Source organism: Capra hircus, unplaced genomic scaffold, assembly GCF_001704415.2.
Source record: "Capra hircus breed San Clemente unplaced genomic scaffold, ASM170441v1, whole genome shotgun sequence".
NCBI lineage: Eukaryota > Metazoa > Chordata > Mammalia > Artiodactyla > Bovidae > Capra > Capra hircus.
The window spans coordinates 1-67,940 of record NW_017189560.1 but is presented as its reverse complement, the minus strand read 5'-3'; the positions used below and the strand labels follow the sequence as shown (position 1 = coordinate 67,940).

Genomic DNA, 67,940 nt, shown 5'->3' with positions numbered 1-67,940 from the left:
GGTGCTGCCAGGCTAGTGGTGGGGACAGGCGTGGCCCCACGTGGACGTCCCCACACGGCCCTTGCCTCCTGAGTCTGAATCCCGTCTGCGTGGCTGCGACGTCTTTACTTTCTAGGACAGACGAGGGGAAGGAGTAAAATGTCCCCAGAAATTCTCATCATTTCAGAGTCTGGCGCACCGCTGTGGTTAATCAGAATCCATCAGAGGTTTTTTGGTGGGGGGGTTCTGAAATCTCCTGTCCTGTGTAGTTTGCTCATCGAGGAGCAGGTGGGTCTGGGTACCTGGTGGTTTTGGCCTCTGGGCAGTGATGGAAGTAGAGACGGTCCCGGAAGCGCCTCCTTCCAGAACCGACCTCACGTGATGCGTTGCGTTTGCTCCCCTCTCCACCCCTCTGTCCTCCTTTACAGACGAGGAAACAGAGGCTCCGGAGCCGAGAGCAGTGGCCCTCCTGGTGGGTTAAGTCCTCTGACTAGTGAGGGAGTTAATTCAGGCAGACTCACCCTGAAGCCCACGCTCGTGGCAGGCTGTTTTCACGGCTGACACCAGTGTGGGACTGATGCTTTTAGGGGGAGAACCACAGAGGGAGAGGGAGTTAGCTTCGCCCCTTGTGCCCAGAGCCTGCACGTCCGAGTCACGAGCAGAGAAGCTTGGGCCCTGGGCGGAGGGAGGGTGCAGGGCGGGGCGCCTCCCTGCCGGGTCCTACCCACCAGGGTCCCTCTGATGGGTGGGCCAGGCACGCGGTGCCCTCGCCCTCTGTCTCCACACGCCCTCTCCTGTGTTTGTGCTCAGCATGGTCTGGGCTCCAGCCGTGGGCACCCCAACTCCGCAGCCCGAGTCACCCTGTAGCGTGCAGGACCCCTGGCCGGCACACGCCCCGGGGGAAGGCTGGGGGCTGGGCCCGCCTTCTCCCCCCGGGAGGCAGGCTGCGTGGCCCTCACTGCCTCTCTGTGCACTGTCCTGCCACCCAGGTGCCACCCCATCTTCCCCCAGGCCCCCCTTCCTGGTCAGTGCCTCCCTGGGCACGCACGTGCGTACAGGGCCTGGACTCCATCTGTGTGCCTGCCTGCACCCCACCAGCCAGCGCTCGCCCGCCCGCAGGGTCTGAGCCCCAGGTCTGAGCGCTCGGTCTCCCTGGGAGTCTGAGGTTGTGGGGCCAGGTGGGGTCCGCAGGTGCTGCGGATTGAGAGGGGCCCGCCTCGTGCGGTCTTGTCCCTGTGACCTCGGTCCGTGCTGAGCTCCCCCAGCACGGCCGCACGAACGGAGGGGCAGCCAGGCCATCTCTCCAGAGCGGAGTGGGCCTGCCACGTGGTGGCCGTGCTGGGCGGCTCCGGTGAGCGTCTGTGGGCAGTGCTTTTTGTAGTTGCCTTTCGTGGGTCCAGCGAAGGAACCAGCAGAGCCAGGTGCTCCCCAAGGCAGGGAGGGTCTGTGAGCATCCACCTGGGAGGTGGGCCGCCTGCTGGGGTAGGGGCAGCGGGAGGCCTCCAGGAGAAGGGGTTATCAGGCAGGGTGCGGGGGGAGCGAGAGTCCATCAGAGAAGGGGGGCGGTGCACGACGGCTGTGGCCCCCAGGGAGGCCCGTATGGGCTGAAGAGCAGAGCAGAGAAGAGGCCGCCTGGCCCCCGATCGGCTTGCTCGGGCCGGCCCTGTGCTCGGTCCCGAGTGTTTTATCAACAGGGCTAAACGCCAGGTAGCTCGTGTCATGGAAGTGAGAGCTCCACTTTGACGGCCTGGGGTAATGACGATGGGCGTTTTTAAAAATAATCGTTTCCTTGGCTGCACTGGGCCTCCGTTGCCGTGTGTGGGCTTTCCCGAGTGGTAGCGAGCCGGGCCTCTCTGGTCTCAGTGCGTGGGGGGTCTTGCTGCAGTGGCATCTCTTGCTTGGAGCACAGGCTCTGGAGCACAGGGGCTCAGCAGCTGCAGGGCCTGGCGTGCCAGAGCTCAGTTCCCATCCAGGGATCAAACCCGTGCCCCTTGCAGTGGATGTGCGGAGTTCTAACTGGACTGCCAGGGCAAACCCTGATTATGTTTTACAAACGAGTTAGGGCTTCCCTGGTGGCGCAGACAGTAAAGAATCTGCCTGCAGTGCGGGAGACCTGGGTGTGACCCCTGGGTCGGGAAGATCCCCTGGAGAAGGGCGTGGCAGCCCACCCTGGCGTTCTTGGCTGTCGAATCCCCATGGACAGAGGAACCTGGTGGGTTCCCCACAGTCCATGGGGTTGCAGAGGGTCAGACATGATGGCGACTAAGCACAGCCTCGCATCGCAACTGAAAAATCAAGTTTTCCTTGAATAGCATCAGATACCCAACTGACGCTCAAACTTCCCCAGTTGTCTGGTCATTTTTAGAGCAATTCTCTGAAATCACACAGGGTCTGTAAGCTGTGGTTGGTAGGTGTATCTTGCCCACCCTGGACCTTGCTCAGGGCATCCCCACGGTCCTAGCATGTGAGCCAACGTGTCCTCTGTCCCTTGGTGGGGGTGGGGGTGATCTTGGGGAAGGCCCCCTCCTTGGTGGGGTGGGTGGGGGTGATCTTGGGGAAGGCCCCCTCCTCGGTGGGGGTGGGGTGATCTTGGGGAAGGCCCCCTCCTCGGTGGGGGTGGGCGGGGGTGGTGGATGGATGTGCTTCCCTGAGGCGTTTCTCTTCTGTATCATGACCTGGTTGTCATGATGGCTTCCGTCCATCATCTCATTAGAGGTTGTAGATGGTAATTTTCAACTTCCGACATTTCTTTCTCCATTTGTTAACCTATGTATTACTGAAAACGTAACTCCTTGGTTGCCTGGAAACGTAGTTTGTATGGAAAGGCAGGAGGCGTGCTGAATTTTCCCCTTCACATTCCAGCTTTCAAAGGAACGAGTTGATTCTCTGCTTAGAGCGTCTTGGGCTTTTGCCAGGGGGGTTTGGTGTCCTCATGAGATCAGACCTTATAAATATGGCTACGAGTCTTAATCGCCATGGTCCCGTCTCCCTGGTGCTCAGATGGCCCCACCATGGGCTGGGTTTGGTGTTTCCTCAGGATGAGGCTGAGGTCAGACTGTCCTCAGCACATCTGACCAGGAGGTCTGGGATGTCATTTTGTCCCCCCACGCACACTGCTGAGTTCATTCTAGAATTAGACCCAGCGTTGCGGTCATCTGAACTCTTTCCACGTTTCCAGAGTCAGGGTATAGTCAGAAACATCAGCTGTCTCTCCTGGGGGCCCTTGGTCCCTCTCTTGCCGTGAAGATAACCAGTCGTCTTCTAACCATACAGTTCATCCTTCCGTAGGATTTTTATAGAAGCAAATATGTCCGTATCTGTGCCCCTTAGATCGGCTTCCCAGGTGGCTCAGTGGTAAACAGTTTGCCTGCCAAGCAGCAGACACAGGTTCGATCCCTGGGTCAGGAAGATCCCCTGCGGAAGGAAATGGCAACCCCCTCCAGTGTTCTTGCCTGCAGAATCCCATGGACAGAGGAACGTTACAGGCTGCAGTCCATGGGGTCACAAAGAGCTGGACACGACTTAGCAACTAAAGAACAGCAAGCGTTAGCGTGCTTTCTCCACACAGGTTGCATCCTGGAGGTCGCTCCGAATGGTTCTCAGAGCTCTTCCGTGTTCCGCGCGGCTTGGCCCTGTGGCTGTGGTGCGGGTAACCCACCTGCTCCCTGCTCCTTGTTACGTGGTTACAGGTGGTAATTGCACCCTTCCAGCCTGTTACGTGGTTACAGGTGGTTCTTAGCAGGAAGTCTGGAGTGTGTGGGCTGTGCGTCTTCCTCTACCCCGAGCATCTAACATGAGGCCCTGATCAGAGCTCCATGCTTGGAGGGAGGCATTGCAGGGAAACCTGGTCAGAGTTGGAGTCTGCACAGAGCCTGTCCCTGCCTCCTGTCTCTCCGTCCTGGTACCCAGAGGAGCACAGTATGGAAGGAAGGATGTCGGCGCCCTGTGGACCCACAGAGGTGTTTTGGTGGCCTCTGAGCCTGCATCTGTGTGCTGGGCGGGCCACCCCGCCCGGGTCTGCAGGGGGTGGTGGTGGCGGGGAGCTTTGCTCGGAGGTGGCCCCAGGCTTCTGGCTCCTGACTCAGCCCCGAGTGGGCGGGTGGCTGTGGACGTTCCACCATCCAGAGCCTGGCCCCCTGCCATCTGTAAAGCGCCTGAGTGGTCTGTGTTAAAGTTCCATTCAATTATCTGTAGTTCTTTCTCTCCAAAAGCAGATTTCTCGGAGAGGAGGAAATAGCCCAGGTTTACAGCGGCTTTCTTCAGTTATTAAATATTGAAGAGGACAAGTGTTCCTGGGAGGAGATGGCGGAGGGATGAAGAATGGGAGAGCGCGGCGCACCCTGGCTCAGGCCCGGCGGCAGGAGGCTAAATTTGTTAAAGAAGCACATGAATAAATGAAAAGCCACCATCCATTTTCATTTCGGCCGAAATGCATTTCAGTTGTTGCTGTTGCTTGGGCACGGACACACGCAGACGCTGCGTGGTTTCTGAGCAGGGGCGTGCGTTTATCGACCGCCTGCTGGGTATGGGCTCTGGGAAGGGAGGTGTTCCTCCATCGTCAGCTGCACAGACAGGCGCCTCCCGGAGTGACCTGCACGGAGTTTGGAGCTTGGAGGGAACTGCTTCTGGGACCTCAGGGTTGCCAGGCTAAGCCCCGGGGTCCCTGAGCCGGCTGTGGATTCCATATTGCCGAGCTGTTCCTTCTTCCTGGGTGGACGTGAGGGCTGTGGGCTCCTACCTAGATGGGCTGCAGGGTGGTCCCAGGGGTGTGTGGCTCAGCCCTTGGGGCACCACTGTGGTCGTTCCTAGGGAGGGAGGCTCTGACAGTGGGGGGCCCTTTGCCCCTGAGCCGTGATGCTCCCGGGAGCTCCCCTTCCTGCCCCGACAAGCAGTGGGTCCGTGTGGCTGGCTCTGACCCTGTGGGAAGGCTTCCAGGAGAAGGTGGCTGGGGAGGCGGGCAGGAGGGCGGTTATCAGCCTCCCACGGCCTGCAGAGGCCCCCCTCTGGATGCCAAGGCTGGAAGGAAGGAAGTTTCTGGGCGCCAGTCTGGGTGATTCAGGCCGACGAAGCCCTTTCTCACCATTGAAAGCATCAGGGCTCGGGCCTGCCCGGTGTCTGCCGGTGGAGGCATCCGGGCGGGCAGCCGCCCACAGCCGCCCGGTGTCGGGGTCAGGTATGGCGTTGGTTGGATACGTCTGGACCCGCCCTGCAGATGTCTCTCTAGGGTTCTGTCTCTAAGCGAACAACAAACCAAAAAGACCCAACCCTGCTCCTCCTGTTTATTCTGCGACGTTGAACTGAGAGGATACACTGTCCGTAGCAGAGGCCGGGTCCGACAGTTCTGCTTGGTGGTGACGCATTTATCGAGTGGCTTCTGCCCTTTCAGGAAGACAGCAGATGGGTGACCCAGACAGCCGGGAAGGGAGCACACAGATCAGATAACCAGCAGATGAAGACGAGATGAAACTGCCTGAGCGTGTCGCAGGGGCCTGGGAACAAACCAAACGGGCCCTGCAGTGCCGGTGTCTGACCCACGGGGCCGGCTCTGAACTGAGAGCCCGTTTCTTGCTTACTCCCTGCGAATGTCTGGTCCTACCTCCCCGCTGGACAGAGGCAAGCTGGCCCTGTGCCTGGCTGGGCACCTCCCCCGTCCATGCCCTGAGGGCTTGCTCAGCTGGCAGGAGGAGCAGGGTGGGGGCTGGGCGCACACGTCCCCTGGGTCGGTGCTGGCCGCACTCAGAGCCCGGAGCCTGGACTGGGACCGCCAGGTCAGCCTGCCACCTCTTGCAGAAAGGCGGTCCCTGGTTCCTGAGAATCGGCTGCTGAGGGGGGAAGCACTGCCTGGGATCCTGTTCCAGCTCATTTTACACGAGAAACGTGTTCACGCTCTGCTCCTTCACCCCAAGCCCCCGGTCGGTTTCCTAAAATGTGTCTGAGAGGCAGTGGTGTGCAGCCTGACTCGTGGGCGTGTCAGAGCGTAGAGCCACGCCACCTGCTGGCTGTCGGCGTGATGCCGACGCTTCGTGAACGGTGCCTCTGTGTCCAGCAGCCAGGGAACACTGGGGAAGATGCAGACAGAAGTTCCCCGGGAGAGCAGGGCCTTGCCTGTGATGAGCTGGCTTCCCCGAGGGGAGAGGGTGCAGGAAGCCACGGGGGGTTGCCGCAAGCGCGCTCCGGCTTAAGACCCCATACCTGGCGCTTTGGGAAGGCGTGGCTCTGCCACCGTTGGGCTGGGGGAGTGGGTGGGCCGGCCTGGGGGAGCAGGGGACCGTGCTGGGAGGCTGGAGGCTGGGAGAACTCGAGGAGTGCTGAGGAGGGATGTGAAGGGCAGAGCCTAGGACCCCTGAGTGGGCTTCCAGGCGGGCAGCCTGCCACCTGACCACAGCCCAGAAACTGCGCAGCGGGTGGTCCCTGCGTTTGCACACCTGGCCGGTGGGAAGCAGATTTATTTAAGGATTATCACTGGATTTTTTATTTTTGGTGGTGGCTGGGCCTGTTGAATTGTGTGCCAAGAGGACTCTCACTAGAGAGTTCTACTTTTACAGGTTTAAAAATAGCCTTGGAGCTGTGTTCCTTTCTTGCCGTGTCTTCGCCGGGGGCAGGGAGTGGGCTGGGCGTGGGCGGGTGTGAACGCAGGTGCCCCCCGCCCGCTGTCTCCCCCGGGACGGGCTGTGGGGGGCGCTGTCCCTGCACACCCTGGGGAGAGGGGAGGCTGGACCGCGTGGGCGGGCTGCCTGGGTCCTGGTGGGCGGGCTGCCTGGGTCCTGGTGGGTGGGTGCAGCAGGAAGCGCCCAGCATGGGAGCTGTGGTCCTGTGTTCCGGGAGCCACGTCTGGGGCTCGTTCTGCCTCAGCCCTTTGAAAGCGCTGGTTTGTCAGGTGCCCTGGTGGGCGCCCCGAAGGCTCCTGTTGGAGCGGAGTCTGGCTTGTGTGTCCCCCGGGCTGCACCAAGGAGGCATTTTGGCTGCAGAAACCACACTTTCGGAAGTCAAGACGGCAACCTGTGCGTCTGAAGGTCCCTCTGGGCTCACGCTGCTCCCCCCCACCTCCTCCCTGTTACATTCTCTCTGTTCTTGTGGGAGGTGGGCGGGGCCTGTGCCCCTGGGAGCCGGGCCTGGTTCCCCTTCAGAGCCTTGCACCTGGAAGCCGGCTTTGCTCACCTGTCCTGCTGGGTGGGGGCGCAGTGAGGAAATGACAGGGCCAACCTCTCCCCCGGGCGTGCCCTGCGATCTTAGAAGGTTCGGGGCTTCTGAGTCATGTCCCGGGCGGGATCCTGGCTCCCCTGGCCTCCAGCAGACGTCCTTCCCGTCCCCCGGCCGGCCCTGGCCACCTGCCAGGTCAGCAGACAGCACCAGGCCTTGGAGAGGAGAGCAGCGGCAGGCTGGGAGCCGTGTCCCGTGACCCAGGCAAGCCCCGTGACGGCTGGTGCAGCGGCCTTCCCACCTGCCTGCCCATGGCTCCTACTCCCAGGGACCCCCCTACACCTGTGACTGAGTCGCCAGCAGGTGTGAAGGTCCCTGTCCTGGCCCACCTGCGTGGCTGCAGAGGTGCCGAGAGGCTCACGAGAGCCACCCACGGGTGGGCCTCCAACGGGACACACTTGTGCAAGCCCCAGGCTCGTGGCAGGCCGACTCCAGGACGCCTTCTGCGTGCGTGCTTCTCACTGTGACAGTTTGGCCAAGTCCGTGGAAGCACCATCAGTGGGGTGTTTGGCAAATCCTGTTTCTGGGTAACGGGGACACACACCCAGAGGTGGGAGGAGGGGGCTGGCAGGGGCCCCTGCACCCCCAGAGGCCATGGCCTGCCGGAGGAGGGCTCTTCTTTGCTTTTTGGCCTCTGCTCGCCTCTCCAAGGCCTGGTGCCATCTGCTGACCTGGCAGGCGGCCAGGGCCGGCCGAGGGACGGGAAGGACGTCTGCTGGAGGCCAGGGGAGCCAGGATCCCGCCTGGAACTTGACTCAGAAGCCCTGAACCTTCTAAAATCACCAGATTCCTGGGAGGGAAAGACCCTCTCTGGGCCAGATGGAAAGAGAGGGGTCATCCTGTCCTCCCAGGCCCTGCTCGGCCTCCTTGGCCCGCGAGAGCTGTGTCTGTGTGGCATCTGGTGGGCAGAGTCCCGGTGCCCAGGTGCTCATCGCCTGTGACAGTGTCACCTTCTGTGACAGAAGGGATGTTGCAGGCATGATTGAGTGAAGGGTCTGTGATGGGGATACGGGCCTGGAGTATCCAGGTGGACTCAGGCGTCACGAACGTCCTCAGGAGAGGGGGGGTGGGGCGTCAGAGAAAGAGGAGATGTGATGATGGAGTCAGAGGTCGGGTGGTGTCCCCGATGGCGGGGGTCACCAGCCAAGGAATGCCTCTGGTAGCCGGAAGAGGCCGGGACATGGGTTCTCCCCCGGAGCCTCCAGAGAGGCCAGCCCTGCCCCCGCCTCACCTCGGGCCCCTTGCGCGCCGTTTCAGACTCTGACCACTGAGCTGTAAGGACACAGCCTGCCATGACGTCGGCGGCGACTCCTTCCAGCAGCAGTAGGAAGTCAGCATGGGGCTCTTTGAGGGGCTCCTCCCGCTGGCCCTGTGCGTGGTGTCAAACCTCCATCCCCCACCTACAGGAGACCCTCTCGGCCCCCTGATCGATGGAGCTGGAACATGTGGGGAGCCCATTGCTGCAGCCAGGGGTGTCCGGGGCCTGTGGGCAGAAGGCCAGGCCACCTCGGAGCAAGCCACGAGCTGGGCCTGGGGTTGGAGGGTGTCCTGGGGGCCCACGGAGAGACCCGGGGCAGAGGCCTCCCTGTTGGGAGGCCAGGAGAGGGGAGACCACCTCCTGAGTGATCAGCCCAGCACTTCCCGCCTGGTGAGGAGTGGCCGCCTGTTTCTTCTCCATCTGAGAGCAGGAGGAGGAAGTTTCTGGGGATTTGTGTCGCCTTTGTCCTGTGCAAGGAGCCAGCTGGGTTCTGCGTTGCAGTTGATCTAAATATGTTGCTGGAGGCAGCAGGCCCGCAATGCCCACCGTCGTGGGGTCTAATCATCGTCCCAGGCTTAGAAGTCAGGCAGCCTTGCGGGAGGCCTGTGCTCAGAGGAAGGACTTGAGGGAGAGGAATGATCAGGATGTCAGTGGGGTTTATTCACTCATCTTTGTGCCCCCAGGAGAGGAGGCTCCCAGAACAGGCGGGAAGGCTTCTCTGGCTTTGCTGTCAACGGGGATGCCAGGTTAGCCAGGCTGTGTCCAAAGGTCCCTGTCTGCGGGGCCACTGTCTCCGCACTGGCTTGGAGGGGCGGTGGCTCTGAGGAGAAAGGTGCGCAGGGCTCCTGGGAAGAGGGAGGAGCCATCGGTTCCGGCTCTGCAGGGCACCCCCCCGGGAATGGGGGGCAGCTTGAGGGGCGGTGCTGCGGGAAGGCAGAGAGGGCCGAGGGGGCTCTGTCAGGAGCCCAGGATGAGAGGTCACGGCCCGAGGCCCCCGGCCTCCAGGACTGGGGACCTGAGCGGGTCTGCACACTTGCAGCCACACGCAGAGCACCCCTGGGACTCGGAACGGGAGCTGAGTGACCACACGTGCTCACGTTGGCCCGGGTGCCCTGGCTGACGGTCCCGCGTGCTGGGCCCTAGCTGCTCTTGGCCTCTTGCAGCCGAGGGGCAGGGGATGGGAGTCAGGCGTGCTGGGGAAAGCATGGCTTCCTGCTGAAGGCACTGTGGGCAGAGGACATATCTGGAGCTTGACTGCCGGGGTCCCTGGAGGCGACTGGGGTGCATGTGGGGACTGGGGGCCAGAAGCAGCTGGGAAAGCACCAGCAGCCTGTCCATGGCCCCCAGGAGCAAGACTGCAATGGTGTGGAGCTCCCTGGCCTGCTCCTGAAAGGTGGCTGGCAGCTGTGGGAGCCCCCACCCCGAGCCAAGCCTGAGGCTGCTCCCCCTGGGGACGCACTCTCGTCCCTGCAAGTGGCTGGCGGTCAGGAGCTGGGGAGGTGGGCAGGTCTCTGAGGGGTTCCCAGGAAGCTTCACCCGCCCCTCTTCCGGTGAGCCTGCACCGAGTACCTGTGGGAGCCAGGCCCTCGCACCGTGGCCGGGGCAGGGGGTGCCTCAGAGGTGGGTCCCGTGGGAGGCTGAGCAGAGCTCTAGGTGCTCAGGAGGGCAGGCTGTCTCCACGTGGCGCCAGGGCCGTGGCTATCCCACCACCAGTGGGGTCAGTCCTCCCAGAAGAGTCCTGTGTGCGTCGGGCAGGAGGCCTACCGGGAGTTGTTTCTGGGGGCCCGAGGGTTCAAGCTGGATTTAGAAAAGGCAGAGGAACCAGAGATCAAATTGCCAACATCCGCTGCATCACAGGAAAAGCAAGAGAGTTCCAGGAAAACATCTACTTCTGCTTCACTGACTACACTGAAGCCTTTGACTGTGTGGATCACAGCAAACCGTGGAAAATTCTTAGAGATGGGAATACCAGACCACCTGACCCACCTCTTGAGATCAAAAAGCAACAGTTAGAACTGGACATGGAACAACGGACTGGTTCCAAATCGGGAAAGGAGTACATCAAGGCTGTATACTGTCACCCTGCTTATTTAACTTATATGCAGAGTACATCATGAGAAACGCTGGGCTGGAGGAAGCACAAGCTGGAATCAAGCCTGCTGGGAGAAATATCACTAACCTCAGATATGCAGATGACACCACCCTTACGGCAGAAAGCAAAGAGGAAGTAAAGAGCATCTTGATGAAGGTGAAAGAGGAAAGTGGGAAAGGTGGCTTAAAATTTAACTTTCAGAAAACTAAGGTTGTGGCATCTGGTCCCATCGCTTCATGAGAAATAGATGGGGAAACAATGGAAAGAGTGGCAGACTTTATTTTTATTCCAAAATCACTGCAGATGGTGACTGCAGCCATGAAATTAAAAGACGCTTACTCCTTGGGAGAAGAACTGACCAACCTAGATACTATATTCGAAAGCAGAGACATTACTCTGCTGACAAAGATACATCTAGTCAAGGCTATTTCTAGTGGTCATGTGTGGACATGAGGCTTGGACCATAAAGAAAGGTGAGCACTGAAGAATTGATGCTTTTGAAGTGTGGTGTTGGAGAAGACTCTTGAGAGTCCCTTGGACTGCAAGGAGATCCAACCAGTCCATCCTAAAGGAAATCAGTCCTGGGTGCTCATTGGAAGGACTGATGCTAAAGCTGAAACTCCAATATTTTGGCTACCAGATGAGTCGAGGTGACTCATTGGAAAAGACCCTGATGCTGGGAAAGATTGAGGGCAGGAGGAGAAGGGGACGACAGAGGATGAGATGGCTGGATGGCATCACTGACTCGATGGACATGAATTTGGGTAAACTCCGGGAGTTGGTGAAGGACAGCAAGGCCTGGCGTGCATGGGGTTGCAATGAGTCGGACACGACTGAGCGACTGGACTGGACTGGAGCCAGTTCACACGTGCCCGGGGCACCGGTGGATTCCCGCTGCGGGCAGGGTGTGGGTGCTGATTGACGGCAGCGTCCCCACTGTGACAGAGCCTCCGGGTGTGCGACACGTGCCCAGCGTGTTTGCTGATGGAGTTGCGCCTGAGGCAGTGGCCTCTTGGCACAACCAGGCTTGGTGTGGGGCAGAGTGGGGGTACCCGTGGAGGCTGGGGCTCCTGGGTGGATCATGTGTCAGGGCTTTGGACCCCCAGTCACCTGAGTCCCCCCGCCACCTCCCAGCGGGCGCCCTGTGGGCACGTCCATCACAGGTGGGAATCTGAGCACCCTCAAGTCCTCATGGCCGGGGTCCCCAGCGTCCCCAGTAGGAGGTGGGGGTGGCTGAGGCCTGGGGGTGGGGGTGGGGCCCCCATGCCTGGTGTGCAGGATGCAGGCGGCCCGCCGGGTGGCGGCCGGCCGCTCTCTCTTGGCGCTGTTCATGAGTTCCCACCACGGCTGCCTGCACTGCTGGTGTCCTCTCTGCCCGGTTCTCGCCAGCCTGGTGTGCACATCCACGAGGCCACGGTCCTTGGGAAGCTTGGTGTGTGGTACGAGGGCCACCCTGCTTCCCAGCGGGCCTGAAGGGACCTCTGGGGAAACCAGGGGCAGCACGAGTGGGCGGGCCAGCTCCCTGGGCGGTGGGTGTGGAGTCCTCCCGGCTCCTCGTCTGGAGGGTCTTCTCCCAGGGGTCTTCTCCGCAGGGCACTGAAGACGGCTGAGCCCCGTATGCCCAGAGCAGGGTGGTCCCAGTGGGAGAGGCAGGGAGGCCCCCTGGAGTATAAATATTTACCCAGCAAATGGGTCCCAGCCCTGGCTGGTGGCAAAATCTAGCGAGTCATGAGCTCCCGCCGTGGGAGGTGGGCTGGCACCTCGCCTTCCTGCCCACTGTGGGCACCCCCGAAGGGGCAGGTTCTCCCCGTGGCATGGGCTAGACCGGGAGCGAGGGCAGCAGAGGCCTCCCTGCCGCCCCGGCGCTGCCGAGATCTCGGGGCTGTCCTGGCCATCCCTGGGCTCCAGTCCTCGCCCCTGACTCTGGGGAACTAGTCGGTCACACTCCGAGGTCTCAGGAATGCCTTTTGGAACGTGTCCACACGTGGCTTTTCCTGTGGAGTTTCCCTTGCAGCTGGTCAGCCCCATGGTTGGGGTGGCCAGTGACCCACTATCCAGACCGCAGCCGCTGCTCGCCGCACGCAGGGCTGACTTCCAGGCAGAAGATGACCCTCAGCTGGGCCCTGGAGCCCAGTGCTGCCCGATTAGCAGCCTCGGTGCCCCCAGCATTCCCGTGGCCCTGGCCCCGGGCTGACATGTTGGCTCGGCCGTCGGCCCGCCTCCCGGCCCAGGGCATGCTGTCCTTGCGGCACAGCTGTCGGAGTTCACGTTACTCTGTCTGGGGGGCTGCTCCCCCTGTTTTCTTGGCAGCTGTTGAAAGGGGCCCCATGGACACGGCTGGTGGGGTTTGGGGGCCGGGTGCCCGGGGTCCCCTGCTGCCTGGCCGGCAGCCGGAGCTCACAGGGCCTGGAGGAGGCAGCACCTGCAGGGTCAGGAGGCTGACAAGGTACACCCTCCAGGGCGCTTGGGAGTCAGGGCCTCACTTGTGTGGGCCCACACCCTGGGAAGGCTGCACCCAGCGGCGGGCCTTCAGGACACTGTCCTGGCCGAGAGCCCCAGTTCATTCCTTGTCCTGGACCGAGTGTTTGCGCCTCTAGCATTTGTATGTGGAAGCCCTCAGCCCCAGGTGGAGGAGGGAGGTGGGCCCTTGGGAGGCGGCTCGGGTTAGCTGAGATCATGAGGGTGGCCCCAGGACGGAGTTGGTGCCCTGTTAGCAGAGAAAGAGGCACCAGAGCTCGCTGAGTGCCCTGTCAAGAGGGCAGCTGTCCGTAGGCCAGAGGGGAAGTCCTCCCCAAGAGTCAAGTCTGCCAGCTCCAGGCCCTGACGTCCAGCCTCCAGGACTGCGAGAAGCCAAGTGTCCGCTGTCTGGGCCACCCACCCTGTGGTTTTTCGTTATAGCTTCCTGAGCCCACCGGGATACACCCGTCTGTACCCTGCAGTCTCCAGAGAGGGAGGCCGCATCTGCTAGAACTCTAGCCTGTGCGCCCCCCCCTCCGGGGACATGGCGGGGTGGAGGGCCAGGGAGCGGCAGGGACCGCTGCGGGGCCCGCCGACTCTGGATCTGGGTGTCGTCGCGGGTGTCCAGTTTGGTAGGTGCCGAGCGACGTCCATGGAGGAGCGTGTGCACCCACGTGTGTGTGCTGTCTGCTCCCTGTTGCCACCATAACGGGTTTTGACAAACAGGGTCTTCAGACAGCGTATTGATTCTCTGACAGTTCAGAGGCCATAAGTCCGGAGTGAGTGTCATGGCCAGAGTCAGGGTGTGGGCAGGACAGCGCTCCTGCTGAGGCCTGGGGGTCCCTGCGTCCTGGCGGCGCCCCTGTGGGGGCCCGGGGGTCCCTGTGTCCCGACAGGGCTCCTGCGGGGGCCTGGGGGTCCCTGTGTCCCGGCAGCGCTCCTGCAGGGGTCTGGGGGACCCTGTGTCCTGGACAGCACTCCTGCAGAGGCCAGGGGGTCCCTGTATCCTGGACAGCGCTCCTGCGGGGGCCCGGGGGTCCCTGTGTCCCGACAGGGCTCCTGCGGGACCCCGGGGGGTCCCTGTGTCTTCGTGTCCTCAGCTGCTCGCGCTGCCCCTGCTCCCGGGCTGTGGGCCCCCCTCCTTCCTCTGACCCCTGACTCCCTGCCTCCTCCCTAGCTCACTCTGTCACGACGACGTTGGTCCCACCCCGTAATGGGGATGTGCTCACTCACCCTGAGGCCCTGCTGCCTCGGCCTCCCCCAGGCTGCCCCCCGGAACCCCTGACCCTCTGTGCGTCCGTCCACGCCCTGACTCAGGCGCACCTGGGTGAGGGTTTTCTCGAGCACCGGCTCGTTCTCTTGCCGTCTCTCTGATCTGCCTGCTCTCCGTCCTCAGGTGGTCAGCAGCCAGCGGCGGGCTCTCTGCCCCTCGCAGGGGCTTTGCTCAGTGGCCAAGGCCCCCCAGAACGGCTCATGCTGCGTGTGTGTCTGTGGGTGACCAGGCGCCATCAGCATCCCTTCCTCAGGGGGTCCTGCCCCTGGAGAGGGTTCGATGAAGGGCCTTTCTGTGCGTCTGTCTCGAGTTGGTTTATTTCTTTAAGTAAAGAGGCCCTCAGCTTGCGTTGTACGAGGACCCCGATTGATACACTCGTGCAGCTGTGGGGCGCCCCCGGGATGGAGCGGGGCAGCCGCCGCCGTCCGTGTCTGAGCGCTCCCTTGGCACCTCTGTGTGGGGGTGGGACAGGCCCCACGACGCTCACCTGGCTGCTCTCCCTCACAGAAGAGGAGCTCCGGAAGCTGCGAGAGGAAACGAACGCGGAGATGCTGCGGCAGGAGCTGGACCGTGAGCGGCAGCGGAGGATGGAGCTAGAGCAGAAAGTCCAGGAAGTGCTGAAGGCCAGGTAAGGAGGCGGTGGGGGCCCTGAGGACCACCCCCAGGGAGGAGGCGGGAGGGCAGGCGAGGACCACCCCAGGGAGGAGGCGGGGAGGGCCCTGAGAACCACCCCCAGGGAGGAGGCGGTGGAGGCCCTGAGAACCACCCCCAGGGAGGAGGCGGTGGGGGCCGTGAGGACCACCCTAGGGAGGGGCGGGGAGGGCAGGCGAGGACCACCTGGGGTAGGAGGCGGTGGGGGCCGTGAGGACCACCCCCAGGGAGGAGGCGGGGAGGGCAGGCGAGGACCACCCTGGGGTAGGAGGCGGTGGGGGCCGTGAGGACCACCCCGGGGTAGGAGGCGGGGAGGGGGTGACAGGGAGGGCGTCTGTGTTCAGGGCGGGAGGCCGGAGGGCCCGGCGGAGCCAGGTAGCGCTGCCCTTGGCGGTCAGAGTCCCCGAGCCGAGGCCCCACTCGTGCTGGCGGCCAGACCCCCAGTGCACTGTGGCCTCTGCTGTCCCCGTCTCCCTGCTCCAGGTGGGGTCTCAGCCCTCCCGGGAGGCCTGCGGCCCCCCCGCCCCAGCCTCTGTTCTCACGGAGCACTCATGGCGTGTCACCCTCCCTACTCTGGGGCTGTGTGTACCGCTGCCCTGGGCAGAGGTCCTCAGTGAGGCCTCTGATGAGTGGGGGTGTCCCTCCAAGGCCTCCTCAGCGATGTCACGAGGGCCCGGGGTGGGTGGAGCCGGCAGGCCCGGCCCCGAAGTTCCGGGTTGTGCCCTGCCTGTGCCCATGGTGAGCCGTGGTCTTGGGAAGGTGGCTGCCCTCCTGTGCCCTGGGGCCTTCGTTTGGGAAGGGGTGCGGGTGTTCCTTTTCTGCACTGAGGGGATGGGGAGGCGTCACAGCTGAGCCCTGAGGGCCGTGGAGGAGCGGGGCTGCGGAGCGGCTCCCAGAGCCCCCACGGCTGCCCTGCGTCCCCCAGTCTCGGCTGCCCGTTGCTCCCAGGCCCTGGGACCCTGCCACCCTGCCTTGGTGCTTTCCCATGCTCCCTCCGCCCCTCATTGTCCGCTGGACACCTCCCTACACACTGCGCGCCCGCCGCGACCTCAGGGCCAGCCTGCCGTGAACCGTCTCCTCCTCCTGCAGGCTCCCTCCATTGCGGGGCGGCAGGTGTCCTGCCCCAGCTTCTGGAGGGGTGTGTGGGCTCCCGCACATCTGCCCCCGCGAGCTTGGCCCCTGCCTGTTGGTTTCAGTGGGTGATTGTGTGGGGTCAGCATCGTTGGACGGAGACCCCTGGCCCGCCTGTGGCCACACAGAACCAAGGCCTGCCTGCGGCTTTGCGCCGAGTGTCTCTGCGCCCGTGCATCCCCAGCTGAACGCCTGGGCCTGGCCTTCCCCGGGAGCCTGCGCGCTTCCTTGGTGCGCCTCCATGTCTGGGACCCCTGGCCGGTTCTGGGACCCCTGGCCGGTTCAGGGACCGTCCTGGCAAAGGCCCGGACCCCTGCCTGGGAACAGAGGGAGCCGAGCTCAGGATGGAGTCCCTGCGTCCCCTGGCCCTGCTCCGTTCCCAGTAAAGCCCCGTCTTTCAGGAGCCCTGGGCACGGAAGTTCCTCTGGGCAGCCTGGCCACTGGGAGGGGTGGGTGTGGAGGCCTCACCCCCTCTTCCTTGACAGTGGTTCTCTTCTCTGGGCCCGCCTGTCTGCTGGCTCCCTGTCCGTTGCTTCACGAGGCTGCATGCGCAGCCCCTGTGCTCCCCGCCCTCTGGTCCAGCTGGTCCACTGTGCGTCCTGCTCCGGCACCGTGTGGCCGTGACGGCTTGTGGTTACGGACCTGCAGACCGGGTCGGTTCCCGGAAATGTTGGACTGGGGTTGTTCCCGAGTCCACGCTCGTCCTGCTCACCGCACGACGGGCCAGTAATCGAGAGACGGGTTGTTAGGGCAGAAGTAATGGTTTTGTCCTGAAAGCCAACAGACAGACCGAGTGGGCATGTGCTCCCGAGGACCCACCTTGCCCGAGTTAGAATTCAGGCCCCTTTCATACTAAAAGGGGAGGGACCTAAGTCAGACACTCCCGGGTTCCCCGCAGCTTCCGGAGCGGGTGTGTGAATTTCTGCCTCCTGCAGTCATTCACAAGTGGGCCTGGTCTGGAGGGTTCCTATGACCTAAGCAAAAGTATTTTAGCTTAATGTTCATTCTCTGGGAGGCACAGTTCCGAGAGATGGGCTGTTATGTGTAATTAAAGCTTATAGGTAACATCCTTTTAGTGATTAACTTGTGATCAAACACACAAGGTTCTTCCCCATTGTAAGATCACGTTGTGTGGCAGGAGACTCCCTGGTGGTCCAATGCAGGGGCCCAGGTTCAATCCCTGGTCAGGGAACGAGATCCCACATGTGGCAACTAAGAGTTTGCACGTCACAGCTAAGACCTGATGCAGCCAAATATATAAAATAAATATTAAAAACAGCTTAGTCGTGTGAACAGAACAGGATGCAGAGGGTGTGCACCTGCTGAGGGTCTCTGGGCCCCACTGTCTGTCCTGGGGGAGCCCCTGCCCCCCAATCCCACTGAGGTCTGCCTGGGTGCCAGTTTCCCCACGTCCTGGGGTCTCTGCTGGACTGGGAAGCATAGCAGCAGAGTGGCGGGTCAGAAGCCCACTGCAGGGCAAGAGGGGCAGGTGGGCTGCCTGAGGGACAGGGCACTGCCTGAGAAGTAGGGGCCTGGCCATCAGGGCCTGCGGCTGAAAGTCAGGTCTGTGGTCGGGAGCCGGCAGGTGGACGGGAGCCGCGGGGAGGCACCAAGGCCGGGGGCTGCTATGGTGAGGTACGGCAAGATAGACTGCAAGGATGGGGAGCTCGGCAGGGACCAAGCTGGGGCCTGGGCTCAGCCTGCTGGCCAGGGGTCACCCAGCCTGTGGCCTTGTGTGGTGCTTGTAGTGTGTGTGTGTTGATAAGTACCTTTTCACTGGGCCCAGGAATTAGTATGAAAGTGAAAGTCACTCAGTCGTGTCCAACTCTTGGCGCCCCCAGGGACTGTACAGTCCATGGAATTCTCCAGGCCAGAATTCTGGAGTGGGTAGCTGTTCCCTTCTCCAGGGGATCTTTCTGACCCAGGGACAGAACCCAGGTCTCCTGCATTGCAGGCTGAGTCATAGGGAAGCCCGAGAATCCTGGAGTGGGTAGCTGCTCTCTTCTCCAGGGGATCTTTCTGACCCAGGGACAGAACCCAGGTCTCCTGCATTGCAGGCTGAGTTATAGGGAAGCCCGAGAATACTGGAGTGGGTAGCCTTTGCCGTCTCCAGTGGATCTTCCCGACCCAGGAATCAAACCAGGGTCTCCTGCATTGTGGGCGGATTCTTTACCAGCTGAGCTATCAGGGAAGACTCAGTACTTGGTATGAGTTGTTTATTCCTAGCCTAACAGTAAATAAACAAATGGGTCAAAGTTAATAGGAAAGAAAGAGTTCTTTGTTTGCACACTGCGTGCCCATGAGGGATGCAGCTCTGTGCTTGCCCCGCTGCCCTCAGCCCGCGTCTCAGGGCAGTCAGGACCCCAGAAGGAGCCGGGCAGGCAGGGCTGGGCACCGGCGTGTTGGGCATGGCTTTGCTGAGCCTGGATTTGGGCCGTGTCTTGAACTAACAGAGATCTTGCTTTTCCTCCCCCTCCCCCGCCACCCCCTTTAAGAGCCGAGGAGGCGCCAGCTCAGCAGCTCCCGAAAGGACAAGCCCAGGTCAATAATGGAGCAGGTAGGCCTGGGGGTGGCCAGGGATGGTGGCTCTGTGCCCGGAGGCACCTGCTTACCTGCAGGACGCCCTCCCGGCGGGGTCCCTGATTGCCCACTGGGGGATCTCTGTAGCAGGTGCGAGTCACCCCACTGGAACTGGACGTAGTTTTGCACAACACAAGGCGGCCGCTCTGCCTGCCCCGCCCCCCTCCCCAGGGAGGGTGCGTGTGGTCACTCTGGCCGTGTGGCCCTAGCTGGGCCCCCTTCCCGGAGGCTGGGCACTGGGGGTGGCTGTGGGCGGCGTGCTGCAGCCCCCCACCCCAGGTCAGGACACAGAACCTTCTCGCCCGTTTCTTCCTGCCAGGGGCTCATGTTCCTCGTCTGCATCCACACTGGGCCCTTTCTGGAGCTGTCACTAAGAGGATGGTGTGGGAGGGAACCGGGCTTCTGTCTGGCTCTGGAGGGGCCTGGTCCGCGGCGGCCCCTGGCCTATGTGGCCTCAGACCCAGGACCCTCGCAGGCTGACCGTTGATGGGAAGCCGTGCCCGGGCTCAGAGAGCCACCCCTCAGTTGAGCCCTCTGCGGGGTAAAAATGCGGAGACTGCTGTCCGAGAGGGGAGGCCTCTCAGGTGGCCTCCGGGTGGGGGCTGAGTTCGGGGACCAGAGTGGGCCCAGCCCCCCTCTGTGCAGGGCCCCTGTGCCGGGCCCCTGTGCCTGCCTTCCAGAGAGGGAGCTGCCCCTTCCCCAGGGTGTTGGTGCTGGGCGTGCTGCCAGGCTGGCCGGGTGTCCAGTGGGTCATAGTCCCCTGGGTCCTCACGGTTCATGGCTGGAAGCCCAGGTTCTAGGCCAGGAGCACGGGAGACCCCTTCCCTACGGGACCCCCCGCTGTGCTGCCCGCACATTTGCGCATGGGGAGTCTTTCCATGCCCCCCCGGGGGTCCCCAGGCCCCCTACCCCCAGAGCCCACCCTTAAGCCGAGGTCCACGCTGATGGCCGTGGTCTGGTTGCCCCTGCACTGTCCTCGGGTCAGCCCCAGGCCTCAGTCCCTTCGAGCTGACACGAGGCCGCCTGCGCTCCCTGCGTCCCCCTCTGACTGTGGGGGGATGGCGCCCCCTGCAGGCCACTCCGCACCCCGCCCCCTGAAGGGACAGACTCATCCCCGGATTTCAGCTGGTTTTCTCTGATGGGGTGGCTTTCCGAAGGCGGAGACCACTTTGCTCCCTGGGCTGCCCCCTCCCATACCAGAGCACCGCCCTCATTGGCTGGTCCTCAGGCTCGGGGTGTCCAGGGGCGAGTGCCCACCTGGCCCCTTCCCAGACAAACCAGTGTGGCCAGTACAGGCTGGGGGGAGGTCAGCACAGCCCCCTCAGTGGGCTGAGCGCCTGTCTGGATGGCGCCTGCCCTGGGGACAGCCTCCGACAAGCTGGGGGTCGGCGTGTGGAACGCGGGGGACCCCCAGTGTCTGCAGAGCCCCTCCTGGTTCTGCCATGGACCTGCCCCCAGTAGCCCCACCGGGAGCACCCCCCTCACCGAACCCCGCTCCCCAGTTCTCTGTGAGCCCCTCACTGAGACTTGCCACCGTCCTGCAGAACGGCGGAGCCAGGGGCTGTGCCCCCGGGTCCAGAAGTGGTTCTATGAGAAGTTCGGGGAGTACGTGGAGGACTTCCGGTTCCAGCCCGAGGAGAGTGCTGTGGAGACAGAGGAGCCCCTCAGTGCCCGGAGGTGGGGTCCTGGCGGAGGTCTCAGGGCGGTGGGGTACAGCCGGACCACCCAGGGCCCCCCGGTGCCCGGCTCACAGCCGTGCCGGAGGGAAGGTCCTCCCTGGGGCGGCCACGCAGCTGTGTTCCCCAATCCCTGTGGCCATGCTCAGGCTTGTGACAGGCCCCATGTGGGGATGGTGGGCACGTGCCCGCAGGCCAGGCCCGGCTGAGGCTTGGGTGGGGGGTGCAGGGGTGGGAAATGGGGCCCGCCCCATCCCCTGTGCGCCCCCCCGGGGGTCTGGCCTGTGGCTCCTGTATCCCAGGGTCTCCCCCAGCACCCGTGGAGCACCGTGGGGCTGGGGCCTGGGTGCTGGCACTCACCCCTCCCCTCCGTCCCTCTCAGGCTGACCGAGAACATGAGGAGGCTCAGTAAGTACCCAGCGTGGACTTAGTAAGTACCCGCTTGGCTCTGCTGCGTGCGCTGTCGGGGCTGGGCTGCGTGTGGGGCGGGGCCACCCCAGCACTGGGCTGGGCTTCTTCCACAAGAATAGTTTTCAAGACTTCCCCGCCCCCTTCCTCAGGCCGTGGGAGGTATGTCCCAGGCCCACCCCGTCTGTCTGTCTGTCTGCCCCTGGCCCAGGGCCGGAAGCAGGGTGTCCCTCCAGGCCTGGGACCCCCAGCGAAACGTGGTGCTTCCCCCAGATGCTTGTCAGGGCCTGCGGTGTGGGAGCAAAACCCCGTCCACACACGGCCAAGGCAGAGGAGAGGAACGCTGCAGAGCAGCCAGGGTCAGGCCACCGGGGCCGTGACGGCTGCGGTTCATCCGGCTCCTTTTGGTGCCCCCTTTCCTCCGTGCCCCCCCATCCCCTGCCTCCAGCTGGTGCAGCAGCCAGACCACCAGGTGTGTCCGAGGGCTGGGTGAGTGCTGGCCTGACCGTGTGGTCTGATTTGTCCCCAGAGCGCGGCGCCAAGCCCGTCACCAGCTTTGTGAAGAACCTCTCTGCCTTATCTGACTGGTACTCCATCTACACATCTGCCATCGCCTTCACCGTGAGTGCTCCCTGCGGAGTGGGGGGGGTGTGCTCCCCACAGGGTGGAGACTGTGCTCCCTCCGGAGTGGGGGCGTGTGCTCCCCATGGAGTGGGTGATGTGCTCCCCATGGAGTGGGTTATGTGCTCCCCGTAGGGTGGGGACTGTGCTCCCTGTGGAGTGCAGGGGTGTGCTCCCTGAGGGGTTGGGGGTGTGCTCCCTGATGGATGGGGGCTGTGCTCCCCTCGGGGTGGGGTATGCTCCCCTTGGAGTGGGGAGTATGCTCCCCAAGGGGTGGGGGCTGTGTTTCCCATGGGGTGGAGGGGGTGTGCTCCCTGATGGGTGGGGACTGTGCTCCCCACAGGGTGGGATGTGTACTCTCCGAGGGGTGGGGTGTGCTCCCCTTGGAGTAGGGGGTGTGTGCCCCGTGGGGAGGGGGATGTGCTCCCCGAGGGTATGGTAGCTGTCCTCCCCTTGGGGTTGGGGGGCATGCACCCTGCCCCAGGGTTTCCCAGGGGACCCAGCCTGCTGTGCCGGGCAGCTCTGTGGGGTCGTCAGGACTAGCGAGGTGCTGTTGGGTGCAGCCAGGGACTGGCCCGTGGGCTCCCTGTGCCCAGAAACACCCCCACGGCAGCTTCCTTGGGGAGGCGTCTCGGGCTGAACCCGTGGCCGGCCTTCCAGGCGGGCTGGGGGAGGAGCCTGGCCGGTCACCTGGCTGCCGCGTCTGCCCCCCACACCCGCAGGTGTACATGAACGCCGTGTGGCACGGCTGGGCCATCCCCATGTTCTTGCTCCTTGCGATTCTGAGGCTGTCCCTCAATTACCTCATAGCCAGGTAGGTGTGTGTGGGGGCTCGTGTGCAAGGTTGCCCCGTCTCCCGCCTCACATGTGCAGCTGGCCCTGTGTCGCACGCTGGCATTTTGGGAGCTTGTTCTGGCTTTCCTGGTGACTTAGATAGTAAAGAATCTATCTCCAATGCGGGGGACCAGGGTTGGATCTCTGGGTCAGGAAGATCCCCTGGAGGAGGGCATGACAACCCACTCCAGCGTTCTTGCCTGGAGAATCCCATGGATGGAGGAGCCTGGTGGGCCGCAGTCCATGGGGTCACAAAGTGTGGGACACGACTGAGTGACTCACACTCACACGCACTCTCTGCAGTCCCTGGACTCCTGGAGGAGGGTTTGCTGGCAGAGTAATAACCAAACCCCAGCAGCTCTTTGCTGTGGGCGGCCAGTGGGCTACAGCTTTGGGGTGACTCTGGCCCCTCCTCTGATTGCACCGCGTTTAGGCAGGAAAGTACCCCCCACCCCAAGCAGTGACATCCCAGTGCGGGGGTCGATGGAGCTGCAGAGGCTGTGTCCTCAGGGTCCCAGCTCACGCCGCAGAGGCCCCAGGACTGAGCGACCCTTGAGCCCAGGGCCTACCCGCCCTCTGAGCACCCCCTTTCCTCTCGAGGCTGAGGTGGGGGGCCACGTTGGAAGCCGTCCTGCGTGGGTCTGTGTGGCCCTGAGGTCGCCCCAAAGAGTGAATGAAACCCAGTTCCATGTCAGGCCTGAGTAGGCGCCGCCTCCCGTGTTTTTCTCAGCCGTTCAGAAGCTCACCCATGTGTTTCTAGGTGCTTCTCTGTGCTTGCCTAAGTTGCTTCACTGGAAAATGCTTCTTGGTGAAAAAGCAAACCTTTAATTGCTTACGAAAGGGTTCTCTGTCCCAGACTGGCGTGGCTCCTGAAGCCCTTGCCACTGTCGCCCGACTTATTCTGGGAGGCCCCTCCCCTCTGGGTGCTCCTGCACGTGTCCCCCGCCCAGGAGGGCTCCCAGGGCGGGGTTGGTAGGGGCGGCCCAGGTTGTCTGCTCTTGAGCCCAGGAGGAGCCTGGTGGGTCTGGGCAGATGGCCGGGTGTTTCGGAGGCTCCTGTCCCCACGGCCAGCATTTCAGGGGATGCTTCCCGGCTGGGCGCACAGGGCTGGTGACGCGACGTCGTCCCTGGGCACCCACTGCCTGCAGACGATGCTCTGGTAAGGGTGCGTTGTCTTCCATTTGCCAGGGGCTGGAGGATACAGTGGAGCATTGTGCCCGAAGTGTCCGAAGTGGTGGTAAGTCCCGGGAGGGGCTCCTTCACGGGGTCAGGCTGTGTGGGAGGGTGCAGGTGCCCTGAGGCCCCCGGGGCTGGCTGTGTGGGTGCCGGCAGGGAGCCCTGCCCGGCGGGGAGCGGTCAGAGAGGGGACGGCCGGCCACCCCCACCTGAGGCCCTCCCCGGCTGACACCCTGAGCGCCCCTCCCTGGCCTGGGGTTGGCCGCGTGGGAAGCAGGTCACCCTGGCTTGGCCTGGCCTGCCCTGCCTCAGCTGGGACATGACTTGGAGGGGAGGCAGCAAGGGGGGCCCCAGGAGCCGCTCCCCACAGTCCCGAGGAGGGAGGTGGGCGATGAGTGGGCTGGAGCAGTGGACGTGCAGAGCAGGGTCAGCAGAGCTCCCCATGGCCCATCGCTCGCTCTTGTAAATAGTTTTGTTGGTTTCTGTCACGCCCACTCGTTTACGCTGTGACTCTCCTTGGGCTGCAGCAGCCATGACAGACGTCAGGCCTGCAGACGCACACGTGCTTGCCCTCTGGCGTTTTGCAGACAGTTTGCCCACCTGCTCCTCAGGGGACCCTGGCCTGAGGGGCAGAACCTCCGGGCACGGGCTGGGGGGAAGCCGCGGTGCCTCGACGGGCGTCGCGGGGTGTTTGAGCAGCCCCTGGGGGTTGAGCACGGACCAGGGCAGGGTGCAGGACACGGTGGGTCTGCAGGGCCCCTTAGATGGGGCAGGTGGGGGGCACGTCAGGGGAGGTGGGCCCGCGCCCTTTGACCCTGGCACCCGGAAGTCCTTGGGAGGTTCTTGCTGAGTGAGCTCAGGCCAGCTGGACGAGGTCAGGCGTTCCTGGTGGGGCCTTGGTCCCTGCGCCTGTGAAGTCGGGGCTGGGCCGGGGCCTCTGTGGTGACAGGTGCCCCTCTGAAGGCAGCCTGTTTGGGCAGCAGTTGGGTGGGGGGCTGCTCGCTGTCTCTCGGGCTCCACGGGGGCGTCAGCAGGAACGGCTGCCCGTGCCGCCCCCTCGGGCTGGGCCCCCCAGGGACGCCCGTCCCTCTGTCTGGGCAGCAGAGACCCCAGTCCCCGGGCTGGGAGGCCTCGTCCTGTTTAACATCGGTAACTTCTCTGAACTGTTAAATTTCAGTGGAAATTCTCTTTCTCCTTTGACTGAAGGAGCCTCCAAAGGAAGACCTGACCGTGTCTGAGAAGTTCCAGCTCGTGCTGGACGTTGCCCAGAAAGCCCAGGTACATGCTGCTGGACTTGGGGATGGGGGCCCCCGGAACTCCAGCGCCCCAGTGGGAGGAGCCCCTCCTGACCGGCGCCCCGGGCGAGCTCCTGGGAGGGCATGGAGCCTGGTCCCTATCTTGAGCGGGGTGTTCCCCATCGCCGGGCTTGGGCCTGGGCACAGCTGGGCAGGAGCGTGGGGCCCCGTGGTGCCTCAGGCCGTCTGCAGCGTCGCCGTGCGGCCCCGGCGTCTCTGCTTGACTGCAGCTCCGTTTTCACACAGAACCTCTTCGGCAAGATGGCAGACATCCTGGAAAAGATCAAGAAGTAAGTCGTGCCCCAGGGCCCGCCCCACCAGGGTCCGCCCGCCCGCTCTGAGCCTGCCTTTTCCCTCCAGCCTGTTCATGTGGGTCCAGCCCGAGACCACCCAGAAGCTGTACGTGGCGCTGTGGGCCGCCTTCCTCGCCTCCTGCTTCTTCCCCTTCCGCCTGGTGGGGCTGGCCCTGGGTAAGGAGCTGCTGGCATCCGGCCCTCTGACCCGTGCGGGAGCCGGGGCCCTGCGCCCCAGGACGTGCCCCCCACCCCCCGACCCCCACCTGCGCCCCCAGGACGCGCCCCCCACCCCCGACCCCCCCGCGGCCCTCGGGCAGGCAGCTCATGCCCTCGCCTCCCTCCACCCCTCCCCCCAGTGGCTTTCCATCAGAACCTTTGCATTCAGGAGACATGGAGTCCATCCAGCCTAGAGAGATGAGATTTCGGTTTCTTGAATCCAGCCCGTCCTCTGCTGCCTGGGCAGGCAAGGCTGGTGGACCCCAGGCCCATGGGACTTGGGTGTCTGCCGTGGTTCTCTGTGAGCGTTCCTGGGCTCCCAGGGTCAGGGCGACAGGTCAAAGGGTACAGGAGTGTGATGGGGGCAGACGAGACTCGGGTGGGAGCTGGCGTAGGGGTGGGGCTGTGGACAGGCAGCCTCAGGTCCTGGGTCAGGTGTAGGGACTTGAGCTGGGGCTGGAGGGGGCGCAGTAATGAGGTGTGTTTTGGGTGCGTCAAGGACGTCCCTGGGCTAGGGTGAAGTGAGTCTGGGGTGTGCTCAGGTCCAGGCGGGTTTGCAAAGCATAGCTGTCAGGGTTTGGGAGGGTGGGCTGGGGTGGAGCAGGGGTCAGTTTTTCCCTGAGGGGCCAGGTGGGCTGTTCAGTACCTCCAGGGAGGTGGGAGGGGCAGTGGTGGGGGGCATTAGCGTTTAATCTTGGGTGGGGAGGTGTGCAGAGTGCAGGACCCGCCCCTGCCCGCATTTCAAACCGCATGGTCGTAGGTTGAGTTCCCAAGAGAACAAGGCTGCGCTTGGAGTCCAGGGTGGCAGGGAGATGGGAGATGGGGGGGGGACCGGGCAGTGGCCTGGCAAGGCCACAGCGGTACCCAGAGAGGCCCCTCGGAGGCTGGGAGGGGGCTTGGTGGGGAACCCGGAGGCCTGTGGATCCTGGCGTGATGGGCTGAGTTGGGTGTGGAGCTGTGGGCTGGGGGCTCTGATGGTTGGGGTTGTCCCTGAAGTTCCTGGTGGGTGCAGATGCTGAGCGCCTGGTGTGGGGGTTGTAGCTGGAGAGGGAGGGGGGCACGGGTGTGGAGAGACTGCCTCAGAGCCGAGGTCAGGGTCCTGAAGTGACCCACCCGCTTAGCTCAGGCCCGCACCCCCACCCCAGGAAGTCACACCCCCTCCTCAGGTGCGACCCCCAGGCCCGGCCGCAGGCTGGGCTCTCCTGGCCCAGGCGTGCCCTGCCTGGAGCTGGCGCTGGGCCCGTCCTTGGCGCGTGAGCGGGGGCAGGCAGGCTGGGGAGGGGTCCCCCAAAGTCCTGCTCGCGTCCCCTCGGAGGACGGTGACTCATGGTTCTGCTTGGTTGGCTCCTTTTAGGGACAGTTTATCGTTTGGCCTGAGCCATCTCTAGGCTTGAGATAACGGTACCCAGCAGAGGCCTCCCTCTCAGCTGGGGTCCCTTCCCTGCCCTGTGTATCCCCCTCCCAGGGCCACCATCCCGCATTTGGGCCCCAGGAGGCCCTCCAGGGAGCACTGGGCCCCCCAGGTAGGGCGGGGACTGCATGCTGGCTGCTCGGGCGGGGCTCAGGGTCTTGCTGAGATGGGACCTCATTTGCCCCCCAGGCCTCTACGCCGGAATCAAGTTTTTCCTTATCGATTTTATCTTCAAACGCTGCCCGAGGCTGCGAGCCAAGTACGACACTCCGTACATCATTTGGAAGAGCCTCCCCACGGACCCCCAGCTCAAGGAGCGCTCCAGCACCGCCGCGTCGCGCAGGGTAGGCCGCGTGCCGGCTGGGGAGGCCTGCCTGCCTGCCCCGCTGTGCCTCGCACCCGCTCCCGGGGAGGCGCTGATCTCGGGGAACCCGGAAATGGAACAGCCATGGGGCAGATTCCCCGTGACCGGCTCCGCTGTCCCAAAGGTCCAGGGTGACTATCCCAGGGCCAGACAACCTTGGGCAGGGGACGGCCGTTGGCGGAGGTCCCCACCCACCTGAAGGACCCCTGCCCATCCAGACTGGCTGGGGAGCAGGCCCTGCCCAGCCAGGTGGGCCCCAGGCAGGAGGGTTCAGGGTGCTGGAAGCTGGAGTCCCGGGAGGGCCTGGTCCCTGCTCCCTGGCTCGGAGGCTCGGGCAGTGAGGCTGAGACGGCACATTCGGTGCACACGGGCTGGTGGAAGGTTGTGTGGGCATCGGGTGCTGCGTCCAGAGTCAGGACGTGGAGGGCACGCTGGCCTTGCTGGCCTTCTTGGTGTCTCAGACTAGTGGGGAGGTGCTGGGCTCAGCAGGGCTCCCGTGGAGGTGTACGAGGGCTTCCTGGAGGAGGTGACCTCGGGCTTCAGCCTTGTGTTTTGGTGTCCAGTGATGCCTCGATGCCTCTGTCTGTGGGAGGAAAGCTCTGGGTCAAGCATGGGCCAGGCTTCCTGGATTCTGGGACCGCGAGGCCTGTTGGGGGCCTGAACTCACAGGCCAGGTGCGCAGCACACACCTCGCTGAAGCCGTGGGTGGGCTCTGGTCACACAGACGCAAGTGGACCCAAGGGGTGAGGCCCACCTTAAGCAGGCTCCCTAAGCGTCTTAACCAGAGAGCTGGGAGGCGGGCTTCCCTGGATGGAGGGTGACCCTGCTGGGCATCCCATGGCCCGTGTGTCTCAGCACGCGGCTCACTCAGTGGTCGTGACGTTGTGTCAAGCGGCCCCCGCCCCTCCTTCTGTCGTGGTCCCGTGTGTATTGCCCCTTCCGGAAGGCCGGCTGTCGGGACGCGACAAGGTGCGGCGCCCATGTGGACGCCCCTCCCGCCCTGGGGCTGTGTGTGGCTGTGGTTGACTGACTGACTGATGTTGCTCTTGGTGGCCGGGGCTTCGGCCGGCCTGGTGTGAGGGGCTGTGCGTGGCTGTGGTTGACTGTCTGAGTAGTCGGTGGCCGGGGCCTCGGCCGGCCTGGTGTGGGGGGCTGTGCGTGGCTGTGGTTGACTGTCTGAGTAGTCAGTGGCCGGGGCCTCGGCTGGCCTGGTGTCCGCAGCGTGGCTGTGAGCTGCCCCAGGGCTGAGCACCGGCCAGCCCCGCACTAACCGCGCTAGCTGGCTCGGGCTTGGCTCAGTGGCTGGGATGGGGCGTTGTGAGAAGGGGCCCCTCAAGGCCAGGCTGCTCTGCACAGGGTGGGGGGCTCGTGGGGCAAGGAGGACTGGGTCCCCCAGGGGCCCTTCTGGGGGGTGCACCCACGCCTGGGTGTGCCTGCCTCTCCCCTTGTCCGCGTGTGCAGCTGGGCCCGGGGTGGGGGACGACCGTGTGCACCCCCACCTCGGCGGGTGGCGCTCACTGGCGCCTGGGCCTCCGCAGCTGCAGACGGCTTCCTCCCGGAGCTGTGTGTCCAGCGCACCTGCTGGCCTGAGCAGGGACGAGGACGCTGGCCGCCTGCACAGCGCCAAGAAGGGCAACTTCCACGAGATCTTCAACCTGACGGAGAATGAGCGTCCGCTGGCGGGTACGTACGCGCTGAGCCCGTGGCCAGGCCCGGCAGCTCGCCCACCCCGGTGCTGGGACCCAAAGGCAGGGACGGGCCACGGGGGCTGGGGGAGGGCCCCCTGGGCCAGAGGTTGGAGCGGCCAGGCGCATCTGTGGTGGGCGGTCTGGCAGCAGAAAGGCAAGCAGGCATGGGCAGGGCGGCTTAGACGTTGTGGCCTCTGTCGTGTGTGACCTCGGCTGGCGGAAGACCTTTACAAAGCTTCAGCCTTGAGCTTCTCCCGAGCCTTCTTCCTCCTGACCTGGACCTTGACCTGTGTGCTCTGAGAGCCGTGGCCCAGTTTGACCCGTTTAAACCAGGCTTTGCCTTCACGCCCCTGCCCACTCACTGGGAAGGGGCGCCCATTTCCCACAGCTTCAGCCCCCGCCGCCCCCAACCCCACGGGTTTCTCTAATGGTGGAGCGCGAGCCTCGGACGTTCCCGAGAAGCCAGCATTGACCCTCCCAGCGTGAGTCCGGGGCGCGCATCTCCGGGGGAACGTCTCGACCAAGTCCTGTCCGGCTTTGTCCCCGTTAGCGTGTGAGAGCGGCTGGCGGTGCTGCCTGATAAACCGGGACCGGAAGATGCCGACCGACTACATCAGAAACGGGGTCCTGTACGTGACGGAGAAGTGAGTGGGCCGTGGGCGGGGCGCAGGTGGGCGCGGCCCCGGGAGCGCCCGGGGTCTGAGCAGGCATCCTCCCTGTCCAGCGCCTGCCCAGAGCCGCCCAGAGCCGCCAGGCTCCGGCCCTGGAGTCCGGCATGCCATAACCCGGGGTGCCCTGGTCTGCCGTGCTCGTCATTTGGCGGGAACCCCCTCCCTGGCCTGGGCCGGCAGGCTCCTTGTTCATCTCCCTTTGGGACAAGGTGGCCCAGCTGCCCTGCGGGGATGGGGGGTGGGGAGGAGGCCCTGGTCTCAGCCTGGGGGGCCCCCTGACCACCTCATCCCCGACACTCCTCCGAGGATCACGCCTCCCTCCCTTCCCGCTTGCTGGAGCTTCTGGCCCGGCAGACCCCACTGGGCCTCGGGTGCACACGTCTCCCGCAGGGCGCCCCGCGGGGCTCATTGCGGAACCGTGAATGGGGTTCGGTGGGAGCGCTGGGCTTCAGACTCAAGAAGCCATAGGACTCTGTAAAAGCGAAACCGTTTGTAGGAAGCCGGCGTGTCTCGGCCAGTGAGGGGGGCCCCGTGTCTGGGCTGCAGGTCAGCTGCTGGCGTGGGCCTCCTGGTTCATGTGCCGGGCTCTGTCCACTCCCCGACCCCCCCATAGTTACCTGTGCTTTGAAAGCTCCAAGTCCGGCTCTTCCAAGAGGAACAAAGTCATCAAACTGGTGGACATCACGGACATCCAGAAGGTGGGTGCCACGCCCATCTCAGGAGCGGGGGGCCACCCTGGGAGCGGGGTCGGTCAGAGCGAAGCGCGGGGCCATGTGGACCGTCGGGCTGTGCTCCTGGGCGGCGTCTGCGCAGGCACGCGATCTGCCCGCGTTCTCTGGCTGGCGAGGCCCGGACCCGTGAGGGTCTTGCCGTCCGGGGCTCTGTGGAAGAAAAGGTCCTGGGGTGCGGGGAGGGTGGCGCTGACCCCAGGAGAGCCCCAGGGTGACGCGCCTGCTGCCTGCTTTCAGTACAAGGTCCTCTCTGTCCTGCCGGGGTCGGGCATGGGGATTGCTGTGTCCACGCCGTCGACCCAGAAGGTAAAGGTGCTGGCCGGGGCCCCGGGGTGGGGTGGGCTGGGGGTGGGGTCTGCCCGCGTGGCCTGGCCCCGCTGGCCCTGGCCTGTGTGGACTCCCGCCTGCACCTGTTTGCTCCCTCCCGCCAGCCGCTGGTGTTCGGCGCCATGGTACACAGAGACGAGGCGTTCGAGACCATCTTCAGCCAGTACATGAAGATCACGTCCGCGGCCGCCGCCGGCAGCGAGAGCTAGTGCTGACTCCCCTGGACGCCGCTGGGAGGTTTTCTTTTTCTTTTCTCTTAACAGTTTGGTAGTGGGAAAAAAAAATCGGACATCCTCATGATCTGTTGCAATAATCCCCCCGGATGTGTGATTTCCATTGTGTTGACCCTGCGTTTTGTAGACCCCTTCATGCAGGGGTCGGGGCTCTCGAGGGCTCGTCCCGTGGATGCGGGGGCCTCCGGGAAGGACGATGACATACGGGCCCCGCTGCCAGGCACGGCCGGGCCCCCTTGGTCCCCGCGGGGCAGAGACCGCCCAGCCCGGTCCCAGGTGCCAGCGGCTCTTCTGCACCAAAGCCATAGGAGGAGCACGCAGGGCCTCCCCGTGGAGAGGGACACCCGCGACGTGTGAGGGGGGCCCCTGCCAGCCTCCGTGAACGGGCCGGCCCTTCAAAGAGGTCCCCGCGCGTGTGTTGGGAGCACGATGCCGGCCAGCCGCTCGGGGGCCCGCGATCGGCCTCGGGGGGGATGCGGAGAGGCCGAGGACGACAGCCGCTTGGGGGGCTCCGGGCTTCGGGGCTCATGCCGGCTCCCAGGCTGCAGGGCCAGCTGGCTGAGGGGCTCCTGGGCTGAAGCAGGAAGGACGGGGGCGCCCCAGGCCCCCCAGGGCGGGTTGTAAGAGGTGCTGAGCCCGCCCAGCGTTGGCAGCAGCACAGAGCAGAGCCCAGAGGCCGGCCTGCACCCGGGCGCCGCCAGGCAGAGGGGAGTGGGGTCCTCGCAGGCCTGGCATCAGAAGCCGGCAAGGCGTCGGGACTGGCCCGAGGCCTCAGGGATGGACATGCCAAGCCACTGAGCACACTTCCAACCACGGGCCCCGCCGGCCCTCAGCTTGTCCCGCATCCCCGGGTGTCACTGGGATTGTTGTTTTTTGAAGAAACAGAAGATTATATTTTTTACAGAGAGCAAGCTGTTTTTCTTATTTTTGTATCATTTTTCAGATGTGATTTTTACCTTTGCTCCTAATTTGCTGGTCGGGTGAGTGACATGGTGGCCTTGCTCAGGTCACACCCCCAGAGGGGTCCCCTGCCCCCACGGGGAGCCTCCCCCACCAGCTCCCAAAGCACATGCCCTGGTCTGGACCGTACGTGCGGGGCCAGCCTGGCTCCCCGTCCCCCTGGCACTGGGATCTTGTGATTCTGCAGGTCGACCTTGAACAGACTTAGGCGGAGCCCACCCTCAGCCTGGGCTTTGGACCCTGGTCAGCGCAGGTGGAACGAGTCTCAGGGGCTGGGTGAGGGTCCACAGCCAGTGGGGACCCCCTCCGGGCCCGAGGCAGGCAAGGTGGGCCCTGGACTGGGCCCAGGACGACAGCAGGGGCGACACCTGGGGGCATTTGCCGGGGCCACCGTGTGCTCAGCGTGCGCCCCAAGCCCGGGGCGGGGGCCCTGCGGGGAGCGGACTTGCTATCTTCAGCCGCGTGGCTCGGTTTGAGTCCCTTCCAAGGAGAAAGGGAGATGAAAACTGACCATGAGCTGCGGGCGGCCGCCAGGAGCCGAGGCGGGCCCTGCCTGGAAGCCCGGGGCCTCCACCGGGAAGGGCGCGGGCCCGGGAGACGCCCTGTCGGTGAGAGCCTGTGTTGTTTTTACTGAATCGTGTAAATCTGGGCAGACGTTTAATTTCTGCGACTAATCGCGGAACTAGAATGAATGTTAACATTTTTTATGTCTGAAGCTTGAGTCTGTTTTCACTCTGTAAATGCTTGTTACCAGTGTAACTTTTGTTCAACAAAAGGATTGTACTGTATGAAGAACTAATTGAAAAAAAATTCTCCTGTAACATTTTTTTTTTTAAAGGAAACCTTGTTTAAAGAAAAAAGTCTTGTATAAATTATAAATTTTTATTTAAATAAACCTGGAACGTGTTGTGCTCACAGTAGGGGAGGGTGCGGGGTGGCTTTCCTGGCAGGGTCCCGTGGCCAGCAGCGCTGGAGGGCAGTGGGGTTTTGGCGTCAAGGCCGAGGGGTGAGGTGGGTCCTCCGGGAGTGAGCCGTGGGGGCAGGGCAGGGGGGCTGTGCACACGGACAGGCTGGGAACAGGGAGGCAGAGGCTGGCTTCCAGAAGAAGGAAGCCAGTGATGAGTGGTGGCCGGCAGGGAGGGGTGTCCAGGGGCTGGCACACACCCTGGAGGTGGGGGGAGCTCAGGCCTGGCCTCCCAGGGGGCCGTGGGCATGTCTGGGGCTGGGTGCTGCTTGCAGCCCCCGCCCCGAGGCTGAGAGGCGGGAGGCGGAGGGGCCCTGGCCAGAGGGGTCCTCGGTAGCACGTGTGGTTCTGCGGGTCCACTCGCTGACACTGGACACGGTGCAGGAGCCTGCCTGGCTTCTGCAACCACTGGGGCCATGTGGTGCAGGGCAGGGGGTCTGGGGGACAGAAGGGGGAGACGGGAGCACAGAGCGAATGAGATGAACGGTTTTGTTCTTGAATTGGGGCCCTCTCCACGGGTGGTGCTGTTTACAGCATGGCATTTGGGGAGTGGATTTTACGACTGATGGACACGAAAGTAAGGAGGCCACACACTGACCAAAGGGGGCGCTCATGGTGAACCAAGAACTAGGTCTGGTCCGGTTCTCCCCACGGTAACCAATTGGCAGAGCTGATTCCAAAGTTATTTGCTGAAACAGAGACTCGAGTGAGATGTGAGGGACCCTGAAGACTGCAGGGGTGTCGGGGACCGGCAGCTGTGGTCCGTGATCTGAGGGAGACCCTAGTGTCTGGCTGGCTGAGATCTGCCCCAAAACCACTGGGACAGGAAGCCCAGCCCCTTCCTCTTGTGGACCCAGCGTCCTCCACTGTCAAGGGCTGGCATCCCACCAAGGTCGTAAAGGAAGACAGACATTCCAGTATCTGTGTCTACAGACAGTCCCCAGGCCTGCAGATAAATGAGGCAAGCTTTCTGGATGTAGTCCCATTCATAAAAAACAACGGTGCTTGTGCTTAAATGAGAGTAGCCTCACAATAACGCTGTTTTTAAGAACAAATCCGAATAAAATTGAGAGGTGTGGAAAAATTATAAAGCTCTGTTAAAAGGCATGAATGAGGACTGACGTAAATGAAAACATGCAATGTTAATAGGCTGGAAAATTTCATTTCGTGATGAAAATGTCTTCAGTTCAGTCAGTTCAGTTCAGTCGCTCAGTCGTGTCCGACTCATTGCAACCCCATGAATCGCAGCACGCCAGGCCTCCCTGTCCATCACCAACTCCAGGAGTTCACTCAGACTCACATCCATCGAGTCCGTGATGCCATCCAGCCATCTCATCCTCTGTCGTCCCCTTCTCCTCCTGCCCCCAATCCCTCCCAGCATCAGGGTCTTTTCCAATGAGTCAACTCTTCACATGAGGTGGCCAAAGTAATGGAGTTTCAGCTTTAGCATCATTCCTTCCAAAGAAATCCCAGGGCTGATCTTTAGGATGGACAGGTTGGATCTCCTTGCAGTCCAAGGGACTCCCAAGAGTCTTCTCCAACACCACAGTTCAAAAGCATCAATTCTTCGGCGCTCAGCCTTCTTCACATCCAACTCTCACATCCATACATGACCACAGGAAAAATCATAGCCTTGACTAGACAGACCTTAGTCGGCAAAGTAATGTCTCTGCTTTTGAAACGTCTTAACACCTGCTAAATGAAACAAGCTCCAGAAAGTGACACCGTACGATCACTTTATGTAAGGAGCGAGCCCTGCGAGACTGGACACGCCGTCTGAGGGTGTGAACACGTAGGGGAGGGAAGAAGCCTTTCTCTGCCCTCTTAGGTTCAGTTCCTGGGGTCTGCAAGTTAAATCAACAAAAGGCAAGTTAGGAGAAAAGGCATAGAGTTTTTATTTAGTGCTAGTATTTACGTATTTTTTTGTTCCTGGAGGCCTTTGTAGAAAAAGAGTCTGACCCAAAGAGGTGGTCAGACTCAGGGTTTTATATGCCGTTTTAATAAAAGGCAATAAATTTGTCAAGAAATGACAAGATAAAGAAAAGGGAGCTTGGGCTTCTTGGGTAAACATACTGAGGAATTTTATTTGGGGGAAACTAACGGAACAGAGTGAAAGTTGCTTGGTCATGTCCGCCTCTTTGCGACTCCATGGACTGTATGGTCCCTGGGATTCTCCGGGTCAGAATACTAGAGTGGGGAGCCTTCCCCTTCTCCAGGGGATCTTCCCGACCCAGGGACTGAACCCAGGTCTCCTGCATTATGGACGGATTCTTCACCAGCTGAGCCACGGGGGCTGGCTAACGGAACAGAAGGGTGGTTTTATTACTCAGGTTGGTTTGTCAGCTCGGTGCTGACTCGTCTCCAGGGACACGGGCAGCCCTCGAGGACGTGGGGGGCTCACCTCACAATCGGCAAGGCGTGTCCCTCTAGGCAGACATGGGAGGGGCAGGCAGCTCTGCCTGCATCAGCTGCCGCCTCACTGTCATCTGCTCAGAACCCCCTCGTGCCCAAGTGGACCACGTGGGGAGCTGTGTTCTGATCCCCTCACGAGGGTGAAGCACGCGATTCGCTCCAGCTTTAAAACCATAGTTCCCTCCTCCGTGGGGGCAGGGGAGGCTCGGTCCCCAAGGGCACACGGGGAGGAGCCTGGGGGTGAGGATCAATTCCTTGGCATGGGTGGTAGGCTCACCCTTGCTCATTTTCTTTAAATTGTATGTGTTTTCACATAAAAAAAAATATTCTCTGCTTTGAAAGACAACAGGAATTTGTAAGAGAAAAAAAAAAGGCCACATTCTGCCCAAAGTAACAACTTTTATTTGTTTTCTCAAACATATCGGAGCAAATTCACTGTTTTCTAACCTTGAAGCCAGCAAGGCTAGAAAGGAAGTTAAGCCACTTTCCGTTGCCACCCCAGTTCCACGGGGCCGCCATGCGGGCAGAGTCAGCTGGCGCCGAGGGCCTGGCACCCCGGCCGCCCTGGCCTCGGCATGACCAGGAAGAGGGGAACCGCGGCACCGCCGAGCACAGGGCCACAACCGGGCCAGCGCTTCTCAGCAACACCGGGGCCTCCCTGTCCAGCCATCAGTGCTGATTTTTCCTTAAAATTCTGGAGTTTAGGCTCCACCAGAGTCCTGGCTCGTGGGAAGGTCGGAAAGGTCCTCTGGTCCCGGGGTGGGGTCGTCCGCAGCTCCTGGGGTGGAGGTGGGGGTGGGGGCTCAGACAGTCACAGGACCCCCAGGGACAGTTCCAGAATCTGTGGTTTTGATGGTCAGCAAGCGGTTGGTGAACATGGCCAAGGCCACTGGGGAGCCACGTGGCATTACAGGGGTGGGGTGGGGGGCTCCTTCTTGAACAGAACACTTACTCTTGGCCTAGACTCTTTTTCTAGAAACAGCAGTGGGTTTCGGGGCAGACTAGTGATTGACGTTTCCCAGGGACAGTCAAGACTGTGGAGACCCTCTTGGGGACCCCCTAGGAACACGGTCTCCTGAAAAACCCATCGAAGCTGCCCTGGGTGGGAATGAGACAGGACGTGCCACACGTACGAGATCTGAGCATGAAGGACATCTGTTAGACGTGAGGGTGACCGCCGGACCCTGCATGGTGGCCGGCGGCCCTCAGGCCGCCTCTTGTAACAGTCGAGCTCCTTTTTCACAAGTCCAGGTGGGGGCGGCATCCTCTTAGGTCTCAGATAAAGCTGCTGCAGACGCGCTGTCCACGCAGAGAAGCACAAACACGAAACTGGGCCCGGCCAGGCGCCCCCCGCCCCGGGGTGGGGCCCGCACTTGCACAGCAAACAAGTGAAAACGTGGCCAGCGAGGACACTGTTCATGCTCTTCCGGTTTACAGGACGAACCTTGCAATAAATATATGGAAGGAAGTGTGTAGACAACAAAGGCATGGACCTGGATCACGTGTACAGACTCGGGGCTGCGGGAAGGGCACCCCGGGACAGTGGGGCTCTTGGTCTGAAGGTCATGGGCTGCTTCCCGCCTCCCCACCGAGCCCGGGCCACCATGCCCAGGCACGGCAGCCCCCGCCGTGGGGAGAGCGCTCGGGGCGTCTAAGCGCTGAGATACTCGCCAGGGCACCATGAGCAGCCGGTTTCCGAGGCGCCTGACCTGTCCTCCCGCCGGATTGTCTAGAAGCGCTGCTGTGACGGGAGTGCAACCTGGGGAGTCCCTCCCGCTCGCTGGACCAGGCTGCCCCGGAGGCAGACGAGGATGTTGCCTTGTAGATGCCCCTAGGCAGACTAGGACATCGTTGCCTTGTAGATGCGGGAGACAGGAAGGGTCCAGACGTGCTGCTCTAATTGCAAGGGAAGAGGCAAGTGCTACAAAGCAAACCGCTACTCAGCAGGCGCTGACCGCCAGCGCCGCAGGGCAGGTCCTGCCGAGCAGCCCAGGGGCCCCGTGGACGTGCCGCCCCTGAGTTGCTGCGTTAGAGCCACGGGCGGGCCATCAGCGCGGCTGCAATCTAAGGGGCTGGCTCCCCAGCCGGCATGGGCCACCTGCAGGGGCTGAGACAGGTGAGATGCAGCCCACAGATGCACACAGAACCAAAAATACCAAATTCGTCCACGAAAATTGCTGACAAAAACGTTATTTTTTCTAAAATCAATATTCAACTATCAAAAATAAATTTCTAAATTTGAATGTATCGCAACATAATTGGTCTGTCGTCATTGTCTAAGACACGGTTCCCACGGCCGGCGCTCAGCCGCGGGACTCCTGCTTGGGGCTCTCTTCGATTCCTCGTGCGAAGAGCCGGACCAGCTGGCAGTGGACCCTGCAGAGACAGAGGGCCACACTGAGACCCCGACCCCCCGGCCCGGGGGCAGGGCGGGCCTCAGTCCCCAGGGGGCGGGTCAGGGGCTCCGGGAAATGTGCTGACACCCCGAGAGAGGGCGGTGACGGCCAAGCGGGAACCCGGGACAGCGCAGACCCACCAGTGAGCAGAGGGCCAGCCCCCCCACCCCGGGTCCGCTCATCAGAGCCCAGCCGACGGGGCCACAGGGTGGGTCCCACGAGGAGCACTCAGCGCCAGGAGACGCAGTCCGGGAGGTGAGGGGCCCCACCTTCCACCGCAAGCACAGCATGTGAGCCTGGGGCTTGGAGGTCTGCAGGGGCTCCTGGGCCCACCCCAACCCCAGCAGGGCCTCCTCCCCACGTTATGAATGACGTCACAGGCGCCTCAGAGATGCTGCGTCATAAAACCCCCTGAAGTGACGCGCTGCTCCAGGCTCCGTAATCTCTGTCAAGATGCACAGGCTCTATTTCGCGAGAGAACCTTTCCTAACTGTCGACCGTGCCTAAGCTGGCATTAAAAATACTTGCATTTCCTGAACTTGTGAAAGGAGCCTACCGAAGGCGGAGCCCTGCACACAGGACCGCGGGACGGGTTTTCTTGGGACCTTGGAGCCCTCCTGCCCTGAGATGCAAGGTCTGAGGTCACTGCCACACTGGCTGCACCCCGGCTGCAAGAGCAGGGACGAGCAGGCCGGGGCTTGGGGAGGCTGGAGAGCCTGCTCCTGCCTGTGGCTTTGCTTGGACGCCAAGGGTAGAGAGGCCCGGCTGGGGTCAGTGGCTGGTTGCCTGAGAAGCCATCTACAGTGGGGTTATAGGCGAGGACTCGCAGCACGCCGAAACACAGAAGCTGTGCCCCCAGCTGTCCTTCCGGGCTGCAGAGGCGGGGCTCGTGCCCGCTCGTGGGCACCTTCCTCACGTAACCCACTCACTATGGTCAACGAGGGTCCAGTTTGGTTGGCTTAAATCTGCCTGCAGTGCAGGAGACCCAAGTTCTTCCGGGAAGATCCCCTGGAGAAGGAAATGGCAACCCACTCCAGTATTCTTGCCTGGGAAATGCCATGGACAGGAGCCTGGCGGGCTGCAGTCCAAGGTGTCGCCAAGAGTCGGACACGACTGAGCGACTAACACTTCTCAAGATCCTAGACGTTTGTAACAGGATAGAAAGAATCCTCCTAGAGTTAAACAGTGCCCCTCAACCTCTTGGGGGCTCCCCAGGCAGTGCTACTGGTAAAGAACCTGCCTGCCAATGCAGGGCACTTAAGAGAGACAGGCTCTACCCGCGGGTGGGAAGGGTGCCCTGGAGGAGGAAGTCGCAACCACTCCAGGGCTCTTGCCTGGAGACTCCCCCGTGGACAGAGGAGCCTGGCAGGCCAGAGTCCATGGGTCACAAAAAGGCGGACACAACTAAAGCGACTTAGCACGCTCACACGCACACCTCCATCAACAGCCCTTCGTTTTAAAAAAAAGAACGCGTTTGACTGTGTCCTTCCATGGGGAAGAAACCTTTCTTGACACTTATGTGAAAAACAAAACAAAACAAAACCTTTCTTGGCGCTTAACATCTCACCTGGTTCTGTAACACATACAGCCAGACTGCAGATCCCCAAGTCCAAACAACAGGCCTAACGGATTTGGGGCTGGAGGGGCAGGCCTGGCACCTGGGCCTTAGCTCAGCCGTGGGCTCCTCGGGCTGGAGCACGCCCTGGTGGTGTCAGTGGGCCCAGGGCTCCGAAAGCGCCCACAAAGGGAGTTTGTTAGTTTAAGTCGTTAGGAGACGAGGGGGAACAACAGTGTGGGGCGTGGCAGAGAAAGTGAGACGAGGGGCTCCCACCCCCAGCGTCCTCCCAACACTGGCACAAGGGCGTCTCCCAGGCACGCCCGGGTTCACGGCGGGCTGCCACACGCCAGGTGGTAGGGTGCCAGGCTCCCAGACCCCCCGGGGCACGCCTCTGGGTTCACGGTGGGCTGCCACATGCCAGGTGGTAGGGTGCCGCGTCTGCTCACCTGACCTCGATGGCTGGGCTGCTGAGCACCTCCCCGTCGCAGTTCCAGCTGCTGCTGGAGGCGCGGCAGCAGCAGGAGGTAGGGTGCTCGCTGCACAGCTGTCCCAGCCGCTTCTTCCCGCGGCCCAGCACGCTGCTGTCCTCGTCTTCCGCGGGCTTCGACACAAACTGGAACTTCTTGACGCGATAGACTTCCACGAAGGTGAAGTCAAACTAGCGAGAGACAGCCAGACGGGAACGTGCGCTCAGCGGCGCTGTGCTGGGGGCATGAGCACCAGCGGGCCCCCCACAACGTGGGGACACGAGAAATGGTCACCACCACGCTTAAAACCGGTCTCATCCACGCTGCGTGACACTTATTGAAGAATCCCGTCGTTCCCGAGCAGCGACTTGTACCGTTCTTTACCTTTTTAACAAGCGGTACTTAAAAAGCTATGTGAAAACACCGTTGGATCAGATCTTAGAAAAAACTGAACAGCCGTGAACTGTACTACAATCCGAGACGGATCAAGAGTTCCAACTGTCTGGATAGCGTTAGACTCGGGATCCCCCCCAACCCCGTGTCACTACATGCACGCAGTGACTAAGGGCCTCAGCAGAAGCCCTTCCCGGGAGCCGGAAGACCGTGCTGTAAGTGGCCTGCGAGGGCAACAGAAAACCGCACTGCATCAGCCTGTCCTGTCTGCAGACAGGAAGAGAAACACAGGGGAGCGCACGGAGACACTTGTCGCCTGGCGCCCAGAGTCAAGGCTTCATACGCGAGGCTTTATAAGGAGGAAGCGTGACTGAAGCTCACAGTGGGCGGAAGGCAGGCAGAGGCGTCTGCCTCGCACACACAGCGATTCCCCCGCGGGGCTGCCCGGGTGGAGGACGCGCTGGCGCAGGTGGCGTGGAGGCCGGATGACCCTTACCTGATCGCCCTGGTTGGTGTGCCTGACCAGAAAGCGCAGGAAGTTGAACCGGGAGCACTTCCGGATGAGGATGAGGTCGGAGGAGCCGTCCCCGAGGTGGGCAGCCGGGGAGAGGCCCTGGGGGCTCCGGGGACAAGCGCAGGACATGTTGGTGGCGTTGATGGCTAGGAACTGCCCGCAGCGGACCTTCCACTCCTCCACCTCCTCTGAAGCGGGAGGAAGCATCACAGTTCAGCTGCTCAGTCGTGCCCGACTCTGCGCCCCCATGGACTGCAGCACACCAGGGCCCCCTGTCCATCACCAACTCCTGCAGCTTGCTCAAACTCATGTCCATCGAGCCGGTGATGCCATCCAACTGCCTCACGCCTGTTAAACTGGGACCCGGCCGGCGGGGGCGGGCTCCCTGCCCCTCGGCATCAGCACCGAGACAGCCCGCCCGCAGTCACCTCGCGAGAGGCAGTCCTCCCCAGGGTTGGGGTGGGGGGCTCTGGGACCACCATCTAGGGCAGGGGTCGCCAGATCTGGCCTGCCACCTGAGTGTGTGTGGCCTGTTAAGACTGAGTTTTACATTTTTAAATGGATGCAGGAAAAAAAAAAAATCAAATGAGGAAAGTATTGTGTGATGTACGGAAATGACATGAAGCAAATTTCGGCCTCAAATAGCCCACGACTTCCATCTAAGCCCCAGTGAGGCCACTCGCTGAACCCCCAGTTCCAGAGCGTTCTGGAGACAGGCGCAGGGTAACGCAGAGGGACACGGCGAGAGGGGCCCTTCCACAAAATCTACTCTTCCCCAAGGTCTGGCAAAGGCCAAGGGCGCCTGGCCTGGAGGAGCCGAGGAGCGGGTGCCCCGCAGAGAGGGGGGAGGGGCCGCCGGGCCCGGACAGCTTACCCGTGCCGTCCAGGCTGTACCGCGCCCGCCGCTGCTCCTCCTCCAGCTGCTGCCTGCTCTGTCTGCACACGGGGCACCTGTGGTAGCAACAGCGCCTGGTCAGTGCCGCGCGCACAGCAGGGCCCGTCAGCCCCTCCCGCGCAGCAGGAGGGCAGCCTCGGAGGCGTCACTTGGAAATATTTCCCTTGCACGTTAATTTGAGCTCTCAAAATCAGATCCACTCTTAGAAATTACACGGGCAACATATCCTTCTCGGAAACTTATGGAAGTTACCAAAAGCCAGGGGCATCCCTTGGGGGCCCTGTGTCGGCTCCGGGGAGGGGTGAGTTTGGCCCGCAGTTGGGGGGGGCACCGGCGGGAGCAGAAACCAGCTGCAGCGCCCGCTGTGGACCCTCCTGAGCCCGTGTTCCCTTTGCACGACAGGTAACACGGCAGCCGTTTGGTCCGGTGGGTGACAAGCGAGTCACGGCTCAGAGCTCAGGGTGTGGGGGACCCCTTCAGGGTTTGGGGGACCCTGGCTGCTGGACATGATGAAACAGCTCCCTCATCTTACACTGCAAGGACCGCCCCACTCACAGCCCGAGATGGTCTTGCTTCCATGTCATCATCTGAACAGAAACACACATGTGAGATGCGCTCACCCCGCCCGGCAGGGTTTCCGGTCCCTTGGGGAGCCCACTGTGTGCTGAGCTGGCAGGAAGGACACTGTGCCTTCGTAGCAGTGATGAGAGAAGAAGGTCTTCAACCCTGAGGACGAACGAGAGGGAGAGGAGACGCCCGTCAGCTTCGCAGAAGGGCTGGCGGGTCGCCGGGGACGCCGGGGACAGAGCGTCCGCAGAAGGACAGGGCCCCTCCGGCCTCGCGCTGAGCCGCTGCCACGGTCTCGGGGCGCTGCAGGCTCCCGGCTGCCAGGGCCGCCTTCCCCGTTGGCAGAGGGGGTGTCTCGGCCACCAGGCACCCCTCGTGGCCTTGGGTTCCGCCTGTGAAGCCCGGGGTGCACCCCCAGGCTTGGGCCTGTCGTCCTCAACTCTGGGGTCTCTGGGGCTGCCCCTCATGACAGAACGCTGACTGAGGAGGGGCCGCTCCTCGTGGATAGGTAAAGAGAGCGGCTTCTTGGACGGAACCTAATCCTGGGGAAGATGCCGCAGAGATGGCTGAAGTGACATTGAGGATGTAGAAAGCAACACAAACGCGGCTGAGAAGCAGAGGCGGCCCGAGAGGGCTGACTCCAGCTGTGAAAGAGGGTCTGCTGTGGGTTAAGCGCTATCAAATTTCACTGCAGGCTACGGAGACATCGTTCCTGGAAGAAGAGTCGATCGATGCGGCCAACTTCACTGCTGTCTTATTTTAAGAAATTGCAACACCCCGCCTTCAGCACCCCCACCCCGATCTGTCAGCAGCATCGCGGAGGCAAGACCCTGTACCCCACAAGGGTTACGACTCACAGAAGGCTCAGACGGCGGTTAGCGGTTTTTAACCATGAAGAACTTTCGGGTTAAGGTGCGCGCCTTTTTCAGTTATGACCCTGCTGCGCACGGTGCACTCGTGTACACGTAGCTTTGTGAGCACAGTGAGAGCAGAAAGCTCACGGGGCCTGCTTTACTCTGACATTTGCTTTCTCAGAGTGGTCTAGAACTGAGCCCTACATGTCTCCAAGGTGTGCCTGTAAATTTTACCCAAAGGTGAACCCTGAGGGGAGTGAGCAGAGACATGACACATTACACACAGCCAAAAAGGAGCGGCTTTCCTGGTGGCCCGGCGGCCAGAACGCTGCGCATCCACTGCCCAGGGCCTGAGGAATCGGGGAACTAAGATCCCGAAAGCCACGTGGTGCAGCCAAAAAATAAAGATGAATAAGTGGATATAGCCAGGGCGTTCACCTAAGCCACAGGAGTGTCGGACTCTGAGCCCTTCATCCTGTCAAGCCCCCTTCCGCGTTGGGGCTGCCCTGGTGGCTCTGCTGGGAAACAATCTGCCTGCAGGGCGAGAGGCCTGGGTTCCATCCCTGGGTTGGGAAGATCCCCTGGAGGAGGGAGAGGCTCCCCACTCCAGTATTCCGGCCTGGAGAATTCCACGGACCGTACAGTCCGTGGTGTCACAAAGAGTCGGACACGACCGAGAGCCTTTCACTTCACTCTGCGTTTAAACGCCGAAAGCTGGTGCTGCACACGGCCTGAAAGCGCAGCCCCTCACTGGCTCGTCCGACCTGGGGTCAGTCGGCCTTCATCCTCGGCCCTGCACCTGGGGGCCCGCGCCCCAGGGAGAGCGCGGAGGCTGGGGGCGAGGGAAGGGCGGGAGCCAGGCTACCTGAGAAGTCGTATCTGGCGAGGCCCATCCACCGCTTCTTCTCGCTGTCCCTGATGATGTCCCCGTAGAAGCCGTAGCCCAGCAGGGACACTGAATACCGCAGCAGCGTGCTATTGTGGTGTACGGCCGACACGTCCATGGACAGCGAGTCCCCTGCGGAGAGAGGCCACGTGGGAGCCGCCCCCGCCCTGGCCCCTGGAACCGGAAGGGGCTGGAAAGCTGCTCTGTGGGGAGGGGATAGCGACAGGGCCAGGAAGCTCGCTAAACGCTGAGCGGACAGTGGTCTTGCGGAGGAGGACGAGGCGCCCGGCTTCTCAGCCGTAAGTCACGAAGGCCCCGCCTGTAAACACGGCCCTTCTGTGACTGCGGGGACTCAGAGTATAGCACTGCCCTCAGGTACGAGGACAGGGCAGGGAGCCACATGGGGGCCCTGCAGGCGCCTGGACAGCACCGAGCAGTGACGAGCAATGCAGGGCCTCCTGCCCCGGGGACGCGCCGTCTAGAGCTGAGGGCGTCTGTCCCCCCAGGATGATAAGGGGCCGAGTCCTGAGCAGGGAAGAGGGCTGAGAGCAGGGCTCCAGACGGGCGGGGCGCGCCTGGCCAGTGCAGGCGGTGCAGGGAGCGCCGGCCGGGGCACGGGTGCCAGGCGCCCCAAAGCTGGGTGAGGGCCCTGGAGGGTCTGAGCAGCACTTGTGTTTCTCAAGGTCACCCAAGCTGGAGGGCGGCAGGGGAGGGTGGCAGAGAGGGCCCCGCGGGGGGATGGGCCGGGGCACCAGTGCAGCAAGACAGACGGACGCCCGCGTGCGCCTAGAGCGCTGGGGTCCCGCGAGCCGAGCGCAGCAGTGACGGGGCGCCTACCCACAATGATGTGCAGAGCCGAGGTCTCCGCGTCGTTTGTGCCCACGGTCGAGTAGCACACGCAGTCTGTCGACCCTAAGACGGGGGAGCAAGAACTTGAGACGCTAAGGTGTTTCCGAGTAGGGAAGCAGTAAGCACTTCTTTCTCTTCCAAGGACTGGGAGCGAGGCCAGCGTGAATGCAGTCTAGCCTAGAAATCAGCTCCCGAGGCCGTTACTGCTCCTTGTTCAGTCGCTCAGTCATGTCCAGCTCTTCACGACCCCTTGGACTGCAGCACGCCAGGTCTCCCTGTCCATCACCATCTCCCAGACTCATGTCCATCGAGTCGGTGATGCCATCCAACCATCTCATCCTCTGTGTTGCCCTTCTCCTCCTGCCCTCAATCGTTGCCAGCATCACGGTCTTTTCCAGTGAGTCGGCTCTTTGCATCAGACCGTAGCACTGAGGTTGAGTCATCACGAATGCTGAGACTGACCTTGATTACTATCAAAGAGCTCCTCACAGAGCTTTCAGAGACCTCTTCTGGGCCCTGTGTGGGGCGTGGGGGGTGGATCTCGGGTGGGGGGCAGGACTTGTCCAGTGCCCGGCTGCTATAAAGATGGGCAGCAGCCCTGGGGCTCCAGACCACCAGCCCCAAGGGGCTCAAGGGGAAGTGCACACAGGACAGCTTGTGAGGGTCACAGAAACGGCACAGCGGACCCGTGGGTCGTGAGAGACCCGGAGCCCCAGCCCAGCCCAGTCCTGGCTCGTCTGTGAAGGACAGGCGACTTCAGAGCACCCAGCTAGGGTCTGGATCAGTGATACTACGGGTCCTCCCTAGGCTGTCCTGGTTCTAACTGGGTCACCACCTGAGTGGGCAGAGACTCTCCCAGGTGCTTATTTATAGCAGACTCCTGCACCCTGCCCCACCCCGAGGTCCTGACTCAGTAGGCTGGGGACGGGGCTGAAACTGAAATTTAACACGTCTGCAGAACCGCTGAAAACCCCAGTCTAGACTTCCCCAAAGTAAACTGACGGGGCCTAGAATTGCACAATAAATACTGCACAGACGCACGCCAGCACTGGCCGAGACCCACCACAATCACCACCGTGCTAACAGGCGCACAGCGCCAGCCGCAGGCAGGGTCCAGACACTGTGTCCACAGGCCCCAGAGCACGCTACACGTCCCGCAGCCTATGTGACGTGGGATGGAGCTGCAGGTCCACGGTTGTGAAAAGATGTGCTGGGCCGCAGGCAGCCTTGGTCATCTCTCAGAGCAACAGAACCTGGTCCAGTTTGCGATGAGAGTAAAGACTCTTCAAGTGTTAACAGTTAATCTAAGCTAACTGATGTCTTCTTATGGCTGGTAACATATAAACTCATAACATACAAACGTGCCCTCTGACCAACTGTGCAACCTCACCAGCATCTTCAGCTAGAAAATGGAGTGACGGCACCATTCACACCCGAGCCTGACCCACCAGGGTCCCCGCCGCTGCGGCTCAGACAAGGGCAGGGAGGGCGTCCCCTCCCGGTTAGATGTACGCAAAGCCCCTGCCTCACCTCCTACCCCCTGACTACAGTGGGTTCCTTGAAAGAACGAGGTGCTTCCTTGAGTCATGGAACACGCTGAGCCAGCCAACTCGGGACAAGCCAGCCACCTTACACCCCGAGGGCCCCCGCCCTGACACCCAGCCCCGGCTCCAGGCACCAGTCGCTTCTTCCAGGCCGCCTGCTCTCCGGGCTCCCCATCTCCTCCACTGTGCTCCGGGACCCCACTGCCCACCCACCACCAACGGCCAGCTCTCTGAGAGCACAGACCAACGCCACCACCTGGTGGGAACCTGGTGCCCAGGGAGGAGGACAGGACCCCTTCCCGCACGCAGCCGTGGGCCCACACCAGATGCGTGGAGAGAAGAGCATGCCTGAAATGGACCTGAAGGCAAAGCCATGGGCAACCCATCCGGCCTGCACCTGGTGGACAGACCCTGACACCCGGACACCTGGCCCTGCCCAGTGGACAGATCCTGACGTCTGGCCCCCTCATAGTGGACAGACGCCGACACCCAGGGGCCCCCAGTGGACAGACCTGGATGCCAAGCCCCTGCCCAGTGGATAGATCCCATCCACCCCAGCCCCCAGTGGACAGACCCCACCCACCCACCTCCCCTAGTGGGCAGATCCCATCCACCCCAGCCCCCAGTGGACAGAGCCCGCCCACCCACCTCCCTCAGTGGACAGACCCCGCCCACCCCAGCCCTCAGTAGACAGACCCCACTCACCCACCTCCCCCAGTGGACAGACCTCGCCCACTCCAGCCCCCAGTGGACAGACCCCACCCACCCCAGCCCCTAGTGGACAGAACCCAACCCCCCAGTGGACAGACCCCGCCCACCCACCTCCCTCAGTGGACAGACCCTGCCCACCCCAGCCCCCAGTGGACAGACCCCGCCCACCCACCTCCCCCAGTGGACAGACCCCGCCCACCCCAGCCCCCAGTGGACAGAGCCCAACGTCGGGCCCACGTACCTGCGGGGATGATGCCGATGCGCAGGGGGCTGGGCACCAGCGTGGCCCGGGGCTGGTTCTGGTCCACACCGGCGTCCCTCTGCGTCCTGCCTACCAGGCCGTGCAGGACCTCGCTGAACATGCCATCTCCGCCCACGCACACGATGCTGCCGGAGGAACAGGGGCAGACTCAGCACCCGCGGCGGCTCCCAGCTCCCCGAGGGTCCAGGCAGCCCCCCTCCCGTCTGCCTGTGCCGCTGGGCTGGCTGGCCCCCACCCACCCACTTTGCTCCTGCTCCCGCCAGAGGGTGTTAGACCCTCTGTGCCTAAGGAGGGGAGCCTTCGGAGCCCACTGTAGCCACAGGCCGGGCTCTGAGAGGCCTGGGGGACCAAGTGAAGGCGGGGCTGGGACCAGGCCTCAGAGGACGCCCCTGCCCTCCAGCCACGGCTGCTGAAAGGTAAGCAGGCAAGACCCACACAGGCCCCTCTTCCCCTGCCAGCCCCTGACCAAAGTCCCCAGGAGCTTGGACCCCGCGGCAGGTGACACACGGCTCCCTCCCGGCCCCTCCCCCACCACGGCCCACTCCCGTGCGTGACCCTGGATCTGCTGACCCTCAAGCTACCTGACGTCCTCACGGCCACACTTGCCCACTGGGGCCCCGAGAGCCTTCTCGGGGCCCTGAGAGCAGGAGCAGTGACACTCAGGACGCCAAGCACCAGCAGACAGTGCTGGCGTCCCTGGTCACACAGCTGGAGAGACAGGGGCGAGGGTCAGACAGATGCTGGCCGCCCGGGCCCTGAGCCTTCACGTGACCGGACGGGCGTCCCCAGCTCAGCTGACGTGCCCTGGCTGCCTACACAGGCTTCGAAACCTGCTGGGTGATGCTTGGTGAGGACCTGGTCACGGGGACTAGCTGATTCTCCCCCAGACGTCCTGGAAGGCATCCCCTTGTCCCGTGCCCTCTGCCAGCGTCCAGCTGCTCCTGCCCAGGACCCATAAGCCCTGGTGGCCTCCTGGGTCCAATCCCACCTCTGTGCTATTCGCCACGTGGGTCTGAACCAAAACTCCCGAGCCCAGAGGGGCACCGTGTGTGAGCTTTCCGTCTCCTCACCACCTCTTCCCACTCTCTGCTCATCCACCAGGCCCCAGCCACGAGCCAGCCCTGTGCTGGGCATGGGGACAGCTGTGCCCGAGGCAGAGGAGGCCGGTCTGCAGGAGCTGGCCAGCGCACAGGGACAGCAGAGACACAGACTCTGGCTGGGACTGGCCCCTCCTGCCGCGGGGCATGGGGACCAGCCCTGCACCCCCGCGCCATCGCAGCCAGAGACGCGCAGCTGGGTCCCGACCGAGAGGAAGCCTCGGACCCCAGACCAACAGGCGGGCAGCAGCCACCGGCCGGTCCTCCACAGTCGGCCCCGCCAGGAAAGCTGAAGACCTGCGCGGGGCTGCAGGAGGCCAGAGGCACCGCCCTGCGTCTGAAGGCCACGCCCGCCCCGGGGCTCTTCTGCTTTAGGGAACTAACAGGGCGTGGGCAGAACCTGGGTCAGGACAGCACACGGGTGACGGCGTCTGTGTCGGGGCCCATCTCCTGGGCAGTGATGCCCGCATCTTAGCTCTGAAGGACCTCCTCGACTTTAGGGCACACACACACATATTTAGGGACAAGAGCTGATCACCTTCAAATGAAAAGATTTCTGTGTGAGGCGGTAAGACTGAGAAGGGAAACCAAACTTCCACGGCGGTCCTCTGAGGAGCAGAGGAACGCAGGGTCCCCCGCACACTCCTGCTTTGCCGGGCCTGCAGGAGAAGCAAGTGTACTTCCGGAGGGAGGGCGGGAGCAGGGCCGGTGAGGACGGATGGAAGGCGGCGGGTGGGGACCCTCGCTCACCCGTCGTACTTGTCGATGTCGAGCTCATACAGACTCTCCTTGGCATGGTTGGCACGTTCAGTTACTGTGGGAGAAACAACACCAGCTTGTAGCGTTTACACTCAGGCCTGAGAATCCGCTTTAAAGTGAGGGCGGGTTAAACCACTTTAAACTGAGGGCCTATAAAATCCTGGGGCGGGTTGGCTATAAGGAATCCTTCTTAGTCTTCCCAGAATCCCCTTCACGGAGAGGAATGGAGCCGGCCTAGGGGAGCACGGCCTCCCAGAATACACTCCGCGGGTAAGACGTCCCATTATCGGCACTTAATTGCCAACAAATAACAATTTTGGGGGGAAGCGGTTTCATCTTCTATTTCATAGTTTTCCCTTCGTTAGCCAAAGGACTTTGTAAATTTCACAATACCAAATGTAAAAAAGGAAAATGTCAATCAATCCATAGTCTGTGTACTCAGTATAACTTCTAAAACTCTCTTGTGCACACAATTTTGCGTCCTTTCTCCCTCAGCATCTTATCACAACCCTCTTTTTATCACTAAAACTTCCTTGTAAAGACCTTGTTAAAGAACTACAAACCATTCCTCCAGATTCAGCACAATATTATCCACGGTTCTTGTTTGGGGCATCCGCGGTTTCCAGTGTTTTGCTTTTATTAAAATGAGGCAGCAGGCATCTGCGTACCTCCCTCTCTGCCCAGCTGACGGTTTCCCCTGGGAAGTTTAAAAGACCCTAAGACGCTTGACCCGCACTGCCAAGTAGCCCTTTAATAAGTTTACACAAAACCTTCGAGGCGCTGAACAGGAGGCACTGTCTCCTCACAGCCTCCCAGCGTCGAGAACTTGCTCTGAAACTCAGGGCCACGAACGTGGCAGCGCACCGTGTTTCCTAAAATGTCACTCACTGGTGAAACGATTTCTAAGCCTTACTGACTGCGTGCATCTCCTGCAAGAACTTTCTGTCCGTGGTCTTTGTCTTTTTCCCTCGTACTGTTTTTCTTGAGGGATTTATATGCTAACCGTTGGCTGGAACAGTCTATGCTCTTTACTTTGCGTTCTTCTCTTTCTGGCATGCCAAAACCCCGACATTCTATTTTGTTAAAAGACTCTTATGCGGGGAATTCCCTGGCAGTCCAGTGGTTAAGACTCCACACTTGCACGGCCAAGGGTACAGGTTCAAGCTCAGGGAACTGAGGTCGCACAAGCTGCATGGCATGGCCACACACACACACACACACACACACACACATACACCAAGTCTTATCCAGGGAGAACCTCCCCTGGATCGCTCCCACACCGCGCAGAGCCCTCACGGCTTACCAACGATCTCGGTGGTGATGGAGGCCAGTGTGAACAGCGGGGCCACTTTCTTCTCGTAGATCCGCTTGCCCTGTCCTTTCCCTCCGAGCGGGTTGATGAACACCAGCAAGTGCTTCGGCCGAGATGCTACGGAACAACAACAGCGCCTAAGTCACAGTGAGGGGATGCATTCAGACTCGTTCAGAGGTCCAGCTGGACAAGCAGGGGCAGGGGACCGAGCGCCAGCGGTCTGAGATTGGGGGGAAGGTGGACGCACTGGTTAGACGGCGGGTAGTAGACTCCCGTCCTGTCCGGCAGAATTAGACGGTGAAATGGAGAGACCAAGTCCCACCGCCCAGATGCTAAGCCAGAGACATGGTTCTTCCAAGCCAGGAAGCTGCTCTGAAGCTGCTACGTGGGAAACGTCGTCTTCAAATACATTAAAATTCACTTTTTAGATCCAGATGCCAAACTAATTTTAAATGATATAAAATCAACCTAAGCACATGCTTTCTTTTCAGTGGTTGAAGTTTGTACTGAGTTTTTGAGACTGTGTTAGGACTCTCCCCACAACAGATTAGCAAAATGGCATATAAAGGGTAATAAACAATAAGGTCCTACTGCCCGGCACAGGGGAAGTATATTCAGTATCGTGTCATAAACCATCATGGAAAAGAACCTGAAGAAAAAGATACGCACCCACGTGCGCGCGCACACACACACACACACACACACACACCTGAGTCACCGTGCTGTGCAGCAGAAATTCACACAACACTGTAAACCGACTTTGTAAATCAAGTGCCTTTGAACTGTGGTGTTGGAGAAGACTCCTGAGAGTCCCCTGGACTGCAAGGAGATCCAACCAGTCCATCCTAAAGGAGATCAGTCCTGGGCATTCATTGGAAGGACTGATGCTGAAGCTGAAGCTCCAGTACTTTGGCCACCTGATGCGAAGAGCTGACTCATTGGAAAAGACCCTGATGCTGGGAAAGATTGAGGGCAGGGGGAGAAGAGGATGACAGAGGATGAGATGGTTGGGTGGCATCACTGACTTAATGGACATGGGTTGGGTAGACTCCAGCAGTTGGTGATGGACAGAGAGGCCTGGCGTGCTGCAGTTCATGGGGTCGCAAAGAGTCAGACACAACTGAGCGACTGAACTGAACTGAACTGTAAATCAACTATTCTTCAATTCAAAATATATATATACCCAAACAACATGGGTGTTCCAGGTACAAAACGAGCTGACACCTACTGTTTTTTAAGTGGGACAGATGGACCCTCATTACACAGAAGTAATTCACAGCTCAGACACCCCCAGGTGGACACAGGTGCGCCCCCCCAGGCCCCCGGTTTAGTCTTCCGTTCACCTTGAGCGCAGGTCTCACCACCCCATTTCCCAGAAAAGGAACCCAGGCCCACGGCGCCAAGGGGCCTGCCCCCAGCCTCGCGTCCGGAAGTGAAGGCACTGGCGCCCGGGGGCCAGGCTCCAGGCACCCCCCTGCACGGTCCTCTAACCAGAAAAGTGCGGAGAAGTCACAGCATCTCGCCACGTCCGCCTTTGCGCTGAGCACAAAGCAGGCACGTACTCAGCGTCTCCAGCAGCTCCCGCAGGGTCTGCAGCCACAGGTGGTACAGCTGCTCCTCTGGGCACCAGAACGTCACCTGCGCCCACCGCCAGCGGTGCCGCCGGGCCCTCCGAACACGGTGCACTGCACAGAGAACACACGTGTGAGCGCGGCCCCGCACACGGGCCCCGGGCCACACCAGCTCCCCTGACGCTCCCCTTTCCTCTGACTACTTGATCCCTTCCAGCGTATACGAGGGAAGAGATCCTACCCCTCAGTTCTTTTAACCCATGTGAAAAATAAATCAAAAAGATGAGCAAAACATTAAAAACAGAGCTTGGATATGCATGACTGATTCACTTTGCTTTACAGCAGAGAGTAACACAATGCTGTAAACCAACTGTAGCTCAGTAAGATGTTAAAAAAAAACCAGAGCTTGGAAAAATGATACAAGGACCTTCCATAAAGATAAACCAAGGACACAATGAGTCTGTTAAGCCAATGACAAGGAAGTTCTCTTTCATGTGAGCTGCCTGGAGCTACGAGGAACTTTCGGGCAGCTTACCTGTGAAAGCGTACGGCTTTTCCATTTTCTGCCATTTTCCGCTGGTGTACTGCTTCCCGTTAATGTCCGTTTCCTCAACAGTGATAATCTCGGAGATAGGCACAGCGCAGGCATCTGCAAAGACACCACACCCTCACTCAGGTCACAGGGCTCACCTCAGCAGCAGCAGAGAGACTCCACGGCGCTGGGATGCCCCAGAGGCAGAGGACAAGCTCCGTGCCATCTTAAGCCTCGGCGCTACATAAGGCTGGGACCCCAGTCCACGCCATCTGAACACGGGGTGTTTCGTCCACAGGGACCGAAGTAGGCTGCGGCTTCTCAGGCCAGCTCCCGTGCCGAACGCGGGGGAAGGGGTTCATGCCCCAGCACCTGTGGTTCAGTCTACTCAGAAATGAAGAGGGAAGGAGGCCCGGGATAGACCAGGACCCCGCAGTGTGCGGGTGGGTCAGGCCCACACCAAGGTGGGGGCAGGGGGCTTGGGGTCCAACCACCCACGCGGACGCAGGAGGAGGAAGGGGGTGCCTGCGGACACGGGGAGGACAGCACACAACACCCTCGACTGGAGAGCCAGTCGTCTCCACGGGCCTCAGGTGAGGCCGGACACGAACACAGCCGTGGCAAGCGCGAGGCATCAGCCTGTAACCGAACGTGGGGCCAGAAAGACCTCGCCAAGGACAGGCCCTGGGAGCAGGGAGGCTGGAGGTCCCGCCCCCAGCGAGACCAGGCTGCGTCCCCCAAGCCCGCCAGCGAAGCGGGTGGGAACCCCGTCCACCTTCACACAGAGGCGCACGGCCCCTCCTCGGGGCCCCCGCTGGCTCGGAGGCCGGTGAGCGCGCCGACGGGCTTCGTTTCTGCGATAGCTAAATGAAACGACGGCGCTGTGACACCCGGAGTGACCTTGCATCACCTTTGGCCTGGTGGCCTAAGGAAATCAAGTTACAAGAGCCAGTTCAGACGCCTCGAAGTTCTGAGAGAGGGGTGCCCCCAGGGTTAGAGGTGCTGGGCTGCGGCAGGACAGGGACACTCTCGCAGAAGAGCTGGGAGCCAGCTGGGCTGACCCGACCCAGGAGAGCCTCCACCCAGGGCCTCCCTCCCGGGCTGACTCCGCAGCTGTGGCCCCTCTCGTACCCCCTGCTCCTGAGGGGTATCTGACCCCGGCCTGCCAGCGGTCGGACCAGAGGAGGCTGCGAGGGGGCCACCCGGGAGAGAAGGGGGGCAGGGACATTCGTGGGTGGAGCCTCGCAGAGGGCCTGAGACTGAGGCACTTTCACTGGGGTGGGGTGGGGGCTCTATGACCCCAACAGCGAAAAACCCCAGTGATTTGCCATCTTCTGCTACACTCAGCTTACCCACAGCTTCATCTGCTGCTTGGCTGAGAAGAAAAACAAAACCAGGTCAGCAAGATTCAATCTTTCACATGTGCACCGCTTGTCCACGTAACAGACGTGGTGACAGGTTTTCTCTAAAAAGGGATAGGGATCGCGGGGATCTGAACAAAACAGCACCATCTACATCTTGCTTGATCGAGGAAGGACAAGCCCAGAACCCGGGATCCAGACGGAGGCCGTCCTGGGCGAGCCTGTGCCCACGGGGCTGTTGTTAAGGCGCTAGGTCACGTCCGACTCTTTGTGACCCCAAGGACTGGAGCCCACTGGGTGCCTCTGTCCATGGGATTTCCCAGGCAGGAATACTGGAGTGGGTTGCCATGTCCTTCTCCAGGGGATCTCCCTGACCACCGGCTTGGCAGGTGGATTCTTTACCACTGAGCCACCTGGGAAGCCTGGTGGGGAGGGTGGGGGGTTGGCAATCAAAAAGCAGGGCTTGGTGAGTGACGGGCTTGGAACAGAGGCTGGTCCCACCCGGCTCCCTTGGCCCCTCCGTCTGCTGGGCTGAAAGTTCAGCCCGAACCTCCCGATGACACGTGGGGCTGGCAGGTGGGGCTGGCAGGTGAAGCCGGCAGGGGCTGTGGAAGAGACAGGGTCGGGGCGAGGAGGGCGGGGTCCAGCACAGATGGCGGGCTCCTTCCTGCCTCCCCCACCCACTGACCCCAGGCCACGTGCCTCGGTGCCTGCTACGTGTTGCCTCGCGTGCACAGGTCACCCCCTCGTCTTCAAAACCCTCCCCTCCAGTGAGGGGTGTCGAGAGTCTGGGAGAGGCCCTGAGTCGCGCGTGGCTGGCGGGACGACCTGCTCAAAGCCTGTCACTCAGGCTCCGGTGCTGCTGGCTGCATGTGGCTCCAAGAGTCCGTCACGGGCACGGTGCAGGGAAAATGACGCCGCAGGCCCCAGGTCACCCTGCCTGTGCTGCGCGGAGGGGCCTCCGGGCTCAGCAGTGCACGGCGTGTGAACACACACGTGGGGATGGCCGGTTCGCGTCTATAGATCGACACGGGGTGGGGGGGGGCACCTGGCAGAGAGACGATGGTGGGACCTGGGGGCACTTTCCTTTTCTGCACTTATTAGCATTTCTCTCCCTTGGCTTGCGTTCTGCATAATCCCGCACTGCACACGAGATGAGATAAAAAGTCCAAAGTCTTCCGTGCGAGGCACTGCAGTTGCTTTCAGACCAAATCAACGCCGGCACTAGACTCGCTGGACAGAGAAAGGGCCCGTGCCTGCGCTGGCCACCGCGTCTCCCCCGAGCAGCGCCCCCCACCCGACCGGGGCTGGCATCCACACCCAGACGGCGCTCCCCGAGCTGCTCCTGCCACGGCTGGAGGCGCCCTCGTGGTCCCTGGGCCGGCTGTGCCCCATCGTAGGATCAGGGGCCAAGGCTTGTGGGTGTCCCCTCTCCCTTTATAAAGTCACAACCCAGCATCCCCTTTCAAGCAAACTTCTGAACAGAAAGTTCTGGAACAGATGCTCGACTCCCTGGGCACCTCCCTGGCCCAGGGCTCCCCAGCCCCCACCCAAGCACCTCTTTGGGGTGGGGCTGTCCGTCACTGGAGGGTTTCAGCAGCACCCTTGGGCTCCGGCCACTAATGCCACCTCCCTGCCCACCACCCTGGTTCTGCCAGAGGTTGGCCAGCGTCTCCCACTGCCTCCAGGGCTGGTGAGCTTAGCAACCCTTCTCCAAACAGGGAGCAGAGAGCAAACTGAGGCTCCAAGCCTAGTGCGAACACCTGCTCTTATCAAACAAGGTTTTCAACTCTGGATAATCGCCCCCCCGCCCCCCTCGCCCGCCACACACATCTACAACAGAAGTTAAAGATTTTCAACCACAGTTCAGCCAAGTCAAGCAGCCTTGCTGGGACGGCAGTCTTATTGGCAGCCTTTATAAAACCTCTGCTCTACTACATTACTAAAGCAAAGTGACTTTCTCAGGGTGATTTTAAAAATTTCTTGAGATGAAAAAAGGAGTCGGCCTGTGGCAGCGGCCACCCGAGGACAGACGGTGCAGTGGGCAGCCCGTGGCCGGGTCGGGCAGACAGGGCTGTCCCCTACCACGCGCCACGCCTGTCCTCTCGGGTACCAAGCCCGGGAGGAGCACTGGGGCTCCCTCCACCCCCTTTCATGCTCGGATAAGACCACTCAAAAGGCAGAAGACCCCCGAGGCTTCCCAACCCAGGCAGGAGCCCCCTGCTCAGCTCTAGGCTCCGGGAGCCCAGATTCAGTGACCTTCCAGGCTGGCAAGAGATGCGGGAGACGTGAGTTTGATCCCTGGGTCGGGAAGACCCCCTGGAGGAGGCAATGGCAGCATGCTCCAGTATTCTTCCTGGGAAATTCCATGGACAGAGGAGCCTGGCAGGCTACAGTCCACGGGTCGCAAAGAGCTGGACAAGGCACAAGCGACTCAGCATGTGTGCAGGCTGGCAGCACCCACACTGGGTCACAGCCCTGCCTCTCCGAGATCCCCAAGGATAGAGGGGACAGAGGCCTCACCAGGCTTGTCCCGCTGGGTGTGCATTGAGCCGACGTCAGCCCCGGAGAGAGGCTTTACTCCCTAGGCAGCCGCGCATGGGCACAGCAAGAAGAGCAAGCCTGAGGCATGCCTCCCCGAAGGCCAGGGGCTGGGGTCCCCGTGGGGAGCAGCTGCAGGGCCTCCGGGGCACGGGGAGCGTGCGGGAAGGCCCATCACCGTGCACGGGGCAACCCGGCCCCGGCCTCCACTCGATCGGAAACAGAGGCGCTCAGCTCCCCCCACGGGTGGACTGTTCGGCCCTGGGATGTCAAAAGGTCACCGAGCGTACAGCCACTTTGGAAGACGATATGGAGATTCCTTAAAAAACTAGGAATAAAACCACCATGTGACCCAGCAATCCCACTCCTAGGCCTAGACCCTGAGGAAGCCAAAACTGAAAGAGACGCAGGCATCCCGCTGCTCACTGCAGCTCCGTTTACAACAGCTGGAACAGGGAAGCCACCTAGACGCCCACTGACCGATGAACGGATGAAGAGTCATGGTGCATGTACACAGTGGAGTATCACTCAGCCATTAAAAGGAACACAGTTGAGTCAGTTCTGATGAGGTGGATGAACCTAGAACCTATTATACAGAGTGAAGTGAGTCAGAGAAAGATAAATATAGTATTCTAAGACATATATACGGAATTTAGAAAAATGGTTCTGAAGAATTTATTTACAGGGCAGCAGTGGAGAAACAGACAGAGAGTAGACTTATGGAGACAGGGAGAGGGGAGGAGAGGGGGAGATGTGTGGAGAGAGTAACCTGGGAACTTGCATTACTGTATGTAAGATAGACAGCCAGCGGGGATTAACTGTATGGCTCAGGAAACTCAAACAGGGCTCTGTATCAACCTAGACGGGTGGGAAGGGGAGGCAGATGAGAGGGAGGTTTGAAAGGGAGGGGATACATGTATACTTATGGCTGATTCATGTTGAAGTTTGACGGAAAACAGCAAAGGTCTGTAAAGCAATTATCCCTCAATAAAAAGATAAAAGTCACTGAGCAGACACTCACGCAGGCCCAGCTGAAGGGTCAGTGGTCCTATCTAGTCTCAACCGAGGTGCTGAGACCAGACACAGCGGACTCCAGGCTTCCGGAGACGACTCGGGCACACGTTGCATTGCTTACGCTCTGCGCTGCGTGGAGGACGTGCATGTCGTAGAACCACCTGAACTACTGGGGGGCCGGTGCAGCGGACCAGACTCAAACCCACCGTGCGGCCACCTGACACCCCCACCTGTCTGCCGGCACAGGCGTCCCTTGCGCGAGGCCCCCAGGCCCCGGGGGCGCTCCCTTCCGGCTCTGCGCGTGTCTGCGTGTGCGTACATCCATGTGATCTGTACCCATGTGCGTGTGCGGCTGAGGAGTCCCGGGCCAACGACACCCTCTGCCACGGCTTGCTCCAGGCAGAGCAGGCCCCTCGGGTCCTCCTGGACACATGGGGGCCTCAGCTGCCCCCCAGCTCTGACCAGCCCCTCTGAACTTCTGCCCGGGCCCCACCTGGGCTCGCCGCACACCTTCACATGCCAGCTCTGGCGGAGCTGTCCACAGGACCACTACGAAAACCAACCCACAGCAAGAGGGCTTGGACACAACCTCCGCGAAAATATTCTCCTGTCGTCTCAAACCGACAACTTCCCAACAATTCGCTGCCACGGCTCTGAACTCACGCGTCACCAGAGTTTAAAACCACAGGCAGCAAGGTGCCAGGGCTTCCCCGGTGGCTCAGAGAGTAAAGAATCTGCCCGCAGTGCAGGAGAGCCGGGTTCGGTCCTGGGGTTGGGAAGACCCCCTGGAGAAGGGAATGGCAGCCCACTCCAGTATTCTTGCCTGGAGAGTCCCATGGACAGAGGAGCCTGGCGGGCTACAGTCCTTGGGGCCGCAAAGAGTCAGACACGACTGACCACTGGCAAGGTCCCCATTGCACAGGTATTTCACCAGTGCACTTGGGGGACACTCTGGCCCAATGCCACAAGGAAGCCCCTGACACCAGTGCTGGGAAAGGATGCTCAGGCTCTGCGGGGCCACCCACAAGGCTCTGAGGACTTGAGTTCCGCCGCAGCCTGATGGGTCTTGAGCATTTAAGAGAGAAAGTCTCATGGGGCGAGCTAACAGAACCTGCTCTTGCCACCTCCCAGGTGCCAGCAGACAGTGCCGGGCACGCTCAGACACGCCTTCACCTGGCCCTCCCGCGTGGGCAAGGGGCTCTGCTGCTGCACGCCTCGGGGACGCTGAAAACATCGCCATGAGTGTCCTCTGGCCTCATCTCAGTGCAGCTTCACTTCTGGTCTTAAGACTCGATCTGGAATCCAACAGAAGCAAACTGCTCAACTCCTCTCTACAGACACTACGGACTTTGAGAAGCAGCTCTGTAGGCAACTTGGTCATGAAACAAAGAACCAAAGAACTCCTGTTTATTAAGGACAAGACCATTTTTCCACGGAACAGCATGTACTACCTCCGTGAGAAAAGCATTCAGAAAGGACACAGTCGGAAGCGCAGAAAGAACCACCAGCGTCCCAAGAGGAAGTGCGAGTGATGCAGTCACGAGTCATCACTCGCTGGAGGGCGCGAGCCCCACAGACAGAACCACCGCTCGCTCCCCGGAAGTGCTTCTCCGGCGCCCTCCGGTCCTGCGGCGTTAAACTGCGCGTGGCATGGTGCTGAAGTTTGGGATCTGTGTGATTAAAGTGCAGCTTAGGATCACATTTTTTAAGTATAAAATGGAAATCTTAACTGGTATCAACTTTTGCAACGCTGTAAAAACTAAGCAAATTCAAAATAAAAGAAGACGAAGAAGAGGCAACTTCTTCATAAAATCGAAAAAAAACTCTCAAGTTTTAACACGTCTTTGATTTTTGTTTAATTTTATATTATTAAACCTCTTGAAAACCTAATGTCCAGCTACAACCCTCATTTCGGTCATTTTTGTTCACTGATGAATTCTAGAACTTATCTAACACATCACAGAGCACAAGAGAAGTAAAGGATGGGTTTACAAGGCTTCACTGGAACGCATGATCACAAAGACCTTGCTCGGATGTGAAGTGAGTATGCTCTGGCCACACACTCACAGGGACCACTGCAGTCCCTCAGCCAAGCCACTAGTCCCCACCCTTGCTACCTGCCCCCTCCACACACCAGATACACACACATCACACCTGGATACACACACACACACACACACACACACACACACAGAGGTACACACACCACATACACACTGAAGCGGGGCGTTCCCCCCCCACAGCCGTGCCCCCCGACTGCAGGATGTGGCACAGGCCACCAAGTGTGGAGGTGTACAGCCACAAAGCCACTCAGAAACGGGGGAAGAAAAAGACCTAACAAAATTAACAATAAGCAGCAGCCATGCACAGGAAACGGGTGGAGTATCTTTAATGTTGAAGGACGTAAGCTTTCATTTACAAGAATATCCGTATCGACAGTGTATCAGGGTAGGTAATTTTATTAGGGTTTGCACCTTGCAAAAATCATGCACGCGTGCTAAGTCGCTTCAGTTGTGTCCGACTCTTTGCGACCCCATGGACTGTAGCCCGCCAGGCTCCTCTGTCCATGGGGTTCTCCAGGCAAGAACACTGGAGTGGGCTGCCATTTCCTCCTCCAGGGGATCTTCCCAACTCAGGGATCAAACCCAGGTCGCCTGCGTTGGCAGGCTGATTCTTTACCACTGAGCCCCCTGGGAAGCCTGCACAAAGTCATACTGGAAGTGATGTCCATTTCTCCAAAGAGCGCAGCTCGAGTGACTGACACCTGCCAACTCAGTGACTCGGATCAGCCCCCAGTTCCCTCGCTCTCCGGTCCTTCAGCCGAACTTGAAGGCGCCTCTCGCTGTGCCTGTCCGTCCAGCATTAATTTTTTTTCTCATAACAAAGCAATCTATCTTTTAGGGCCATTAGCACAAACCATTAGCAAATGTTATAACTGTTAACAACTCAAAACACTCTTCTCCTGTAACACAGTCCTTTCCAGAAATGGACTGAAATTTTGTAACCAAACCTGGGCTGGAAGCCTCAGGGCTTCTGCTGACAAGAGTCTCGGTTCTCTGGCCTCCCCTCCCCGTCCCCAGGGAATGTGACCTCGCCTGCTGTGACAGGCGGTCACCCTCCCACGTGGGTGGGGGCCGAGGGGCCGCGCGTTGCAGAGGGACCACGGGCGAGGCTGGGGGAGAGGCTGCCCAGGCAGCTCCCGGGGCAGCTGCAACGTCCGGGAGCCGCGGCTACCGCCGGTCTCGGCTCTCTCCTGCCCTTCCCAGCGCTGGCCGTGACCCGCGGGCACTGCGTGGGCTTCCCAGCTGCAACTCAGAGCAGAAACGTCCCCGCCGTCTATGGGCCCGCTTCTCTTACAAGGTCCGGGACGGCTGTGTGCACACCCACCCGGATGGCGGTGGGCGGGGGCCAGGGTCCCCCCAGCCCAGCCTCGGGCTGCAGGTGGCCCGGCCGCCCCCAAGGCTTTTCTGCATCAGCGCCCGCAATAGGACGGGACTGGGCCTTCCAGGAAACGCTGCTTCTCTGTGGGTCCCCGGGCCGTGGGTCTGGGGGACAGGCTACAACGACTATTGCCCTGCAGGCCTTACACCTGCGGAGCCGCGTTTGCACACACAGGACTTGTAAGCCACAAGGGAGTCCCAAGCCCAGTCCCAAGTCCCATCTGCGCAGCCCTGCGCTCCTTCGAGCACAGGCTACCCCAGCTAAGCGTCCCCAGTCTGGTGATCGGGACTGAGAACTCTGGGGGCCTGAGCGGTAGCCCCTGGCCACTGGGGGCACAACGCCTGACTCCTGCAACAAGATCCCTGCTCTCCCCACCCCCCTGCCAGGAGAGGCAGTGGGGGCCGCTGAGAGGAACCGCAGAACCTGCATCCTCGCCGGGGGCGCACTCCAGGATCTCAGGGTCCGGGCTCTAGTAGAGTCCCACCTGTTCCCTACTGCCGCCTGGGAAATGGGGCCAGGATCGCCCGCGTGAGGCGGCAAACAGCAGGCAGGCTCGAGAGCGCCGCCGTCAGCAGGACTAGCCCGACTCCAGGGCCGCCCGCAGCCGCCCTCTCCCCCGTGTCTGAGCAAGACGGGAGGCAGACAGTTAACTGAGGAGCCCAAAGCACACAGCAGCAGGCCGGCTGACCGGAGTGGCACCCCCACAGAAAGAGCGGGGTCCCCGCGGAAGGAGCGGGGTCCCCGCGGAAGGAGCGGCCCTCGCAGGCCCTTCCCTTGGTCTGTATCCCCACCTCTGGGGCTTCCCTGGTGGCTCAGCTGGTAAAGAATCCGCCTGCAATGCAGGAGGCCTGGGTTCCACCCCTGGGTTGGGGAGATCACCTGGAGAAGGGAAAGGCTGCCCACTCCAGTATTCGGGCCTGGAGAAGTCCATGGACTGCATAGCCCATGGGGTTGCAATTGAGCGGCTTTCACCTTCACTTAGACCTCCGCTCCGAGGGCAGCCTGAGGTCTTGAACTGCACACTGGATGCCTGTCTGGCTCTTTTCGACCCCACGGACTGTGGCCCGCCAGGCTCCTCTGTCCATGGGATTCTCCAGGCAAGAACACTGGAGTGGGTTGCCATGCCCTCCTCCAGGGTGTCTTCCCCACCCAGGGCTCGAACCGAGTCTCTTCCATCTCCTGCACCTGCAGGCGGGTCCTTGACCACAAGCGCCACCTGGGCAGCCCAAGCCTGCTGGGCGCAGAGAACGAAAGCCCGCCCCTGTGTCCAGAGTGGCTGGAGCACGGCCGGCAGGGCTGGGAGGGCGTCCTGGCTCTGCCGGTGCACGGGCACGTGCTGGGCTCCCTCTCGGCCTTCGTGAGCAGAACACAGGATGCGCGAGGGGCCCTGGGGGCTGAACGGCCAAGTCTGTCAGCTCCCGGTGCCAGCCGCACCCAAGTGACCAACACCAGGGAGGCCCCCAGAGGCGTGCCAAGGCCTCAAGAGCTGGGCTGATGTGGAAGCCCCCTCCCACGGCCTTGCCATCTGTGTACAACCAGGCTGAGCACCTGCCTGAGGAAAGAAAATCCTCCAGAGGACTCACAACATAATATTAAAAATATTAACCAGCACACCAAGAACCAGGCAACCCTGAGAGGCCCAGGGGGAAAGCCAGTCAGCAGACGCCCCACCCGAGATGCCCCAGGTGTCCGAGGCATCAGACACAAACTTCAGCGTGGTCGATAGAACCAGGCTCGGTGAGGTGCTGCTCTGAACGTTCCTAAAGTGAACGGAAGGGCAGAAGTTCCCAGGACAAAAGGAGACGACTAGAAGGAACCAAATGGAAACTTAAGAGCTGGAAGGACAGCAAGTGAGATAAAACAGCCACGAGCTGGGCTCAGCAGTGGAGCCCCACAACTCAGTAGGAATAACCTGCTCTGCATAACAGAGAGGAAAAAATATGTTAAAGACGGCCCAGGGACCTTCTGCTCTGAGATGAAGGGCGAGACTGCTCCTCCCTGGAGTCCCACGTGGCAGTAATGCCCAGAGACTCTGGAAGGCAGGCGGGAGGAGGGAGCTGACCGGGGACCTCGGGGCCAGGGAAAGACGGCGGAGAGTTCCCTGGGTTTCTTCCTGCCCCACGTTATCTCAGATTTGAAGACTTCAGCAACTGGAAATGCCAACGGGTACAAACAAAAAACTCCACCCAAGGTCACTCTCTCTGGCCAAAGGACCAGGGGCAGGAGAACCCAGTAAGACGAGAAACTTCTGGACAAGAACTGCCCTCCTCCAGCAACACACAGAAAACCTGCCCCCACCCCCCGCCTGCAATGTCTGCCCGGAGTCTAGACATCTGCCCTCCAGGTGGAGGCAGGCGCCTGACACTCCCCAGCAGGGTGGCGTGAGGGAAGCCAGCACTTTCATCCCAGTGGGTGGCGAGCCTCACACCCCACAGGGGTCAGTGGAGATGAGGAGGGAGTGGACTTCCACCGCCTCCCAGCATGAGTGGGGTGCCCCTCACCTTCCTTGCTGGGCTGGTGTCAGGGGACCAAGGGGAGAGTCAGAACTTGCACCTCCACCAACCTCCAGCCACCCTCCACAGCACGCAGTTACAGGGCATCCCTACCCTTCCAGCCAGGAGGTCTCAGTGGAGGCCGAGAGGGGGGTTCACCCAGCAGCAACGGGGGGCACCCCCTTGACTGCTGATGAGGCCCAGGGGAACCTGGACTTCTCCCCCGATCTGGCGGTAACTAGTCCCCCTCCTCCCTGACGGCGCAGTGTCAGAGAAAGCCAGCTGTAAGAGGAAGCTGAAATAAGGTCCACATTTTCACACATAAACAAGACAGCCGAAAACCAGTCACCATGCCAAGAACCGGGAAGGTCTCAAAATGAGAGGAAAAAAGGACAATCACTCGGTGCCAAAACTGAGATGACAAAGATGTTGGGGTTATCTCACAAGGATTTCAAAGCCGCCACGATGAAAATGCTTCACAAACAACTGCACACTTAAGACAAATGAAGACATATAAAGACTCAGCGAAGAAAAAGGTCTTAGCAAAGAAATAGACGATTACAAAGAAGAACCAAATGAAAATTTTAGAACTGAAAAAATGCGATAACCAAAACAGAAAACAAACGGGTGAACTCAGCAGCAGCACGGAGGCAGAGGGAAAATCAGTGAGCTGGGAGACGCGACCAGAGAAATTACTCCAACTCAGCAACAGAGGAAAGTAACTTAGAAAAAGCAACAACACGGACACAGGCCTCGGGGACCTGTGGGGTCACAGCAGAGGGCCTAACGTGTCGCTGGGGCCCAGAAGGAGAGGAGGAGAGGGGACGACAGAGTGCGCAAGAAATCACAGCCGAAAACTTCTCAAAAGTGTCAACAAAAGACATAACCTCAAATGTCACTAACTCAAAGAAATCCAATCCAAGACACATCCAAGTCTGGATTCCGAAAATCAAGCACAAAGAAAAGAATATGGAAATTAACAGTCAGAGAGAAACATCACTTCACCTACAGGGGGAGAGAATTTTGAATGACAGTGGATTTATCCTCAGAAATCATGGAAGGCAGAAGCACAGTGCTTTTCCAGTGCTGAAAAGAAAAGAATCTTATACCCAGCAAAAATATCCTTTGGGGATTACAGGAGAAACCAAGACATTCTCAGATGAAGAAAAACGAACAGTCTTGTTGCCAGCAGACGGGTCCTGAAAGAACAGATACAGGAAGTAGAAATGATTAAAGACGACTCCCTGGGATAAAAAAAAAAAAAAAGGAAACAGAAGAAAGAATATAGTAAGTAAAGATACGTGCAATCACAACAGTATTTCTTTCTCCTCCTGGCTTTCCTGAATTATGTTTGAGGGTTGAAGATAAAGCTGTAACACTGATGTGGTTCCAAACGCATGTGGAAGAGATAAGACAATTTTTCTATAAAACGGGAGAGGAAAGTGATGCAGAGAGAGGGGAGGTTTCTGCACTTCCTCAAACTGGCACAACGACAAGTCCACTGGACTGGGATGAGACTCACACACACAGACCAACACCGAGGGCCATCCACAGAGCTGCACTCAGAAGCAGTGTGGACATCTTACCACCACAAACGGCTGACTCAAAAGCAGGTGAAGACATACAGACAAATCAGTATGGATCCTAAAGACAGACTTTTAAGCAATTCACAGGAAGGCAGGAAAAAGCAGAGAAGTGAAAACTAAAAAGCAAAAGGTTGAATGGCAGATTTAAGCCCTAATATATTTACGTTAAGAAGGCACAGGTTGGCCTAGATGATTAAAAAACACGAGTCAACCCCACAGAGTCTAAAGAAACTCACTTCAAATCTAAGGGCGTAAGCAGGTTGAAAGTAAAAGGACAGAAAAGACACGTGGAGCAGGCGTGGCCGCGTCACCCGGTAAAGTGGGCTCTAGAACAGACAGAACAGTCAGAGGCAAAGACGGGCGCTACACAACGTAGAGCCGATCAGAATGAAGGCTCAGCGATCCTGACCGTGCACGCGCCAGCCGCCGCGGCAGGAAAACGCGCAGGGGTGAACAACGGTTTCCAGCAGGGTCGGCAAACTGCAGGCCAAATCCAGCGTGCCGCCCCCTTCCGTAAACAGCTTTCCCGGCACGAAGCCACGTGCATTTACTCACACGCTGCCTACAGCGGCTTTTGCACTAAAGCAGCAGAATTGAGAAGCTGGGGCCCACAAAGCCTAAAGTATTTGCAACCTGGCTTTTTCTCTTTAAAATTATTTACCCACTGATCTGATCTCTGGCTGTGCTGGGTCCCTGCTGCCCTAGGGGCTTTCCTCCAGCTGCGGGGGCGGGTCCCGCTGCGGAGCACGGGCTTCGCGGTGCCGCCGGGTGAGCTCAGCAGTTGCGGCTCCCGCGCCCCAGAGAACAGGCTCAGCGGCGGCGGTGCGCATGCGCAGTTGCTCTGTGGCCTGTGCGGTCTTCCCGGACCAGGGATCGAACCTTGAGTCTCCTGCGCTGGCAGGCGGATTCTTTATCACTGATCACGGAGCCACTTGGGAAGCCCTGCCATCTGACTTCTTAAGGAAACATCTGCTGACCTACTTTGGAGTAACAAAGAAAAGTTACCCTTGGAATTATCTCAGCGTAATTACATTATTTATGACCACATTCGGCTACTCTGAAGCGACGTAATCTGACCATAGCTGAGGCAGGTGCCTAGAGAGAGGGAGGCAGGCAGGTCGGCTGTTTTTCTGACAGCTGCTTTTCAAAACCACAAAAGCCTGTATGTCTCTTCCGATAGTGAGTCATACGCAAATCTGGAAAGATTTTTTTTTTTCTGAAATAGGTAAACAAGAGCCATTTAGTTCCTATTCAAATATACTGAGATTCCTATCTAACTCTGCAGGTTGCTGGCCTCACATAATCTGATATCATCTGCAGCACTTTTGACCTCATCACCGGGCGGGCATAAGTAAGACGTATGAGGAGACACTGAAACACAGGGCTATAGGATTTGTGGGGCGAATGGTTCAAGGGATTCTGTAGAATTTCTGGGTTCTACCCAAACCGTTCAGCTTCCTAGCCACTCACAGTGGTTTTAAACTCACTCCTCTAGAGAAAAGGAAAGATGCTTGGACAGCAAGCAGCCACTTCCCTCCACGCTCTCCACCAGTGGCCCAGTTGTCCTCCACAGTCGGGGTCCAGTCCCCAGCTGGCCACCACTCACCACGCAGCCAGGGACGGGCCGAACCCTGCCTCCCACAGCCAGCCACTCACACGGAGCTCAGTCCACACCTGCTGTTTACACAGACACTCGAGGCCCTCCGGGAGGACGGGGAGGAGAAACAAGGAAGCGAGTCCTTCCCACGCTAGATTCCGCCCCAAGAGCGAGCACAGGGGAGATAAGACAGATAGTCCTAAAAAAGAAAACAGGGGAAACCCGTAACATACAGCAGAAGGAAGCAGCTATCGGAGAGGGACAAACAGCTGTACAAACAAACAAAAAAAAACAAAGAAAGACCAGGGAAGGCAAGGTGCCAGCAGAGCTGGGCCCAGAGCCGAGGTAAGATCTGAACACAGCGGTGGAGAGAGGGGGGCTGTCTTGTGGGGACTCAGGTCTGGCTCAGCTGGGGCCTCAGGAGTCAAGGAGGTCAGAGCCGAGGAGCCCTGCAAGTGAGGCAGGCACGGGCAGCTTGCAAGCTAGTTGGCAAGCTGCCCAGCACGTGAAAGAATCTTCTAGAAGGGCAAGCATCCCAGGAGGAGGGGGAGAGGGGGAGAGTGCCTAGCCGTATTGGGGCTGTATTAGACGGGCTTCACGGTGCTTTCCAAACTTCCATCCGACAACCTCGGGGTCACCCATCAGAAGGTGCTCGAGGGAGGGGACACAGTGAGCAAAGATGGACAAGGCAAGCCTGGAGGCAGGGCTGCAGGAGGCACCTGAACCGGCCTGTGGCTTAAAGAGAACCACACAGGAGAGGAGCGCGGAGCCCCGATACCGGCCGGGGCACACAGACCTGGGAGCCGGCTGGCTGTCTCCTGTGGGCCCTGCCAGAAACTTGGAACCAGAGCTCAGGAGAAACTGGGATGGAAGGTGACTCAGTAGGAGAACCTGCAGGGCGCTGCGATCAGGAGGGCGAGATAAGATCCCAAAAGTGAAGCCACCTCAAGTGTTCGTTTGCTCAGTCATGTCCGACTCTTTGAGACCCCATGGATTGTAGCCCACCAGGCTCCTCTGTCCACAGGGACTCTCCAGGCAACATTACTGGAGTGGGTTGCCATGCCCTTCTCCAGGGGATCTTCCCAACCCAGGGGTCTTCTTCATTGCAGGCAGATTCTTTACCATCTGAGCCACCAGGGAAGCCCGAAGCCACCTTACCTTGGACCCACCCACATGTTCACAAAACAGCACGTGAAAGGCAGAGAGCAACTAGGTTCTCTAGAAATGTCTGCTGTGCAGAAACCTAGACCAATCGAGAGGATAAATAAATTGGGTCGGGGACAGAAAGCAAAAAAACTGTCATCAGTACCTTAACAAACACACAGAAAATATATCTCCCAAAGTATAAAACATCATTTCTTAAATACTAGTCTTTTTTCCTTTAGGCTAGATGTTCAAACATGGCAAATTCACCAAATTACATCCTTAAAATGTGTGTTTCATTGCATGCAAATTACGCCTCGATAAAGCCGATGTGAAAAAAAATCATGTTTTAAGAGAGTAAACAGTAATACGAACATTCACAGAGACCAACAGCAAATATTTGCTCTCGAAGGTTAAGACTGCGGGTGATTCTCTCCCTGCGCGCTTTTCTGTGTTTTCTAGATTTTATTAAACCAACATGAGCTACTTTCATAAGCAGGAAAAAAAATTAGTTTTAAGTATCTGTGGCTTGCCTGTTTCCGTGGGCACTGCGCAGGGGTGTTGGACTGTAAATACAACGGTAACTTGTACAAGGAGCTTCCCAGCAACCCGGGACATCCTCAATGGGAGAGGGGAAAACTTCTGGAGGAGGCTGGGCATAGCCCCACCCCCACCCCAGGGTGCCCCACGCCAC

General features: G+C 60.6%; 2 protein-coding genes and 1 long non-coding RNA gene across 4 annotated transcripts; 2 read left to right on the top strand and 1 right to left on the bottom strand.

Moving 5' to 3' along the window:
• The first annotated feature begins 3,451 nt into the window (after positions 1-3,451).
• LOC108634530 lies at positions 3,452-4,397 on the top strand. Its single transcript, XR_001917648.1, has 2 exons — positions 3,452-3,938; positions 4,194-4,397. It is a non-coding gene; the product is annotated as an uncharacterized LOC108634530 (long non-coding RNA).
• A 10,213-nt stretch (positions 4,398-14,610) lies between these two features.
• Positions 14,611-32,423, top strand: LOC102180758 (GRAM domain-containing protein 4). Of its 2 annotated transcripts, none has more exons than XM_018044469.1 (16): positions 14,611-14,887; positions 18,537-18,598; positions 20,166-20,298; positions 20,680-20,705; positions 21,235-21,326; positions 22,049-22,140; positions 23,349-23,397; positions 24,543-24,614; positions 24,878-24,921; positions 24,992-25,101; positions 26,744-26,898; positions 28,457-28,601; positions 29,157-29,235; positions 29,891-29,975; positions 30,246-30,314; positions 30,440-32,423. In XM_018044469.1, exons 1-16 carry the CDS (start codon positions 14,661-14,663, stop codon positions 30,542-30,544), a joined length of 1,545 nt encoding a protein of 514 aa, XP_017899958.1. In that variant the 5' UTR covers positions 14,611-14,660; the 3' UTR covers positions 30,545-32,423. The 2 variants fall into 2 exon arrangements, with proteins under 2 accessions (XP_017899958.1, XP_017899957.1); XM_018044468.1 differs by having other exon boundaries at positions 14,613-14,887; positions 29,157-29,250.
• Positions 32,424-35,283: 2,860 nt separating this feature from the next.
• Positions 35,284-54,827, bottom strand: CERK (ceramide kinase). The gene is made up of 15 exons (XM_018044467.1): positions 54,689-54,827; positions 53,424-53,536; positions 52,819-52,996; positions 52,075-52,206; positions 51,531-51,653; positions 49,960-50,085; positions 48,648-48,711; positions 46,780-46,925; positions 44,272-44,346; positions 43,414-43,566; positions 41,748-41,853; positions 41,107-41,183; positions 40,215-40,420; positions 39,305-39,516; positions 35,284-37,280 (listed from the first exon to the last, which is right to left on the bottom strand). The coding sequence occupies exons 1-15, from the start codon at positions 54,825-54,827 to the stop codon at positions 37,208-37,210; spliced, it is 1,923 nt and encodes a 640-aa protein (XP_017899956.1). The 3' UTR covers positions 35,284-37,207.
• Positions 54,828-67,940: the final 13,113 nt, after the last annotated feature.

Bases quoted from the DNA above. Each gene is read 5' to 3' on its own strand.
- LOC102180758 (XM_018044468.1), top strand. From the start codon at position 14,661: ATGGAGCGGGGCAGCCGCCGCCGTCCGTGTCTGAGCGCTCCCTTGGCA. The intron at 20,706-21,234 runs GTAAGTACCCAG...ATTTGTCCCCAG, and splicing joins CGAGAACATGAGGAGGCTCA to AGCGCGGCGCCAAGCCCGTC. The intron at 21,327-22,048 runs GTGAGTGCTCCC...CCACACCCGCAG, and splicing joins CATCTGCCATCGCCTTCACC to GTGTACATGAACGCCGTGTG.
- CERK (XM_018044467.1), bottom strand. From the start codon at position 54,827: ATGGGGCACAGCCGGCCCAGGGACCACGAGGGCGCCTCCAGCCGTGGC. The intron at 52,207-52,818 runs GCGGGCTTGGGG...GACCTGAGTGAG, and splicing joins GGTTCCCACCCGCTTCGCTG to GGTGTGGTGTCTTTGCAGAT. The intron at 43,567-44,271 runs GTAGGCGCCCCG...CTCTCTCCGCAG, and splicing joins GGCTCTGCACATCATTGTGG to GGGACTCGCTGTCCATGGAC.